This window comes from Spinacia oleracea, chromosome 6 (assembly GCF_020520425.1).
Source record: "Spinacia oleracea cultivar Varoflay chromosome 6, BTI_SOV_V1, whole genome shotgun sequence".
In the NCBI taxonomy this organism is placed as follows: Eukaryota; Viridiplantae; Streptophyta; class Magnoliopsida; order Caryophyllales; family Amaranthaceae; genus Spinacia; species Spinacia oleracea.
In genome coordinates, this window is record NC_079492.1 from 82,537,331 (window position 1) to 82,609,419 (window position 72,089).

The 72,089-nt window shown below is 38.5% G+C and overlaps 2 protein-coding genes across 3 annotated transcripts; one reads left to right on the forward strand and one right to left on the reverse strand.

Annotated features, from left to right (window-relative positions):
• The first annotated feature begins 22,224 nt into the window (after positions 1-22,224).
• Positions 22,225-29,163, forward strand: LOC110798245 (filament-like plant protein 4). The gene is made up of 6 exons (XM_022003420.2): positions 22,225-22,504; positions 24,379-24,516; positions 24,959-25,247; positions 25,367-27,785; positions 27,970-28,030; positions 28,376-29,163. Exons 2-6 carry the CDS (start codon positions 24,385-24,387, stop codon positions 28,817-28,819), a joined length of 3,345 nt encoding a protein of 1,114 aa, XP_021859112.1. The 5' UTR covers positions 22,225-22,504; positions 24,379-24,384; the 3' UTR covers positions 28,820-29,163.
• Positions 29,164-29,615: 452 nt separating this feature from the next.
• Positions 29,616-37,190, reverse strand: LOC110798246 (retinoblastoma-related protein). 2 transcript variants are annotated; one of them, XM_022003421.2, is made up of 16 exons: positions 37,001-37,189; positions 36,613-36,684; positions 36,478-36,524; positions 35,143-35,350; positions 34,837-34,903; positions 34,514-34,693; positions 34,244-34,437; positions 33,095-33,971; positions 32,017-32,173; positions 31,802-31,874; positions 31,217-31,408; positions 31,005-31,121; positions 30,763-30,907; positions 30,544-30,650; positions 30,111-30,226; positions 29,616-30,030 (listed from the first exon to the last, which is right to left on the reverse strand). In XM_022003421.2, exons 2-16 carry the CDS (start codon positions 36,643-36,645, stop codon positions 29,874-29,876), a joined length of 2,670 nt encoding a protein of 889 aa, XP_021859113.1. In that variant the 5' UTR covers positions 36,646-36,684; positions 37,001-37,189; the 3' UTR covers positions 29,616-29,873. The 2 variants fall into 2 exon arrangements, with proteins under 2 accessions (XP_021859113.1, XP_056686611.1); XM_056830633.1 differs by lacking the exon at positions 30,111-30,226 and having other exon boundaries at positions 37,001-37,190.
• Positions 37,191-72,089: the final 34,899 nt, after the last annotated feature.

Consider the following 72,089-nt stretch of genomic DNA (forward strand, 5'->3'; position numbering starts at 1 on the left):
TTTCCGATTCCGAAATTTATTTCCAATTCAAACAATATTTACGTTTCCTATAATATCTCTGATTCCAACAATATTTCTGACTCGGATAATATTTCCGTTTCCAGCAATATTTTCGATTCCGACAATATTTCTATTTTCGTTTAATATTTTCCGAAACGAACCATATTTTCGTTTTCGGCAATATCTTAGACTTCGATAATATTTATATTTCCGTCATGAACCAGATTTCCGTTTCTGGCAATATTTTCATTTCCGGCAAATATTATTTCTTTGCCTTTGGATGGTTTTAGCTCCCACTGGAACCAACATCCATCATTTCCGAATGTACATGTATAATTAGAGCATTTACTAAATAATATATTCACCTAAATACTTGATCCGTTCACGTATTATCAGTGTGACCCTACGGGTTCAGTTAAGAGTAAGATGTGGTATTAATATTATTAATTCCACTTGAACTGAAGCGACTTCTAGCTAGACATTCAGATCACTTTATCTCACTGAATAATTAACTTGTTTGATTAATATTGAACCGCATTTATTAGATTTAACATTAAATGCATTAAATGCAAACTTGGACCAAGGGCATTATTTCCTTCAACTTGTAGAGTCTCTGACGATTAGAAACAATTGTTGATTAGGAGGTAATTGGTGATGAGATAGTGGTGCTGCCTCCTTCTGTATTTTTTTAGTTTATGTTAGCTTTGTTGATTTCATGGCGATGTTTGGTAACTGGCTTTTTGCTAGCTTTTTCATTGGCTTTTGGCTTTTTAATATGGTCAAACAGCCAAAAACGTGTTTGGTAACTAGCTTGTTGGCTGGCATAATATGATTTTTGACATTTTTCACACAAGTTCCTTTGACTTTTTTTTGTGATTTATATTTAAGAAAAATCATAGTCATGTAGGATCTTATTAGATTCGTATTAATATTTTTTTTTTGATAAATATCAACTTTTCATAATATTTTTTTATCCATAATGAAATAAATTATTTTTAAAATCAAACATTAATAAACATGACTAAAAAAATTGTATCATCTAAAACTGAGGGGAGGAAATATATGAAGTATATCTTTATGATCTTGACTTCCTTTGGACAATGGGTTGAATACAAAAGCATTTTCTACAAACTATTCGCTGTTAATCTAACTTACAAAAAAAAAAGGTCAACCATTTTTGTAAAATCGTTAAAAAAAAGACTTTTCATTTATTACCAAAATTAAAAAAAAAACAAAAAATAAAAACGTAACTATAAATTCATGTTCTTGTATACTCCCTCCGTCCCTTAATACTCGCACCGTTTTGACTGGACACGCTTGCCAATGCACATCTTTGACCACGAATATATTCAACTACATATTATAAAAATTTAATTTTTTTTCAATATTATGAAAATATATATTAAGATGAAGCCAATAATATATTATATACTAACATTTGTTTTCATATATACTAGAAATAAAATAGGGTCAAAGTGAATTATGTGAATAGTGCAAAAAGTCAAAACGGTGCGAGTATTAAGGGACAGAGGGGAGTACATAAGAAAAGAAAATAAGAAAATAAGATCCGATTATAAATTGAAAATGATAGATCAAAAGGAAAAGGATAGTGATGTACGGTGTTGATGAAGGTAGAGCAGAAGATCTGACGGAGTAGGAGCCGCAAAGTTGTAAAAAGACACAATGAGCTGGAGTGACGGTGGTCCAAAGTTGTGCAAAAATTAAAATTAAAACTAAAATTAAAATGTACAATTTGGTTACAGCTCACCCCCTTCTCAATGTTGTTGCTTCAGCCACAAGCGCCTGGGATTCTTCTGCCTATTCCACAATCCACTAAGGGTTTTTTCGTCTTTACATGTCCTAAATCATTTACTTCTCCATTAGGCGTGGCCTTCCCCTTTTATTTAATGTTTTTTTAAAAATTTTATGATAACAAATTATATAATGCTTATTTATGTCGCATTGTTTTTTATTGTTATTTTATTATAATTCCCCATTGCATTTATATGAGTAATATTAGGATTTTTTGTCATTTAACATCTTAAAAAAACTAGTTTTTGTAATTTAACACCTTACTTATTTTTTTATTGTTTTTAAACACCTTAAAAAGCAAAAAAAATTAGAAATCAACACCACTTGACGATTTTTGTTAGAAAAAACATTAGTTTTTAACTATGCTAAAGTTCCCAAGGCATGATATGGTGGTAAACAACTCCTTCTACCATCAAATTATGCTTTGGGAGCTATAGCATGGTTAAAAATCAACGTTTTTTTCTTATGAAAATCGTTAAGCGGTGTTGATTTATAATTTTTTAGATTTTTAAGGTGTTTAAATATAATAAAAAATAAGTAAGGTGTTTAATTACAAAAACTAATTTTTTTTAAGGTGTTAAATGACAAAAAATCCGTAATATTATTACGGAGTAATATATTATGGAGTAATTGTGTTTGAGAAGAATTTACTTTAGCGCAACTCTAACGATAGAGCTTAATTTAGTTTGGCACATCAAATTTCTAACTACCAAGGTATTAATTGTCTGTTGGTTCAGTGGTAATTGAGTCTGAATTTGGTAGGAATGACTCGTGTTCGATCCCCCGCAACAACAATTGGGAGGGGACTGGAACCTATCCACCCAGAACTTGCCCAGGATCCGAATTAGCCCTTAAGGGTGAATCGGGTGCTAACACCAAAAAAAAAATCAAATTTCTAACTACGACTAATTTAAGCTATAAAGTTTTACATTAATTGGCTACAATACCTTGTAGCTCCCTGTAATATTTAATTTGAACAATTTATTTTTTTATCCAAAATAAATTATTCAATATCCAACAAGATTTTGAGCTAGCTGCTCAAAATAGTTACGAGATTTTGATAGATGCTTATGTCATTTATGTACCAATAGTTGATTACCTACCCACGTATTTTTTAATTTTTTTTTTGAACATGTCTTTTTTTAATCACTGGAGTTGCTCTTAACTGCTTCAGATTTTAAGGTAATTTCGGCCATGTTTCCTTGGAAAAATTCTCCTACTTTGCCCTTTTAAATTATAGGATTAGGTAGAGTGTACGGCTTTCCCTTTACCAGCTAAGTTTATGCTTTGATTACCTTATTTTCATTTGTCAACTAAGTTTATACTTTGATTACCTTATTTTCATTTATTTTAAATCTAACAAGTTCAGATAATATAAGTTTATGCTCCATAAAAAAAATTCACAAATATTAGGTGGTTTTTCTATTATTATTCTTTGCCCCATATCATGATATAGTATGATGAACAAATAAAAATCATCACCGAAGAACCTTTCAAAAGAGTGTGCAACAACCGGCTAATAAGTTCATGGATAATAACTTCTTATAAAAAAATTAGAAAAAATATGTTATGAAGCCTAGGACCGTTATATTCAGATAATATAACTTCATATAATTAATATATATGATAAAAAAAAATATGTAGTACTACCTAAAGTATAAACTTTAGGTAGTTTAATTTAGTGGCACGATTCATTTACTGTGATCTAAATATACAAATTTACCATTAAAGGGTTTAACTTAAAAAGGGTAAAACTGTAAAAGGGTTGGGAAAGAGGACACTTCATGTTTATTTAGGTTATTTATCAAACGCTCATAATCTCTATCTCAAGTACGAAGTACTTGCTATTTTTCACACTCCCGTGTCTCAAGGGTTTGCCAATAGTAGATGATGAGCTGAGAGTTCGCACATAATAAATACAATAGTGTTTTGATAGGCCTATTTACCTTACCACGGAGTAAAAGAATTTTAGCATTCTACCACAAATTTATGTACAATTGAATACTTAGCTTCTCTTAAAAGAGGAAGTATATAAATCAATTACAAAAGTGTACACATCACTTTTTTTAGATGAAAAGTATGGAGTGTGATATTTCGTTTGTTTTTTTTTTTAAAGAAAGAAAAGGTGTAATATCATATTTCTAAAATTGAACAATACCATCACACTACTTCCCGTATGGAAATAAATATACAAGCAACATATAATTGTAAAATTTGTAATTCAACGTTCACATTTGTCATTTTACAATAAGTCAATAATGAATGTCATAAATCTTGCCAGTAAAACTTGTAAATTCAACCTTTACATTTGTCATTTTACAATATGTCAAAAAGGCTTGTCTATAGGTAAATAATGAATGTAATTACCATGCAATAATTTGTTGTCTCCTTTTACGGGTCCTCTTTTTTTTTATTCTACATCATTTCAGACTTTTCACGTATTTGCGTAATGTTTTTTAAAAAATGATAAATATCGCAACATGCGACTTTTATGTCGTATCACAATTATGACATGGCATATTTATGTGTCATGATTTAAATTGGAAACTAAAATATTTAATTTATATAATGTTGTGAATAAACAGGAGAGATAAGAGATAGAATAGTGTTGTGTGTATTATTCCATATAGCACCGGGTATATATAGGATACAATAGTTAGGGTTTAGTAAAACCCTAGAATAGTCCGGAGATATTTAAGGGGTATAATGGGCATCCATATTATATTTCATAACACTCCCCTTTGGATGTCCATTGTACAAAAATAAAATTTCTCTCTTAAAATAAAAATATTTCCTAATGCGCGTACGATGCTGCCTCATTAAAAACCTTACCACTAGAAAACCCAGTGGGAAAAACCATGGTTAAGGGAAAAAGAGTGCAGCGCGCATCTGCTTCCCCTCATGATTACATAACTTGAGATCTTTGAGACGACGCAATCCAATCTGGTAAACTAATTTCTTGAAAGTAGCAGTTGGAAGCGCCTTGGTAAATAGGTCTGCCAAATTTTCACTTCAACGAATCTGTAGAACCTGTACATCACCATCCTTCTGCAGTTCGTGGGTGAAGAATAATTTTGGTAAAATGTGTTTTGTTCTATCACCTTTGATGTATCCTTCCTTGAGTTGTGCAATGCATGCTGCATTATCCTCATACATAATTGTTGGAGCTTCTTTCCCTGTGGATATGCCACTATCTTCTCGTATATGTTAAATTACAGACCTTAACCATACACATTCATGACTAGCTTCATGGATAGCTAAAATTTCTGCATGGTTAGAAGAAGTAGCTGCAATAGTTTGCTTCATGGAACGCCAAGAAATGGCAAGTACCACCGCATGTGAATACATATCCTGTTTGTGATCGAGCATTATGGGGATCAAAAAAATAACCTGCATTTGCGAAGCTAATTAAGTCCTTTTTGGTCTGGTTAGAAAAGAATAAACCCATATCTTTCGTTCCTTGGAGGTAACGAAGTACATGCTTTATCCCATTCCAATGCCTTCGAGTCGAACATTAGCTAAACCTTGCTAATAGATTTACTCTAAATGATATGTCAGGTCTCGTATGACTAGCAAGGTACATCAATGCCCTTATTGTACTTAAGTATGGTATTTCAGGACCAAGGATTTCTTCATCGTTTTCTCGAGGGCGGAATGAGTCTTTATCCACATCTAGTGATATTACAACCATTGGACTACTCAGCAGATGTGCTTGATCCAAAGAGAACTTTTTCAATACCTTTTCTGTGTATGTTGTTTGATGCACAAGGATTCCATTCTTTAGGTGCAATTTGTAGCCCTAAGCAAATTTTTGTCTTTTGAAGATCTTTCATCTCAAATTCTTTCTTCAAATATTCCACTGTGTGTCATATCTCTTCAGGAGTCCCAACAATGTTTAAATCATCAACATATACTGCAATTATTACAAATCTTGCCCCAAATCTCTTTATAAAATAAGAAAGCTTTTGTCGGACTCGCCGACTTCTGTCGGACTAGGCGGTGAAGAGTGGTGGACAGGTGGTTGTATGGCTGGGCGAGAAGTGGGAGGGATGACAAATGCATAGGGAACTTATGGAAGAACGGGAGAGGTTCTGGACTTCTGGTTTTTGGTCTGTAGAAGAAGGGCGGAGATGTACGGAGTAGTTATGGAACTAGTGTTTTTTTGCTTTCTGATGTTTAGATTTTTACTGTTCTACGCATAAACCGCCGATTGAATTGACAATTTGCTTTTGTAAATTGTCAATTCATTTGGCGGTGTTGGGTTGACTTGTTAAAAAAAAATCGATCGATATTATTTTGATGATGTGTGGACGGTAGACTAGGAAATTTAATAAAAGGGGACATATTTTGAAATTTTGATATTCCTTAGCATTATAACTGAAAATCGCTCATTATAACTTGTTCATGTGTAGGAAAAATATGGCCAACTAGTCAATTTTATGGGATGTGTATGATTTGTACGAGCAACTTTTTTTCTTTTAGGGATTTTGTACGATCATAAAAATTACCGAGAAATATAATTGGTTGATGTGTAGGACAAATAAGTAGTCATTGTAAAACTAAAAAAAAAAAAGGTTGAACTTATTTGTCATCTACATGTGGTTCCAATGGAAAACCGTCTTAGCCTTACTCTTTCCCCAATTTTCTTCACCACTATATTTCCTTTGACAAAAATGAATAGCATCGTTAATAACAAATCACATACTTTTTCGGTTCTTATTTACATAACATAATTGAGCTTTTAACACTATTCACACAAACTCATTTGACTTTCTATTGTGATTTATATATAAGAAAAAAACGTAGTCGTGTGAGATGTCATTAAATTCGTCTAAATAAATAGTCTTTAAATATCAACTTTTTATAGTTTTTTCTTATACATAATAGAATATGTTAACGTTTGAGATCATGCTTGAACAAACGTGCCTAAATAGTCGTGTCATTTAAAAATAACAGAGGAAATATGTTTCATAGAGTAGTAAATAAAATACATAAAACGTAAATGAAGATTATATACACAATTCTTCGCAATCAAAAACACTTTTATTGTAAGTTTATATCTGAGTATAACTTCAATCTTATTTTGAATAATGTCTCTTGGATTCTAGATCTTTTTCTTAAAGTGTAGAGATTCAAAATCTGGATTGTAATTAGAGCTGTCAAACGTGTCGTATTCGTGTTTGATTCCGTATCGATTTCGTGTTTTTCACACAATGACAATTCATGTAAATGGGTCGTATGCGAGACTCACAACTCTCAGCAATTTTATGTCTTGTCATTTTCAGTTATATTAAGTTACCCGAGCCTATCAACTAGGATAGGTTTTGCTATAGCCAGAGGAGTGAGGGCCCAGATTGTATATCGGCTTCCCACTAATTATTTGTAAAATGTTTGACTTTGTTAGCATTTGATTTATAATAATAATAATAATAATAATAATAATAATAATAATAATAATAATAATAATAATAATAATAATAATAATAACAATAACAATAATGGGTTTAGGGCATGGCCGACGTCCATAATCCGGCGATTACTACGGCGGTTTAAGGTCCGACGACGGTTCACGGCGGCGGTCCGGGTGTCAGGCTTCCTGTGGGTTCATTCTCAGGCTTCCTATTTGGTGCAGTTTCCGGCGGTTTTTAGGGCAGATTACAGGCATATTTCGAGGGAATTTTTCAGGCTGTGTTGGTGGTTTTCTCAGGCGGTGTTCAGGCATCTCTTCCGGCGGTTCTTGGGTCACGTTTGTTACGAAATTAGGACCGATTTTCAGGCGGCATTCTTATGCTAATTTGGGATCAGTTTCCGGCAGGTGTGTTCGATCAAGTGTGTACGATCAGTTTCAGTCAGGTTCGTCGGCAAGTTGGTTTGGTCCGACGTTAGTGGGTTTGGTGTTTCGATCAGGTTGTGTGAGTTTGTTTGTCCCGCGAATCGTGAGTTCGTTTTGGTGATTGATCAGGCTGGTTTTCTTCGGTACGGCAGTTGTGGTTTGTGATCAGGCGGGTGTGTTCGTCGGCAAGTTGGTTGTGGTTCGACGTTTTGGTTCAGTTTCAGTTCGTGATTTCGGGTTGGTGTTTCGTGAGTTCAGTTTGGTATTTCAGTTTGGTGATTCATTGTTATTGTGGGTTGTTTTGGAGCGTTGTGTGAGGTTCAGGTTGGTGTTTGGTGAGTTCAGTTTGGTGACCAGTTTGGTGTTTCAGTTTGGTGGTTTGTGGGTGTGCAAGTTCAGCTTTGGTAGTTCAGCTGTGGTGGTTCTGTTTTGGTGGTTTGTGGGTGTGCAAGTTCAACTTCGTCGGTGTTGGTGTTGGGTGTGGCCGTCAGCTTTGGTAGTTTTGGTTAGCTTGTCTCGGCAGTTGTTGTTCGGTTTTCCGGCGAGTGAACGTTGGTATTACTTTTTGGTTGTAGTACGTTGACATGGCGGCTTCCATGGAGAAGTTTCATTGCCCTTTTGTGGGTCTTAGCGGGTGCCAGGATGGTGGTGGGCGTGGCCTGGTGAGGAGTTCTCTGCTCACTCACTTGCGGGATCGTCATTGTTGCTTTGGTGTGCGGGATGTTACCCGTCATTCCCTTACTACCAATTTGCAGGTTTTTTCTACGGCTGAGGTGACCTTTCGTCGTATGGGAATTTGGCTATGTGGAGATTGTTTCAAGACTCATACTCATCGTACTAGGTGTCGACATGGCAGTGGTTCTAGTACTGTTTTTGTGGACCCTCCTGATTCTGGGGATGGTATTCTTCGTTTTATTCTCTATGGTATTCAAAAACCCCTAGCTCCTACTTCCGAGCTGCCTTCTTCTGATGCGCCTCGGGAACATCATTTTTCTTTTGATGTTGCTCTTCTAGACTCTTTGTTGTCTAAGCGGTTGCGTTCTGTGAAATCCATCCCTCCGAAATGTCGTTTGGGTTTTTCGCGAGTTCTGAAAGGGGCGCTTGATAAGGTGATTTGCAGATCAGATGACATCGCTTGTTGGGTTCAGTTGCTCGTGTTACCTCTTTGTGTCCTCACGACTTTTTCTCCGCGGAGTAATCGTGAGTGTTCATCCGGTGTTAGGCGTCGTCGTCAGGAAGAGAGTATCACCGCTGCTATTCGTTCTTGGGGTGTGCCTGGTGGTTCTGAGCAGCTTATTGAAGGAAATAATGCCCTTGGTCCAAGTATGCATTCTATGTTAAGTCTAATAAATGCGGTTCAGTATTAATTAACAAGTTAATAATTCAGTGAGATCAAGTGAGCTGAATGCCTAGCTAGAGGCCGCTTCAGTTCAAGTGGAATTAATGATATTAATCCACAGCTTACTCTTGACTGAACCCGTAGGGTCACACAAATAGTACGTAAACGGATCAAGTATTTAATGGCATTAAATACTCCATCTATGAATATTCGGAACCGACGGATCTTGGTTTCAGTGGGAGCTAAGATCGTCACAGGCAAGAAATGAATACTCCGGAAACGATGATATTGCCGGAAACGGAAATATGGATCGTATCGGAAATATGAATATTATCCAAGTCGTAGATGTTGCCGGAAACGGAAACATGGTACGTATCGGAAAATATTATTGGAAATGGAAATATTACCAGAATCGGAAATATTGCCGGAAACGGAAATATTGTCAGAATCGGAAATATTGCCGGAATCGGAAAATAATTCCGGAAACGGAAATATTAAATATTTGTTCGAAACGGAAATTAATTCCGGAATCGGAAATATTAAATATTGTTCGTATCGGAAATAGATTCCGGAAATGGAAATTTAATCGGAAGCGTATCGTACGAATTAGCATCGGACGAGGCTTGCCGGACGAAGGCCCAGCACGAAGCCGGGGCCATCGCCCAGCAAGCATGCGCGCCACAAAGCCCAGCCAAGGCAGCGGCCAGGCCTACCGCAAGGCAGGCCCAGCGCGCGCCAAGAGGCCGCGGCTGCGTGGGCCGTGCTACGCGGGCTGCTGCTCGCACGCGCATGGGCAGCCCTTGTGGCTGCCGTGTGTGTGTGAGTTTGTGCTCATGCGTGATTCCTGAATCTGCAAGAGTCAGTGTATGATTAAATGTCTATTCCTAATTGGATAAATTAATTAAATAGAATTCATATAGGATTCTAATTCCAATTAATTCGCATCCTACTAGGATTACGATTCCTTTTCCATAACTCTATAAATAAAGGCCTAGGGGTCATAATTTATACACAAGTTTCAAAGTATTCAAAAGTGAGTTTTTTGAGAGAAAATTAAAACACATCTTGCTCATAAAAGTGCCGAATTTTCTAGTACCTTAAGGGCGATTCTAGTTGGTCAATCTTAAGGCGGATCCGGACGTGCTGTGGACTATCTACGGAGGGACGACACTTGGAGTCCTAAAAGACTTGTTCTTGTTCGGTTCGGGCGCAGCTAGGGAAGGCACGCAACAAAGAGTATGCATCTAATTATGCTATATGATTATGTGTAAATAATATGTTTCCTGGGTTAATGGTTGTTTCCGCATGATCTATGTAAATGTCATATGTATCATAACCTAACAGTGGTATCACGAGCCCCTTATTATTTTCATAATCTAAATTGCATGAACATGGTTAAATATTACAAATTTGCAAGAATTAAAAGGGGTGATTAATTTTCGTAATTGTTAATTAATTGCAAATTGCGTTTATTTAATTATATGTACGCAGTTTTTCGGCAGTTTCTTCATTACTCATCCGAATTGAGTGATTTTTGTGTCAATTCCGCATGTAAAAGGCATTCTAAAATTTTGACAAAAATTAGTATTTTTCTGCCGAACCCAGAATTCTCAAATTCGAAGCCTAACTATGACTTTTCGAAGGTTTTAGTTTTTCGAATGCAAAATTTCGTAAATTTAAGATGTTAAATTAAATATTTGCGATTCCTGTTGATAAATCTTGAATTTTTGATTGACCTACTGCATATGTTTAACAAGTTTGAATGCCTAGTCTTGTTAATTATGCAATCTAATTTGTAATTATGATTAATTTGTTGAAAATTAGAATAATTTAGAATTAATTTGATTTTCATAATTAATTGTAATTTAATTAGAAACCTATGATTAAAAACCACCATAAAAATTGTAAATTTACGATAAATTTTAAATTTTTATGACCTAGACTTGAATCCATATCAATCGGAAATCAATTGGATAATAAATTTTCGATTTTTCGCCCTAAAATTATGAAATTAATAATATTTATTAATTTGTCATTAATTTTAAATATAAATTTTAAATTTTTATGCGATTCGTTCAAATAACTTGCACGCACGAAGCAATGGACGCTTCGTGTTACCCTTAAGGGGTGTTGTATAATGCGGGCATGCGACGACGAGCAAGGGAGCTCGTCGCCCGTGCGGCACGAATGCAATGAGCAAGGGCGTAGTGCACGAGCACAAGGCAGCAGCCCTGCCTTGTGTCGTGTGCCACGAGCAATGAACGAATGGGCATGGGCGAAGGGCGAGCCAAGGCAGTCGCGTGTGGGCAGCAAGCGAGCTGCGCCACAACGCGCGCTGCCTCGCACAAGTGCGCGCAGCCTCGCGCGCAGCGAGCGCAAGCTCGCGTGCCACGAGCGCTGCGCCCAGCACTGCTCGCGCGCGCAGCGCGCGATGTCGCTCGCCTAGCGAGCGATGTCGCGCACCAGCGAGCGATGGCTCGCGCCAGCGAGCGATGGCTCGCGCGCGCAGCGCGCGATGTCGCTCGCCCAGCGAGCGATGTCGCGCACCAGCGAGCGATGGCTCGCGCGCGCAGCGCGCGATGTCGCTCGCCCAGCGAGCGATGTCGCGCCCCAGCGAGCGATGGCTCGCGCGCACAGCGAGCGAGCCAGCGCGCCCAGCGAACGATATCGCGCGCGCGCACTGCGAGCGATAGCTCGCGTGCGATGGGGCGCTGTGCGGAGGCTTGCGATGAGACAGCAGCAGCTATGCGACGAGCGCATGGGCTGCGCGCACATGGCCAGCAATGGCTGTGTGCGTACGGCCCATGGGCGTGCAACGCATAGGGTGTTTGCGTTACGATTAGATCGTTTTGAATGTTTAATTTGAAAATTTCAGTTCACGTAATTTTAATTAATTTTAAAATTAATAATTTGAATTAATTTCTTGGATTTTAATTTTGAATATTATAATTATAATAAATGGAATTTATTCTAATTATTTTACTAAAATTAAAATCATGAATTAATTTAAATGCGACTGAAATTAAATTAAATTTTTGGATTCAATTATAAATTTATATGAGCTTTAAATTTTAATTAAATTTGTATGTTTCCGGTTAGACTAGAAATACAATTTTATGTTTAAAATTAGTAAAGCATATGAATTTATTGGTTTGAGTGGGAGCGCTTTTTAGTCATAAACTCTTGATTAGGTCTACAAATCCTTAAGGTTAAAACAACTCGATTAGAATTAATAAGGACTGAATAATTGGTAGATTATTGGTGCCCTTAATTAATTGCTGCAAATGTTTACGTGATGCATAATGTGTTTTACTAACCAGCTATGTGGGCCATTCATGATAATGAATGGGTGAATGGTATATATTGTATATGTACTGTTTTGCAGGTTATGAAGTGACTAGTATGGCCCAAATAGGATAGAAAATATGGTCTGCGTACCATTAATTTGAATGTAATTGGTCTAAAGTACCAAAGTTATTTTTCAATTCAAAATGGTCTGCGAACCATCAAATAGTTGTAATTAGTTATAGCTTATCCTATTTGAAGAAAATGGTGCCTCCCACGGAGATTTTCAAGACGGACTTTGAAGTCAAAGCTTCAAGATGAAGTCGGGCCATACTAGATCACAAATATCTTATGCATGTTTTAAGTTATTTATTGCTTTAAATATGTCTTAAAATGCATGAGATCAAAAGCTTGATTATGTTGCATGATTAAGGATTTTAGTTCACTTAAAATCTAACCAACATAGTAAGAGCCTTAAGTTCCAAACTTAAAAATTGAGTTAAAAGGTGCCATGCCAAAATATACACTTGCTTGGATATCCTTTACATCAATCTAGTAATAGTTTTTCGCTCAGCGAGGTGTTACTTATTGGTCCTAAAGGGGCAAGGTACACAAATAATTGTGAGTACATGTTAGTTTTGGTGAAACTCAACGATATAAGTAAGGAGTCCTTTTATGTCGTGGCAAATTCGATAGGTTTACCTAATAAGTTCTTAGACGCACCTATCAACCAAGAATAGTTTCTAGACTATTAGCAAAAGGCTTTTGCTTACCTAAGATGTTCTAGGATTAAGTCGACAAACTGTGCTTAGTTCTTCAATGATTTTAGGATCTTGGAATCATTTTATTCACACCTGCCGGAACACATAACTTGAATAAAATGCTTAATAAACATTGAATTATGCATGTATGCTAGAATTTAAGTTTATTAAGAGAAACTGTGAATGGTTATTTATTTGTTTATTCTTTTCAATTGTAGTTTTTAATATGGCAAACAACAATTCATTCAACATTCGATCAATTCTCGAAAAGGAGAAGTTGAACGGAAAAAACTTCCTTGACTGGCAAAGGAACTTGCAAATAGTTCTTATGCAGGAAGAAAAGGAGTATGTCCTAGATGAGGCGATGCCCGAAGCTCCAGGCGACGGGGTCACTCAGGCTGCCCTCAATCGTTGGATTGATGCCAACAAGGATGTGAAATGTCTAATGCTCGCCACCATGAGTGCGGATCTGCAGAAAACGTTCATCAACTCAGATGCTTTCACAATCATCAGTGAGTTGAAGAACATGTTCCAAGATCTGGCTCGAGTCGAAAGATTCGAGACTCATAGGCAAATTCTTGAGACCAAGCTTAAGAAAGGCGAGCCCGTAAGTCCACATGTTCTCAAAATGATTGGACTCATTGAGAATATGAGTCGGCTGGATCAGCAATTTTCTCAGGAAATGGCTATAGACACCATCCTCCATTCTCTTCATAGCGGGTATGATCAGTTCAAACTGAACTACAGTATGAATAGTCTGGACAAAACGCTCACTGAGCTTCACGGTATGCTGAAGACCGCTGAAAAGACGCTCAAAAGTGATAAGCAGGATGTGCTTATGGTGCGTGGGGGCAAGTTCAAGAAATCTGGAAAGAAGAGGAATGCTAAGAAAGGTGGCAACAAGGCCAGCCCAACTAAGCAAACTGGCGCCAAATCTGCAAAGAGGAAGGTCAGTCAACCCACTTCTGAATCCGAATGCTTCTACTGCAAGAAGAAGGGGCATTGGAAGAGAGATTGCTTGAAGCTAAAGGAAGATCAGAAGAACGGAACAGTCGTTCCATCTTCAGGTATTTTCGTTATAGACTGTATACTTGCTAATTCAACTTCTTGGGTATTAGATACAGGTTGTGGCTCACACTTATGTTCCAATCCACAGGGACTAAGAAGAAGTAGAAAGTTAAGCAAGGGTGAAGTCGACCTACGAGTGGGAAATGGAGCACGGATTGCTGCATTAGCCGTAGGAACTTACTATTTGTCGTTGCCCTCCGGGCTAGTTTTGGAACTGGAAGAATGTTTCCATGTTCCAAGTCTTACTAAAAACATCATTTCAGTTTCTTGCTTAGATGCTAAGGGATTTTCCTTTATAATAAAAGACAATAGTTGTTCGTTTTATTTCAAAGAGATGTTTTATGGATCTGCTAGATTAGTCAATGGACTTTATTTATTAGATCACGACAAACAAGTATATAACATAAATACCAAAAAGGCCAAAAAGGATGATTCAGATCTCACCTATCTGTGGCATTGTCGATTAGGCCATATAAACTTGAAACGCTTAGAAAGACTTCAAAGGGAAGGAATTCTAGAACCATTTGACTTAGAGGATTATGGTAAATGCGAATCATGTTTACTTGGCAAAATGACAAAGCAACCTTTCTCTAAAGTTGGAGAAAGAGCAAATGAACTATTGGGTTTAATCCATACAGATGTATGTGGACCAATGAGTACAAATGCTAGAGGTGGTTTCAGCTACTTTATCACTTTCACTGATGACTTCAGTAGGTATGGTTATGTCTACCTAATGAAGCATAAGTCTGAATCCTTTGACAAATTCAAGGAATTTCAGAGTGAAGTAGAGAATCAATTAGGCAAGAAGATTAAGGCACTGCGGTCTGATAGAGGCGGTGAATATCTGAGCTATGAATTTGATGACCATCTGAAAGAATGTGGAATTCTATCAGAATTGACTCCTCCTGGAACACCACAATGGAACGGTGTGTCAGAACGGAGGAACAGAACCTTGCTAGACATGGTCAGGTCAATGATGGGTCAGGCCGAACTTCCATTAGAATTTTGGGGACATGCACTAAATACAGCTGCACTCACTATAAATAGAGCTCCGTCTAAAGCTGTCGAAAAGACTCCATACGAATTATGGTTTGGAAAACCTCCAAATGTGTCTTTTCTTAAGATTTGGGGATGTGAAGTATACGTCAAACGATTAATTTCAGACAAACTTCATCCAAAATCTGACAAATGTATCCTTGTGGGCTATCCAAAGGAAACAAAGGGGTATTACTTCTACAATACATCTGAGAACAAAGTGTTTGTTGCTCGAGATGGTGTCTTTTTGGAGAAAGATCACATTTCCAAAATGACAAGTGGGAGAAAAGTAGACCTCGAAGAAATTCGAGTCGAACAACAAACTCTAGAGAATGCTCAAGATGACATTCAGGATGAAACTCAGAGATCTTTAGAAGAATCTGGTGAGAATCATGGTCAATCTAGAAATGTTACCCCGCGTAGATCGCAAAGATATAGATCTCAACCGGAAAGGTACTTAGGTATTTTGACGAACGAGAGCTATGACGTTCTATTACTTGAAAGTGATGAACCTGCGACTTACAAGCAAGCTATGACGAGCCCTAGCTCCAAGCAATGGCAAGAAGCCATGCAATCTGAATTAGACTCCATGTCTGAAAACCAAGTATGGGATTTGGTCGATTTGCCAGATGGCTACCAAGCCATTGGAAGCAAATGGGTTTTCAAACTGAAAAAGGACAAGGATGGGAAACTTGAAATTTTCAAAGCTAGATTGGTTGCAAAAGGTTACAGGCAAGTCCACGGTGTGGATTACGATGAAACCTTTTCACCAGTTGCAATGCTAAAGTCTATTCGAATAATGTTAGCAATCGCTGCATATTACGATTACGAAATATGGCAGATGGATGTCAAAACTGCTTTCTTAAACGGCGTTTTAACAGAAACTGTGTTTATGACACAGCCTGAAGGTTTTGAGGATCCAAAGAATGCTAAAAAGGTATGCAAGCTAAAGAAGTCAATCTACGGATTGAAGCAGGCATCCAGGAGCTGGAATATACGTTTTGATGAAGCAGTCAGTGACTTTGGTTTCATCAAGAACGCAGACGAATCTTGTGTATACAAGAAGGTCAGTGGGAGCAAAATTGCTTTCCTAGTATTATATGTCGACGACATATTGCTTATCGGAAATGACATTCCTATGTTGAACTCTGTCAAGATTTGGCTTGGGAAATGTTTTTCGATGAAGGATCTAGGAGAAGCACAGTACATATTGGGCATCAAGATTTACAGAGATAGATCTAAAAAGATGATTGGACTTAGTCAAAGCACTTATATCAATAAGGTGCTTGATAGGTTCAAGATGGCGGACTCCAAGCGAGGCTACCTACCCATGTCTCATGGAATGACTCTAAGCAAGACTCAGTGCCCAAAAACACTTGATGAGCGTAGACGAATGAATGGGATTCCATATGCATCATTGATTGGTTCAATAATGTATGCTATGATATGTACACGCCCGGATGTTGCGTACGCACTTAGTGCTACGAGCAGATACCAGTCAGACCCAGGAGAGGCGCATTGGACTGCTGCCAAAAACATTCTGAAGTACCTGAAAAGGCACAAAGATGACTTCCTGGTCTATGGTGGAGATGATGAATTAATTGTTAAAGGCTATACGGACGCAAGTTTCCAAACCGACAAAGATGATTTCAGATCACAGTCTGGGTTTGTCTTCTGCCTCAACGGAGGAGCAGTAAGCTGGAAAAGTGCTAAGCAAAGCACCATTGCGGATTCTACAACTGAAGCGGAGTACATTGCTGCACATGAAGCAGCAAAGGAAGCTATATGGCTAAGGAAGTTCATAGGAGACCTTGGTGTAGTCCCCTCCATTAAAGGACCAATAGCCCTGTATTGTGATAATAACGGAGCTATTGCACAGGCAAAAGAGCCTAGACACCACCAGAGAGTCAAGCATGTACTTCGTAGATTTCACCTTCTACGAGAGTTCGTTGAAAGAAAAGAAGTCGAGATAAGCAAAATTGGAACTGATGACAACATATCAGATCCATTAACTAAACCTCTGCCGCAAGCGAAGCACAACTCGCACACTGCAGCTATGGGAATCAAGCATATTGGAGAATGGCTTTGATGTCTCTGTTTAATGTTTTAAAGTTTTAGAGTTTAAATCTTTGTAAAACATTATTGGTTAATCATTCACAATAAATGAAAGAAATTCATTTTTCCATTTAATTTGTGGTTTATTAAATGATGAGTCCCTTCAACTTGACGATATATTCAAGATAGACTGTCAGGACCAGTCCTGTGACTAAGAAATGTCTATCAAGTGAACTTGAATGTCAAAGGTTGAAAATGGTCCCTAATCGGAGTTTTCTATAAAATTGGACGCATAGAAAACGTTAGACGATTAGAATGCAAGATGACTAGTAGTTCTGTTTCTTGAACTATGTGGACATGGCAATGTCATAATCATTTGCATAGATACTTACTTTGGGAAGACTAGTATCGGACAAGACCTATGAAACTTTACTGTAAGAGATGAAAGTCTGTCATAAGTAAATTTCATTAAATTATTAGACACTAAATCCTCAATACCTGAGTGATTTGAGATTACTTGTTTGAGAACTGGTTGCTTTGACGTTGACCAACCGTCGCACCGTAAAAGGAGGCTATAAAGGCAACGCTCAGGTAATCACCTATCAAACGAAGTCTAATCTCAAGATCGCAAGATTGGGATTGTCCTCCCATAAATCGGGATGAGATGCTTAAAAGTTGTACAAGGCCACTCGGAGAGCTAGAAACTGTGAAATGCATGGCCGTGCTCGGATGAATCATAGGCTATGATTATCTGTTTATTTGATCAGTTGAACTCTGAAACCGAGGAACACCTCTGGACATAATAAGGATGACAACTCTTACCTTATGTTCAAGAGCAAGCATCGAGCGACAAAGGAATTAGGAAATGCACACTTGTCCCTAAGGACAAGTGGGAGACTGAAGGAAATAATGCCCTTGGTCCAAGTATGCATTCTATGTTAAGTCTAATAAATGCGGTTCAGTATTAATTAACAAGTTAATAATTCAGTGAGATCAAGTGAGCTGAATGCCTAGCTAGAGGCCGCTTCAGTTCAAGTGGAATTAATGATATTAATCCACAGCTTACTCTTGACTGAACCCGTAGGGTCACACAAATAGTACGTAAACGGATCAAGTATTTAATGGCATTAAATACTCCATCTATGAATATTCGGAACCGACGGATCTTGGTTTCAGTGGGAGCTAAGATCGTCACAGGCAAGAAATGAATACTCCGGAAACGATGATATTGCCGGAAACGGAAATATGGATCGTATCGGAAATATGAATATTATCCAAGTCGTAGATGTTGCCGGAAACGGAAACATGGTACGTATCGGAAAATATTATTGGAAATGGAAATATTACCAGAATCGGAAATATTGCCGGAAACGGAAATATTGTCAGAATCGGAAATTTTGCCGGAATCGGAAAATAATTCCGGAAACGGAAATATTAAATATTTGTTCGAAACGGAAATTAATTCCGGAATCGGAAATATTAAATATTGTTCGTATCGGAAATAGATTCCGGAAATGGAAATTTAATCGGAAGCGTATCATACGAATTAGCATCGGACGAGGCTTGCCGGACGAAGGCCCAGCACGAAGCCGGGGCCATCGCCCAGCAAGCATGCGCGCCACAAAGCCCAGCCAAGGCAGCGGCCAGGCCTACCGCAAGGCAGGCCCAGCGCGCGCCAAGAGGCCGCGGCTGCGTGGGCCGTGCTACGCGGGCTGCTGCTCGCACGCGCATGGGCAGCCCTTGTGGCTGCCGTGTGTGTGTGAGTTTGTGCTCATGCGTGATTCCTGAATCTGCAAGAGTCAGTGTATGATTAAATGTCTATTCCTAATTGGATAAATTAATTAAATAGAATTCATATAGGATTCTAATTCCAATTAATTCGCATCCTACTAGGATTACGATTCCTTTTCCATAACTCTATAAATAAAGGCCTAGGGGTCATAATTTATACACAAGTTTCAAAGTATTCAAAAGTGAGTTTTTTGAGAGAAAATTAAAACACATCTTGCTCATAAAAGTGCCGAATTTTCTAGTACCTTAAGGGCGATTCTAGTTGGTCAATCTTAAGGCGGATCCGGACGTGCTGTGGACTATCTACGGAGGGACGACACTTGGAGTCCTAAAAGACTTGTTCTTGTTCGGTTCGGGCGCAGCTAGGGAAGGCACGCAACAAAGAGTATGCATCTAATTATGCTATATGATTATGTGTAAATAATATGTTTCCTGGGTTAATGGTTGTTTCCGCATGATCTATGTAAATGTCATATGTATCATAACCTAACACTTATTATGGACACATTGGCTAGCGTGTCTCCCCCTCTATTGGATGTTGACGACGACCATGATTTGGCGGAGCGTAATATTAAGCAATGCAAGAGAAAAATTTCTGACGGTCACTACACGGCTGCCGTTAGAGTTCTTTCGTCCTCAGGTCTTGCCCCTTACAATGATGCTACTCTTGCTGATTTGCAAGCAAAGCACCCTTCAGTTCCGGAACCTACCTTACCGGATATCCCAGTTGATCATCACCTTACTGCTTCCTCCGCTGTTGTGTTGGAGCATATTAGGGGCTTTCCGCGTGGTACTTCGTGCGGTAGAGATGGCTTGCATGCTCAACACCTTTTGGATTGCTTGGGTGGTGCTGCTGTAGCTGTTTCTGATGAGTTGGTGGACTCTATCACTCAGGTAGTTAATCTCTTTCTTGCTGGAAAGTGTCCTGCTGAGCTTGGTGGATATATTGCTAGTGCTCCTCTTACGCCACTTGTTAAGCCGGGTGGTGGTATTCGGCCTATTGCTGTGGGCACTATTTGGAGGCGTCTTGTTTCTAAGGTTGGGGCTGCTATGATTGGTCCGCGTTTAGGGAACTACTTTGGGGGGCTTCAGTTTGGAGTTGGGGTTCCAGCAGGTGGTGAGGCTATTCTCCATGCTGTCAATCGTTTGGTTGAGGCTCGTGGGGCCGATGTTGGCCTCTCTATGTTATTGGTGGATTTTCAGAATGCAATCAATTTGGTTGATCGTTCGTCTTTGTTGCGTGAGGTTCGGCTACATTGTCCTGCTCTTTCGCGTTGGGTTGAATTCTGCTACTCTTCTCCAGCACGGTTGTATTATGGGGAGCATACCTTGTGGTCTTGTCAAGGTGTGCAGCAAGGGGATCCTCTCGGCCCTTTGCTATTTTCTTTGGTTCTACATCCATTGGTGTGTCGAATCAGGGACTCTTTTGATCTATCTCTGCAGGCGTGGTACTTGGATGATGGCACTATCGTTGGTGACACTTTGGTGGTTGGAAAGGTCTTGGGGTTGATTTTGGAGGAGGGTCCTCATTTAGGTCTCCATGTTAATGTTGAGAAGACAGAGGTTTTCTGGCCTTCGGAGGACCCACGCAGTCGTCTAGAGGGTGTCTTTCCTACGGATATTGCTCGTCCCGCGCTTGGTGTTAAGTTGCTTGGTGGTCCAGTCAGTACGGATTCCTCTTTTTGTAAGGAGTTGGTTTCGCGACGGGTGTCGAAGACTGTTGTGTTGATGGATGCTGTAGCTAAGCTTAATGATCCCCAGTGTGAGTTGTTGCTTCTTCGTGCGTGCACTGGAGTTTCTAAACTCTACTTTGCTATGCGCACTTGTCCACCTCATCTTTTTGAAGCGGCCCAAGTATCTTTTGATGTGGCTCTTCGGGCTTCTTTAGAGCGTATCGTGACTGCTTCGGGACCTGGGTTCGGTGACTGGCAATGGCGTCTTGCTACCTTGCCTTATTCGTATGGAGGATTGGGTGTTTATTCAGCTGGTGATGTTCGGCATTATGCTTTTCTTGCATCCCGTTTGCAGTCTTCTGGTTTGCAGGATTCGCTTCTTCGGCTTTCAGGTGTTGTTGGTCCGGGGTCGGCCTTTGATGATGCTCTTGGTCTTTTCAATAGGACCGTGGAGAGCGACCTTATGAGTAGCCCTAGTGAAATCGCTGCCCCCACTCTCATGAAGAAATTGGCAGACATATATTTCACGAAGGTTACTGCTGATGCGGTATCCGCCTACTCCTTATCTTCGCGTCATGTTGCCCTTTGGAAATCCCAGCAGGGGGATCACTCCTCAGCTTGGTTGCGGGCAGTCCCCATCTCGGGTTTAGGCCAGACTATGAACGGTAAGACTTATCGTTCGGTTCTTTGCTATCGGTTGGGTATTCCGTTGTTCTCTGATTCGACGCCGTGTTCTGCTTGCTCTCGGGTTTTCGATGGGGATATTTATGGGGTTCATGCCGTGTCTTGTGCTGGGATCGTGGGTATCAAACATCGACATATTGTTGTTCGTGATACCCTTTTGGATATTTGCTATCGGTCGGGGATTTCTGCTCGTAAGGAGGTTGATGTTGGGCTGACTAGTGAGAGTGATGGAGCTCTTCGTCCTGCAGATATATTGCTTTATTCTTGGGATGGCGGTGTAGATGTGTGTGTTGACTTGACTGGGTCTTCACCTATGACGCAATCTGGGTTGTCAGACTTCGTTCCGGGTCGGGTTGTGGCGGTTGCTGCGCAGCGGAAGCAGGTTAAGTATGCGGCACGTTGTAGGGCTTTGGGTTACGGTTTCTTTCCTTTTTCCTTCTCTTCTTTTGGGGAGTTAGAGAAAGGGGCTGTTTCGTTGCTGAAGCGGGTCCAGACGTACTCCAGGGCTCAAGACATAGGGGCACGGGCAGCTGCCCACATTTTGAGCAGGATCGGGTTCGCCATAGCTAGAGGAGTGGGGGCCCAGATTGTATCTCGGCTCCCCACCAACTTCTTGTAGTTTACTTGATCTTTGTAGCTTGTTAAGCTTGTAACGTTTTGGTGGTTTCTAATAATAATAATAATAATAATAATAATAATAATAGTCTGCATCCGGCAAATTAAGTATAAAAATACCACATAAAAACTTTAAAATTAAAAAATGTACAATGAAAATTGCCAAATAGTAGGAAAATACAAAAAAAAAATGAACCTTTTAAATTTTTGATAAACAGTTTAAAAAGTTTGTACCACTACTATTTTGGAGCCATTTAAGTGACACCTTAACACAAAAACAATAACAACAAGTACTAATTTCTTAACTTTCTCTCTCCTCTTTTTTTCACTTTTTTTTTTCCCTTCTTCTCTCTCATTCCAATTTCCACCACCTCCTAAGCTGGGAAGGCTCCCCACCATCTCCCCTACTCTCTTTCCTCCACTCCATCACCACCTCCTCCCCCCTTTCCACCTTCTCTCCCACTTTCTCTGTCCTCCAAAAAATAATTCAGCTAGTTTCTCAATTTTACAGCTACTATTGTTTCTAGATCTTCTTCGTCAACTACTTTGTCTGGTAAGTTCCATTGATTTTTTGAGCTCGAAATGATTCAACATTGCTTTTCTAAATATCTGGATTTTTTAAGTTTATTTTTGGAAAATGTGGTTTAATATATTGATCAGTAACCTTCTATTTTTTAATGAATTTGGATCGCTGTTTAAAATTTTGAATTTCTTGTTTGTTGATTTCAAACTGATATTGTTGTGCTACTAAATTACTAAATGAAGTTAAAAAAAATCGATGTTATCGAGTTTTTGAATCCGGATGTGGTTTTTGGTAATTTCTTAATCCTCGAACATTGTTCAAGGTTTTAGACAAGCTTAATTAATTAAGTTTTGTTTCCGATTTTGCTTAATCAGGAATTTTACGCTAACACGAGATTTTCCACTTTAAAATTCAATTTTTTTTTTTGGGGTTAGTGGGTTTTTAATTAATAATGCAAGTATTTTTAATGGAGGAGTAGGAACTACAACTTAATTTTGATTGGATGGATTGAAAGTTTCGAGGCCAGGCTTTTGAGTCTTTTGATAGATCTTTGATAATTTGCTAGATTTTTCTTACCCAAAATGTTGTAATTTTATTTTAAAATTATTTACTGATTTAATCAAACTAGTTAATACTCGAACCATACACGTAGAGTCCAGTTGCAGGACTTGTGGTTATTGTTTTTAACACGATTAGGTAGTACTCAAGCCACACTCGTTGTTACCGATTATTATAATACGCTCCGTCTTGTTTTTCAAAAAAATGAAAGGGTTGAGAGACATAGTTTTGGTAGTTGGTACTCCTATAAGCGAGTATTACAGTGTTTGAATACATTATGAGCAGGGCTGTACTCTGTTTGGATGCTTCCGAGTTAACCGAGGAAAGGGAAAAAAAAAAAGAAAGATAAGAATAGTATCCACCCTATTATGCTTTAAATTTAATGCCTTTGAATGTTTTTGTCGTTTTTGGTCTCCGAAGTTCAAATTATTTCGGTAATTTTTTTTTTTAATTCGGTTGAACCAACTGAACCCCGTAGTAAATCAAACGAGTTTGTGATCTCGAACGAAAATAAAGATAAAAAATGGGGGGAAGAGGGGAAAATGTGGGTGACTTATAGTGCGAGTAACAGTTTTTATTTTTGTAGCTTTTAATTCCAAAGCATCCGCCTTAAATTTGGTAAATGTTTCTGTTTGCTTGTGGATGATATAAAGGAAGCATGCCTGTAGTTGTTACTTGTGGACTTGTGGTGGTTGAGTTTTCTTTTACTACTTGCTGAAATAGAATAGTTGCTAAAAATGAAAGTAAAAAATAAAATTAAAAACAGAATTGTTTTTGTTTTCTACTGTAATACTGTATGATTTTGAGATTCTCAAGTACGAGTAGTAGTGTTAAACTAGAAATCCTTCTTATTTTTTTTATTTTTAACTTTTGGGTGGGATACTCTGTTGAAATTAGTTGCTCAGTTCTTGAAAGGGTATAGATACCTTACCTTCATTCCACATTTTTGTACCTTTTTTTTATTATTATTTGTAATGATTTTGAATATTTTTTTCCCTTGCACCTTTTTATTTGCTAGTTCAATGAATTTAGGTGGATGTTTAATTGTTGATGAGTCTCATATTGCGTACCAAACAATGCCTTAGATTTGATGTTTTAATGCTACAAACACATTTTCGATGGTAAAATACCTATGATAGTGGCCTTGTTAAGGAAGGTTTGCTTTTAACTAATACTCAGAGAAGTGCAAGTTTGCTTTCGATGAAATCATATGTCAACATTGGAGTTAAAAGGGTTTTATATAGTACTGCTTATACTATAGCTGTTTGAGTAACTGGCATGCCCTTTGTGATTTCTAATACGTTGCGGTTAGCCTGTACTCACTTATCTTGTGTGGTATAATGCAGTCTAGAATGGACCGCCGGAGTTGGCCGTGGAAGAAAAAGTCATCCGAGAAGTCAGCTGCAGAGAAGGTTATTGCTACCCTAGATTCTGCAGGGTCCGTGCTAACTTCTGGTGGATCTCAGGCAGATAAAGCAGATAAGGTTGATAACTAATGCTTGAACTTTGCCTTAAAAAAAAATAAAAAAATTAATGGTTTAACTTAAAACATCCTTGTTTTGCTAAGCACTTGCTTGTTAACTTAAAATGGTACGGAGTATAAGCTTTTGACCGGAGATATTTGATTCCCAATTATTGTTCTGCTCATTTATTTTTGGGCAGAGCAGTGCCTTGTCTTTCAGGGTGCTTACTCAGTTATTTATTGTTCTGTATGAAATTTAAAAACTTATCTCAGAATCTGATATATTTGATGAATGTTTCAACTGTTGTCTCTGACAGCCTGGCAATTATAATATTTCCCTCTGTGAATTACCATCTAACAAGCACAATTTTTTTATAACTTGTAATTGTGATAAGCAGTGGATTATGAATATGATTATCTTTTTTATTTACGAATTTCGGTAATTTGCTATTTCCATAACTTAGGGACAGGAGAAACACAAGAAGTCAAATTATGTTCAAATTTCCATAGAGTCATATACTCATTTGAGTGGATTGGAAAATCAAGTTAAGGCATATGAAGAGCAAGTAAAAGCATATGAAGAGCAAGTACAAGCATATGAAGAGCAAGCACAAACATACGAAGATCAAGTTAAAACATTGGAGGAAGAAATTAATGAACTAAATGAGAATGTCTCGTCTGCTAATTCAGAGATAACTACCAAGGAAGAACTTGTCAAACAGCATGCAAAGGTGGCTGAGGAAGCAGTGTCAGGTATGAGATCTTTGTAGTTTTTTAGAAAATATTTTGATATAAAGCCCAAGGATGCAAGGAATTGCTACACATGGAAGACATTTTCCAGTCATATCTTTTCTGTCCTGGCTTTCCTGCAGGTTGGGAGAAAGCTGAAGCAGAAGCGTTGTCTTTGAAAAATCTTCTAGAGTCTGTGACTCTAGAAAAACTAACTGCAGAAGATAGGGCTGCACACTTGGATGGTGCTCTTAAAGAGTGCATGAGGCAGATAAGAAATCTGAAGGAAGAGAATGAACATAAGCTCCAAGAACTTGCATTAACAAAAAACAAGCAGTATGACAGAATGAAGCATGACCTGGAAACAAAGATTGCTAGCTTGGACCAAGAAATAATGAGGGCTGAAGCTGAGAGTGTTGCTCTTTCCAGGTCATTGCAGGAGCGTTCTAACATGCTTATCAAAGTTAGTGAAGAAAAGTCACAGGCTGAGGCAGATATTGAGCTCTTGAAAAGCAATGTTGAATCCTGTGAGAGGGAAATTAATTCCTTGAAATATGAACTCCATATTGTTTCTAAGGAACTTGAAATCCGTAATGAGGAAAGGAATATGAGCGTCAAATCAGCTGATGCAGCCAATAAGCAGCAGATGGAAAGTGTGAAGAAAATTGCCAAGCTAGAAGCAGAGTGCCAAAGATTACGTGGTCTTGTGAGGAAGAAGCTGCCTGGTCCTGCTGCTTTGGCTCAAATGAAGCTAGAAGTGGAAAGTCTAGGTAGAGATCATGGAGAAACTCGTCTGAGAAGGTCTCCTGCCAGGCCTGCTAGCCCGCAGTATTCATCAAATCCCCAAATGTCACACGTACCTGAATTTTCCCTAGATGGTTCCCAGAAATTCCAGAAGGAGAATGAGTATCTCACTGAGCGTCTTTTGGCTATGGAAGAAGAAACAAAGATGCTGAAAGAAGCATTGGCGAAACGTAACAGTGAACTGCAAACTTCTAGAAGCATTTGTGCCAAGACTGCTAGCAAACTTCAAAACTTGGAAGCACAAGTACAAATATTCAACCAACAAAAGGGTTTCACAAAAGCTGATATCCAAGCTCAAGCTGACAGGTCTTCTACCCAGCACGCAAGCAATCCTCCAAGTATGATGTCCTTCTCTGAAGATGGAAATGATGATGCAGTAAGTTGTGCTGAGTCATGGGCATCTGCATTAATATCCGAGCTATCTCATATAAAGGATAACAACAGGGACAAATCTATGAAAAGTGAAAATGGGAAACATTTGGAGCTTATGGATGACTTTGAGGAAATGGAAAAACTGGCTCGTTTATCTGATGACTCGAATGGTTCCACATCCGTTACTGACAGCCCAGCCAATAAGGTTGTAACTTCAACCAGTTCAATTCCTGATGTTAATGGGCACACTAATTCCCCATCCAAATTGCCTGGGTCAGATTCACCAGCTAATTCTTCTGCATCAGATCCAAAACTTGAAACAGAATCATTGCCATTGGTGAGCTTGCAATCAAGAATATCTAAGGTATTCGAATCTGTCTCCAATGAATCTGATGTTGTGAAAATTCTGGAGGATATTAAGCATATTATACAGGAGGTACATGATACCCTTAATCCACACTCTATTAATTGCGTCTTTGAGGAGAAACACTGCTCAGATGGTGCTGCAGATCAGCAAGCTGTACCAGGGGTTGCTGTGGCTTCTGCAGAGAAGGAAATTTGTTTGTCTGAAAATGGTAAGCCAAATGAAGTAATTGAGAAAATCAGTGAAGAATTAGCTGCTGCAATCTCTCAAATTCACAATTTTGTATTGTTCCTGGGTAAGGAATCTAGAGCAGTACATGGTCTATCTAAAGATAATGATGCACTGGGCCTTAAAGTTGAGCAGTTCTCTGCCTCCTTCAACAGGGTAATGTGCAATGAAATTAGCCTGGATGATTTTGTTTTTTCCCTTTCTGATATCATGGTCAAAGCTAGTAATTTTAACCTAAGTTTTTTGGGATACAAAGGCAACGAAACAGAAGTAAACAGTCCTGATTGTATAGACAAAGTTGCATTGCCTGAAAACAAGCCACCCCAAGGAGAGGGTTATGCTAATGGTTGTGGTCATATTTCCGATACTTCTTCAAATCCTGAGGTTCCTCAGGATGCCTATGTTATGTCAGGATTTGAGCCTGGGTCATGTAAATACTCCATAGAGGAAGTTGAACAGCTAAAAGCCGAGAAAGACAGCATGGAGAGGGAATTTTACCAATGCTCCCAAGATCTGGAGGCGGCTAAATCTGAGTTGCAGGAAATGGAGCAACAACTAGCAGAAGTCAAATCAGAGCTGGCATCTTCTCAGAACATGAACAGCTTGGCTGAAACACAGCTGAAATGCATGGCAGAGTCATACAAGATGCTTGAAAAACGAGCTGAAGAATTACAGAGTGAAGTCAATATCTTGAAGACAAAATTGGAATCTTTGGATAATGAACTTGAGGCTGAGAAAGTGAGTCATCAAGATGCTTTATTCAGATGCAGAGATCTAGAGGAACAACTACAAAGGTTAGTTATCTGCCAAAATGTGAACATTAAGAAACACTACTCATGAAAGTAGGTATCAAATTGCTACCAACTTTCCACCCTCTATAGTTCCATGTACCCTCTTTGGGGATTTTATATCTAGGTGTAAATGTAGTGCCCTTTAGATACTTTTTGTTGCTAACTTGTTCGTGTGCTGTTTCTAAAGGAACGAAGGATGCTCCGTGTGCTTGTCTTTAGCTGCTGATGCAGATGACAGAAACAAACAGGTATAAAGCTAATAGAGTTATCTATTTCCCTTATTTATTTAAATCTGATATTTGACTTGCATATATTATTAGTTAGTCTATATTTGGAACTGAGTATTTCTTTCCTTTTTCATAGGCTTATGGCATATAACTTCTTTGGGTTCCTTTCCTTTGCCTCTTTACCTATTACATCCAAGGGTTCCCCTCATAAGCCTTGTTTGCCTAAACAAAAATTATGCTCCATGAAACTAATATCAAGCCTATCCATCTGGGATGAGTCAAGCATGCACCATAGTGGTGCTGTAATTCTAATTACATGTTGTTTCAAGATGTTTAAACTGAACCGTTTGTTTCAATATTCTACAGGAGAAGGACCTGGCAGCTGCAGCAGAGAAGCTAGCAGAGTGCCAAGAAACCATATTTCTTCTTGGCAAGCAGCTGAAAACCTTGCGTCCTCAGCCAGAATTCATGGGTTCACCCGTAAGTGATAGGAGTCAAAGAGGTGAAGGCCTTGATGAAGAAGAAACAACTACAAGTGGGATGAACATGCAGGATCTGGATCACGTTGAGATGGATACTGCTACTTCCACTAATTTGCAAAGGCTAGGTTCTGGTTCGCCTTCGGATTTCTACAATGCACCATTTAGCACATCAGACACTGAGGGAAATATCCTTAAATCACCTGTTTCGATAAATGCAAAACACAGAACTACAAAGTCAGGATCCTCTACATCCTCCACTCCCACGCCGGAGAAGAACTCGCGTGGCTTTAGCAGGTTCTTTTCATCAAAGGGGAAGATTGGCTACTAACCATCGAACTTACTGGTGTAAGGATAAACAGACAGGAAAGAAACCATCATTGCCATATATATTTGGTGGTATTCGGGGTCATAAATACTCATTTTACTCATAATAGTTTCCCTAAATCATGTGTTGAAATTCGGGTTAACTGTTTGAGCCTTAAGGTCAAATTCTTACTTGTTTTCCAAATGTCAAATAGGGTTTAGAAATCATACATGTGAAGGTTGCCTTGCTGTTAGTTCTTTCGATTTAATAGGATGATATTGATGTTAAATTTTGTATGAAATATGGCTGTATATGATGTTAACAACCTTGAAAGTTTTCAGCTATGTATGCTCTCCCTCCCATCTGAAGTCTAACCTGTTGTAGTGGTTGTTGGTCAAGTTTCAAACTCTTGAAACTGTTTTAAGAGTTGTATTAATTGGACTACCGGAGGTGTTTATCGTCGTGTTTTTGTATGTTTACGTTGTACTATTACGAGTAAAATTTATGGACATGGAACTCGCTCCGTGTTTGGTTGTTTTCTCAAGAGGATAAAATTGACATTACAAGAGCCAGTATGTTGTTTAGCATGTCATTCAACAACAAAGACAAGGTACTTCATATTGTGGCTTGCAAGTAATCGTATTACTCCGTAACATTTTATGTTTGGGGCATGATGTGAAGGGAAACCGATCACAGATACAAGTTGCTTAATTCAGTAAAATTGCCTTTTTTGGTCAATGGTGTTAAGAAATTGATAGTTACAGACTTTTTCTGTTACCTTGGAAAAACTTGGGACTCACAAGTTGAAGAGATGAAGAGGTGGACAACACATAATGAATTAAGCTTCAGACAACGTAAGGCAACTAATACCGTGAAACCCTAAGCCCTAAAACCTAAAACCTAAAGCCTAAAAACATACACAACTAACACAAGCGTCTGAAAGATGGCAGCTACATTAAAAACATACTGCTCTCGCTTTCACGTCTAGCTATTTAATAAATAAATTACAGGAGAGAAAAAGGTTGGTAGACAAGTGTGAGGAACTAAGAATATACATCATTCATGTACAATCTCCGAACTAAGAATCAGGCTGTTCTGTTTTCAGGGGAACCACAGATGATGATGTTGTTGTGGTACAATTTCCATTCTGAAGGTAGAGACTGTTTGCCACAAGAGAGTCACTTACCAGACCAGCATCTGTATCAAAATTCAGTGCTCCCCTTACCTTGCGAGTACTGTGAAAGACAGAGATGCACAATTAACATCATTAACCAGAGCATAGGAGTCTTATGAAGTTAGCAAGTTAAACCTATACCTATTCAAACGGTCATTAATTGCAGTCAGATCTTTTGATGGGCTTTGAAATTCATGAGTGCTTTCCCCCACACAAGCATAGTAACTCTTTGAGCTGTTTGAAATTAGAGCATCCATCTACAGCGGAAATTGGGAAATAATGTTAGATATTAGTATAACTCAAACTATTAGGTTGTTGACGTTTGACTGCTTAGGGATGCATGTTTCAGCAAGAAGCGGCTGTATGAACCTCGCAATACAATACAGCTAAAACTGCACTAGTTTCAAATTCTAGGGTTAAAGCCCTCTCTCTGGAGGATTCTAACTATTCTATCCATGGAAAACACCTAGGGTTAAATTTCTTTTTTCGTTGTCACAGTCCTACACCTCAAAAGTACATCCAATTCAAAAGTGAAGAAAGTGTAACAGCCTTAAATGTGGGAAATTAAGAGTACCTTTGATGACCGCAATGGAGATACATACACATTCTTTGCAACTTTCTTCGGAGACATGTCAGGAAGACTTGGAAATGTAGATAGTTTTGGTGATCCAGGGCATTGACCTAATTGATCAGTTAAGTACAATGTCAAAAACTTGCTGAACTGCCAGTTTTTTTTATTCCTTCTTTTTATTTTATGCATAACCAAAAACAAAATAGTCATCAACAAGCATACCATCTTTATCATTATTACTTTCCGGAACCGAGTCTGTTTTTGCGCATGCTCCTTGAGGGTCAAGCTCCACGAGAAGAGGCTTTACTGAAGGAATAAATACCTCGTTGTAAAAAGTAATGATGTCAACATGATCCTGCCCTTGTCTCTGTTATAAAATAAGGTAAAAAGCTCAGCCCTTACCAGTGACTTCAAAATGAATTATGGCCTAACACTACTTAAAACAGATTTAGTAGATAACTTACGTTTCTCAGTGAAGATGACCAGTCAACAAATACACTGCGAAAAACTTGTGTTTTACATTGAGGTTGCTTGCGGTAGTTTAAAATTATCTCCTTGAACGTAAGTTGGTATTGAGAAATCTGAAAAGGGGCAGAGTGCATCAGCAAATTCATAAAGCATGGTGTGAAAGCCATATTTTTACGGTTCTTTTTTTCTTTTATAAGTTTTTACAAACCTTTGCAACTCCATAGAAAGCACAGAGAATTATTTGGTCGATGTGACGATTAAAAAAAAGTGATGTCCGTTGACTGAGAATTTTCTGGAAAAGGCAATACACACTCTCCCTAAACTGCTGAGTCTGTGTGGTAGATTGCTTTTCAAGCCTTTCGATCATGCCATTGATTCTGACAGCAGCCAACTTCACAATCTGACACAAGAATGCAAAAAATAAGAATGACAATTCCAACAGAGGTCCAGCTAACTAAATCAAGCAAACTATGTGGCATTCAGAGAAAGGTTAAACCAGCAAAGTAGATAAATAAGGTGGATGAGGGAGGGGTAAGTCAGGCAACAACGAGAGCAATGAGAAAGTAACTCCTTAGAGAAATTATAACAATGCATGCCTGTACCTACAAGCTCTTTATAGAGAACACCAATAACTTGTCGTGGAAAAGAACTGGTTTCCCACAGGCCACAGGACGATGTTTTTGTAGCCCCGTCCCCCAACTTTTTGGTATAAGCCCTCAAATCAGAGTTGATCAACCAAATAATAACAAACAAGAACATTTACTTTGCTGCTAAGATAACTAGATTCTCATACCTTACTGAAGAATATATTGATCCCAGTCTCTGCGCATGTTTCTCCTCCACCTCCTGGACTCAGCCTTGTTGGACTGTGATAGAACACCAGAACCCAAAGTTCAAATAAAACTTCCAACGTAGCAGAAGAAACTTTTCTCATAATAATAAATAAAATAAAAATAAATATTGAGTATGAATTTAAAGTCCTTCCAACAATTAATTAGCATATATTACCTTGCAAATGCAGACTGCAAAGCTGGAGGAGTTAACTTCTGCTTGAGGTTATTTATCAATCGATCTTTCACAGGTGATGTAAAAGAGCTGCGCTCTACGAGCACACTGCGATACTCAGTGCAAACTCTTTTCGGGGACCTGATATCTCCATTTTGCCCTACAAATGACAATATAGATGTAATGAATCGTCATGTATTTCGCTAACTACACCGTGCAATACTGCAATTACACCTGTCACAGATCTAACATGAAGAAAAATTGAACATTCAGAATTCATCTTCACCGCCAGGTGAGAGTTTGACTACCCACAGATCCCTACTGATAAAAATTCGCTCTTCCCCTTGTATACGCAGTGCAATCTGGATGGTAAAAGAGGAGACGGTCGTCGGCATTTTCTTATTTTGACACTAAAAATATTGCGGGAAGAGGATAGATTAGAATGCATAAACGTGCAAAATCCTAATGTCAAATTCCACTTGGAGGGAACCACAGTTATCTCTTTCCCTTGAACCTTCTTCTCCACATCTTTACATAGCATACCACAAACAGTGACAATCTTGCACCAAACTTATTCAGTCATGAAAATTACATTAATAACTTAGGGACAGACCCCATTGCACCGATTGAGTTTAAAATGATGGGAAATCGTTTAAGATGGTTTGGGCATGTAAGCAGAAGATCAAGTGATGCCCCGGTTAGGAGACTAGAAGGGTGGCAAAGTGATAGAATTGCAAGGGGTATGGGAAGACCTAAGAAAACTTGAAAGAAGGTGATTAAGCACGTTATGACCTTTCTTGGGATTGAGGAAAATATGGCGGTGGATAGGACAGAGTGGAGGGAGAGAATATACATTGATGACTTCATTTGACTTACACCTACAACGATTCCTGTTAGCCGACCCCAAAACATTTTGGGACTAAGGCTTTGTTGTTGTTGTTGTTGTTGTTGTTGTTGTTGTACTATGTGTTTATTCAATCACTGGCAAGTGTGAAGATCCTAGTAGACCCCTTTATTTTTTTTGGGGGGGGGGGGTGGGGGGGATGGGGGGGAGCAGAGGGGGATAAGATGGCTAGGTTACCTGTTGCAGTCTCATGTTTAATTGATGATGGAAGAGGTGGTAGGCCTCCAGAGCACATGTTAATGTGTACAGCAATTGCATCCAGGGATGGCATTGGCTCTGCCAGCAATCCGAAACGATTTATTTCAGCAGACATAGCTGGTTTCGCAATAATCAAAGAATTGTACATTGAGGAACCCTTTTCCCAAACCATGCTCTCCAAGAGTCTCTCTTCCAAAGAATTTAAATGTCTTCTAAGTTCTCTTGGAAGAGAATCCTCGTGTCTAATAAAACTTTCTATCACCTTGCTAAGATCAAAAGCTGTAATCCCAGTTTTCTCTAATACTGCAGGAAACAACATTGTCACTGTCTTATGAGTGGCCAAAACCAATTCTGCAGAACATGCAAGCATGCATCTGTGAAATCTCTCATTGGTTAGCAAAGAGGTCAAATTATTTGCATGCAACAACTGAGCCTCTGCAGAGCACATTGCCTCCAACACCCTGTAATATAGCTTCAAAGCTTCCAGCCGTCTTTGATGTGCCCATATGTTGTCTGTCAAGTTGGAATTTGGTAGGTTCCCAGCAACATTTCTCTCCCCGAGAGCACTATTAGGAAAAATGGCCTCCATAATAATATGAGCCCTATGTACAACCTCATTACTTATATTCCTATCACATGACATAAAGTACTTCTCCAGTTGTGGAGACGGCTTGGATGGAAGCGGAGAAATATAAGATCGAAGCCACTTAGCAGTTGTCATTGCAGTGCTAACTGGTGTAGACATCATTCTTACGTTGACACCACCACGAGCCCCATTTACATGTGTAGGTGATCGGCAAGGTGAGAGTGGACTTGAAATTGTTTTCGTTGGAGAGGCCATTGCCTCAAATGTTCTCTGAAATACATGAGAATAGAAAGGATTAATAGAAAGAATCAAACATCACATTAGATTGTTATTTACTTCTTTATCTTGTGAAGTGACAGGCCAATTCATGCCTTCCCGTTTCAAATGATGCTACAGCTGAAATAGTCTCAACATTTGCAAATTGCAAACGGGAGAAGGCTGGAGATTCACAAGTGCACTGGGTGATGATACACTATTGCAGAGAATTCACAAGGTTGTCGTATAGGGAAAGAAAATTGGCACAACATGGTGTAAGAGAATACCTTAGTACCACTTATGTTCACAGATCCTCCAGAAAGACTCCCTGATGCTAGTAAACTGTCATCCACATTAACAAAGACTCTTTCATCTATATCACCCTTGTTACAAATTGTAGTCTCATAATCCTTCTCTAACATGCTGATACAAGTTGGAAGTGACGAGTCTTCCAACAAATCTTCAAAGAAAGTCAAATCATCTGCATTTATCAAACTAGTGAGACAGCCCTGAAATATTGTTCAACAGTCGAATAAGAGAAAATAAATCTCATTAACCTGGGTCAATGTTCTCAAGGTTTTCAGTTTTGCATTGTGATTCTGAACATGGTTTTTTCTTCAAAATCTCTAAAATCAGTTCATTAGCTTTCTCTATCATTTTCTTCAACTCGTCTTCAGAAGTGTCATATTTCTGGCAAAGCGACGAGACCAGGTTCACACCTCGATCAGTTTTCTTTTCTGAAACAAAAGTTCAATCCTATCAATATATGTAAATGCTATTCTCAGATAATAGAGATGTCCCTCAAAGCTGAATGCAAAAGGAATGAAAGAGATAAATATAGCCGAAGACAAAAAGAAGCAACAGATTATGAGCACAGTACCGAATAATGGTGAGTCAAGAACATTGAACTTCCTCAATCGAGCAGGGATGTGAATGATCAAGATAGCCTGCATCAAAATCAATCTTTTACTATGGCAGCTGGTGGCAAAATATGATACCTACTTAACGGTTCTAGAAATTTTACAATAAATCCAGATTCTGAGAGAAATCAACACAAACTAAGAGCATTTCTACCCTGTTCAAGTCTTATGTTTCTTGCATTTGATAAGTTCTTTAGTGATGAATATAGGATTAATCAAACAATGTCAAAAGAGACGTGATAGGTCAATAACCAATCATAACTTACCAACACTGAGACTAATCCATTAGTGCAGGTTACTAGGTCCTTGAACCTGCTGAAAGCATGGACACGAAGGGCCAGAAACAGCAGCCAACCAAACTTGTAATAGTCTGAAATGGTACCAGAGGAAGAGCTTGAAGAAGAGCTTGCATCAACAAGATCCTTATCAGCTTCACTTGACTTGAAAAATTCTTGGTATGCTCGCTTGTAGTACCTTAACTCATGATACAACAATAAGTTTAAATGAATATCTTACAAAAAAGCAACTCAAGTAGGTACCTCCAAACAAGGTAAGAATATCCTAACACAACTAATAAGGTAAACTTATCATTGCAAAGTGCAAACCATAGATATTTAACGGTTCTTTGCAAAAACATGCCCCACAGAAAATTCAAAACTGGAATTTTGTATCGCAATGACAGGTAATAAATTCACAAAGCCCTTTCACAATGAGAAAAGACATAGATTCAAAACGTATGATCTACTATGCCAATCATATATTTTACAAAAGTTTACCAAAGCATGTCCTCGACTCCTCGTAGAGTTTTTTTTCTCCCTTCCTAGTTCCTTCAGTTGCATTTCGCCGTCATTATTCAGTACCAGTAAACAAAAACAGGCCAACAGGGCTATTATCAACTTGTCCAGTCCGTCCTAAATTCCAGTTAGGACCTATCTTCTTTGTTTTCCCCTACTACAGGTTACAGTTACATTTTATAGATGCTCACTTTAGTACGTCTATTAACAGGAAGATGGGCTACGAATTGACACTGCAATTCAGGCAGATTGTATCTCCAGCACAATAGAAAGACACTGAACACAACAAGTAAGCATGTTTTGTATGCCAACATCTTCATCCAATAAAATCAAAAAAGCAAGTTGTCGTCTACTACTATAGACCTTATAGGGGAAGCAACAACATAATTTAGTGATGCGGTCTTCAGATTTTCATCTAAAAATGAGATAATTAACAGGAAGATTACCCAAAAAAGACAATCTTATCTTATTATATTTAAACTGTTTCAAATAAAGTTATTCGATAACTAGCAACAACGCTGCATCTAAACTTACCACGTCTACCATGTTTGATTTAAGGGCAACGCTACAAAGTTTACATTACAGGCAGACATGAACGCCACAAAAAAGAGACTCGGAACAAATATGCATCAGAAAATGTAATGATTAAAACTGTCATAATACACCCATCAGCACAAAGCTGGGACTTCAATATTTACGGCAGCCAAACTACTATATTAGCAAAGAATGTGTTCTGGTGAATATTAATTCATAAAACATAAGACCACAAATTCAGAAAGAAAATCTGTAAAGATAGAAAAGACATACTTGCTTAGAAGGCTCAAATGCACAAAATTGGCCTGTAATTCCTTCGCCTGAATAAGCATAACTTTTCAGTAAACTAAACAAGTGGAGTGACTGTAAATTAAAGAGAAAGCAATTGAAGTCAGATGCTACACCTACCTCCATTCTCTTCTCCGAATCTGCACCATACATGTTGCCAGGCCCGACCCTGAGGCAGGAGGGGCACCCGCCCTGGGCCGAAGGAGAGATGAACGGTGATTGTCAGTAAAAATCGAATCAAATTATAAAAGATTATACGATTTCAAGTAGAATTTCTCATGAAAAACACCAAAACAAACCCAAAACAACATATTTAACAATTTGAAACCCATCATATCAGAAAAATTGAATCATTTAAATAAGTATAATACGAATTTCACAACACCCAAAAAAGCTCACAAAAAACCCAGAGAATATATTGGACAATTTAGAAAAATTACATCTTTGAATCAGTAAAATTACTAATAAAATCAACAGAAAAATCGATACAAAATATGTAGATAATTACTGAGAATAGCAGCAGAGACGGGGAGGTGGTTGGCACAGGCGCCTCCGACTAGAGATACGACTACAACTCCAACTCCCAAGATGCTGCTTTTCTTCGAGGGTTTTGAGAAGGAAGGAGATGCAGAGCACAGATTTGGAGTTTTAGGAGAGAGAAAATTAATAAATCCACACTTATTTACCCTCCTTTTTTTATCTTAAAAAAACAACTTGTATTCCTTCTTTATTATTTCTAGGAGTTCCGGGTTGAGCGGCATCATTAATTAACGAAATTTATTTTCGAATTTGATATACTCCCTCCGTTATTGTTTACTACTCTTATATGCACGCCATAGTGCGAATATAAGAAACATATACGTTAGATAGAGCCGAACGCATATAAACAGATTGATTAAAATGGTAACAATTTATTTAAGGGGTTAAATTGATTAAAATGTTTCTTTAGGCTTTTCTTATTGGGTAGGTTATCATTATGTTCTCTATTTATAAGTGTGGAGGGTATTTTAGTAATTCAAGGGTGACACCAAAAATGGATTTACTAAAATAACATCACCTCTTCACTTATATAATAGAGATTTTACCCGGTTTAGTTCACCTTATTTCAGACTATATTTTAGCCCGTATTTTATTGTTAAGTTAAAATAAAACTCCTATATATATCAACTGCTCTATTTTATATATTAGATTAGATTAGTTTTTATTTATTTTAGCCCTCTATTAAATTGTTAAGTTAAAATAAAACTTCTATATATATACCAACTGCTATATTTTATATATTATGTAGTAGATTAGATTAGTTTTTGATTTTGAATTGAATTTTATTTTATATATATTTTTTAATTATTAGACTGTTTGATTTTAGATGAAATTGAATATGCGTAATATTAATAATTAATTAATAAAAATATCTACGTGGCACCAAATTATTTATCTACGTGCAACTCGACTTTTTTTAATTCAAAAATAATTTGGAAATCTTATTTTTCATTGGCCGAAACCATTAGATTTCCTACATGGCGCTCTAATATTGGATTAGTGTTTGATTTTTGATTGAATTTGATTTTAGATTAGTGTTTGATTTTGGATGATTTTTATTTTAGATGTATTTTTTAATTATTAGAGTGTTTGATTTTGGATGGAGTTGTATATATTAGTAATTAATTAATTAAAATATCTACGTGGCACTCGATTTTTTTAATTCAAAAATATATTAGAAATCTTATTTTTCATTGGCCTAAACCATTAGTAATCCTAGTTGGCGCTATAATATTTCAGCAAATATGCCTCCTTTATATATATATAATATATTAGATTTAATTAGATCAGATCAGATCAGAAAAAATAAGTTCGGATCAGAAAAATAAGTTCAGATCGGATTATTATTATTATTATTATTATTATTATTATTATTATTATTATTATTATTATTATTATTATTATTATTATTATTATTATAAGAAAACACCAAAACGTTACATGCTTAACAAGCTACAAAGATCAAGTGGACTACAAGAAGTTGGAGGGGAGCCGAGATACAATCTGGGCCCCCACTCCTCTAATACTATTATTATTATTATTATTATTATTATTATTATTATTATTATTATTATTATTATTATTATTATTATTAGTATTATTATTATTATTATTATTATTATTAATACTATTACTATTACTACTACTACTACTATTATTATTATTATTATTATTATTATTATTATTATTGATATATATTTATATCGTTGTTATTATTACTATTATTTTATTACTGTTATTGCTTTAATAAAAAAGAATGTTATTGTTAGTGCAATTAAAATCAATTATTTAAGGCATAAAAAAACATTAACAAAACATTCAAAATCATCATGTCCAAATTAAAACCATTAAATCCAGATCATAAACGATATGATCAGATCATGTCCATATCAGAACTGATATTTACAGATCAGAACCATTATATATCCAGACCAGAACCGGCATGATAAGATAATATCTAGACATGTCCAAATCATGTTCAGATCTGCAAAGATCTTGTCTAGATTATAACCGATCCTTACAAATAATGTTTGATCCTTACGGAACCAATATGTTCAGATCCGAACCGATTTGTACAGATCATGTCCAGATCAGAATCGATATGTCCAGATTAGAACTGGTCTAGATATCAACTTTGTATAGATTATGCATGTTCTGGTCAAAATTGATTTGCAGAGATCATGTCCATATCAGAATTGATTTGTACAGATTATGCCCAGATTAGAATTGGTTTGTAAAGATCATGATCAGATCAGAACTGATATGTACATATCATGTCTAGATCAGAACCGATCTATCCAGATCAGAATTCATACGTGTAGATCAGAACCCATATATTCGGATCGATCTATCTAGATCATGTCTAAATCTGTACTGATTTGTCAAGATCATGTCCATATAAAAACCCATACGTTCAGATCATGTCCCGTGTGTCCAGATCATATCCAAATTTAAATCGATCTATTTCGATCAAAACCGATTTGTCCAGATCATGTCCAAATCAGAACTTGTCTATACAGATCATGTCCAGATCAAAACTGCTAAATATAGATCATGGCCAAACCTGTACTGACCATGTCCATATTAGAACCGATCTATCCAGATCATAACCAAATTTGTACATATCATCCCCAAATCAGAACCGATCTGTACAGATCATATCCAGATCAGAACTGATATGTCCCGATCATAACCGATCTATCTAAATCATGTCCAAGTCTATTTAATACAAGGTATAGTTAAATCATGAGCAAAGTCAAATGAATAATAACAATATTATAAGTATGCATGTGTGACATTTATATTACACGTAAGTCGTTTAATATTAATAAATGTAGTTTTTTGTTTAAACTTTATTCTAAAAATCAGATCAGATTAGATCAGATCAGATTGGAAAGAAATGTTCAGATCAGATCAGACCAGAAAAAATAAGTTCAGCTCAGATCATATCAGGTCATACCACATCAGATCATATCAAGTGAAATAAGGTATAATAAATGTTAGGTTATGATTCATATGACAAAACATAAATCATGCGGAAAAACCATAAAGCCAGGAAAGCATATTATTTACACATAATCATTTAGCATAGTTTAGATGCATACACTTTGTTGCGTGCCCTCCCTAGCAGCGCCCGAACCGAACAAGAACAAGTCATTAGGACTCCAAGTGTCGTCCCTCCGTAGATAGTCCACAGCACGTCCAGATCCGCCTTAAGCTTGACCAACTAGGATCGCCCTTAAGGTACTTAGAATTTTCGGCTATTGTAGGCAATTATATGACTGAATTTTTGCTCTCAAAAATCACTTTTGAATACTTGAATACTCGATATAAATTATGAGCCCTTAACTCATATTTATAGACCATGGAATAAGTAATCGAATCCTACTAGGATACGAATTAATTAAATTAGAATCCTAGTAGAATTCTTATTTAATTAATTTATCTTTTAGGATTAGGAATTTTAATCATTAAACAAATCCTATACTCTTTAGGTTTCGTATGTGAACACAAACTCTACACGAGCATGACGCGCAAGCGTGTAGGCCATGCCCGCGCACAGCCCACACGGCCGCTCGGCCCACGCGAGCTACAAGCCCACGCGAGCTGCAGCAATGCTCGCAGCCCATTGCTGCGCGCGCTGCCATGGCCTGCTGGGCCTGGCCTTGCGCTGGGCCTGGCGTGGCCTTGGCTGTTCGTGTGGCGCGCTTGGCTTGCTGGGCGATGGCCTGGCTTCGTGCTGGGCCCTCGTCCGGCAAGCCTCGTCCGATGCTTATTCGTACGATACGCTTCCGATTAAATTCCCGGTTCCGGAATTCATTTCCGATACGAACAATATTTAATATTTCCGATTCCGGAATTAATTTCCGTTTCGAACAAATATTTAATATTTCCGTTTCCGGAATTATTTTCCGATTCCGATAATATTTCCGATTCTGACAATATTTCCGTTTCCGGCAATATTTCCGATTCCGGCAATATTTCCATTTCCGATAATATTTTCCGATACGTACCATGTTTCCGTTTCCGGCAACATCTACGACTTGGATAATATTTATATTTCCGATACGATCCATATTTCCGTTTCCGGCAATATCATCGTTTCCGGAGTATTCATTTCTTGCTTGTGACGATCTCAGCTCCCACTGAAACCAAGATCCGTCGATTCCGAATATCCATAGATGGAGTATTTAATGCCATTAAATACTTGATCCGTTTACGTACTATTTGTGTGACCCTACGGGTTCAGTCAAGAGTAAGCTGTGGATTAATATCATTAATTCCACTTGAACTGAAGCGGCCTCTAGCTAGGCATTCAGGTCACCTGATCTCACTGAATTATTAACTTGTTAATTAATAGGATTTTTTGGTATTTACTACCTTAAAAATACACCACTTTTGTATTTACTACCTTATGAAATTTTTATTATAAATTACTACCTTAAAGTATGATTTTTTTTGCAATCACTACCACTTTACGATTTTCTCATTTTAAAATTTAGATATCTCATTCGTTTCTTAATCATTTTAAGTGATTCAAAGCCCATTCTTCTCGTTTATGTGTAACGATTCCATAGGGATCTTGCTTTTAACATTTTGTAAAAGGTTAAACATATTAAATATTATCTTTAAAACTCTAAAATATTTATGAATCACCAAACGAATTATTTTGAAATGTCGTTCTCAATTAAATCCTTATAGAAAAAGGAAAATAATGAACTTTGAATCACTTTAAACGGTTAAGAAACGAAAGAAATATCCCAGTTTTAAAATGAAAAAACTGTAAAGTGGTAGTAAATGAAAAAAAATTGGAACTTTAAGGTAGTAATTTAAAATAAAAATTTCATAAGGTAGTAAATACAAAAGTGGTGTATTTTTAAGGTAGTAAATACCAAATTAACATAGAATGCATACTTGGACCAAGGGCATTATTTCCTTCAGTCTCCCACTTGTCCTTAGGGACAAGTGTGCATTTCCTAATTCCTTTGTCGCTCGATGCTTGCTCTTGAACATAAGGTAAGAGTTGTTATCCTTATTATGTCCAGAGGTGTTCCTCGGTTTCAGAGTTCAACTGATCAAATAAACAGATAATCATAGCCTATGATTCATCCGAGCACGACCATGCATTTCACAGTTTCTAGCTCTCCGAGTGGCCTTGTACAACTTTTAAGCATCTCATCCCGATTTATGGGAGGACAATCCCAATCTTGCGATCTTGAGATTAGACTTCGTTTGATAGGTGATTACCTGAGCGTTGCCTTTATAGCCTCCTTTTACGGTGCGACGGTTGGTCAACGTCAAAGCAACCAGTTCTCAAAACAAGTAATCTCAAATCATTCAGGTATTGAGGATTTAGTGTATAATAATTTTAATGAAATTTACTTATGACAGATTTTCATCTCTTACAGTAAAGTTTCATAGGTCTTGTCCGATACTAGTCTTCCCAAAGTAAGTATCTATGCAAATGATTATGACATTGCCATGTCCACATAGTTCAAGAAACAAAACTACTAGTCATCTTGCATTCTAATCGTCTAACATTTTCTATGCGTTCAATTTTATAGAAAACTCCGACTAGGGACCATTTTCAACCTTTGACATTCAAGTTCACTTGATAGACATTTCTTAGTCACAGGACTGGTCCTGACAGTCTATCTTGAATATATCGTCAAATTGAAGGGACTCATCATTTAATAAACCCACAAATTAAATGGAAAAATGAATTCTCTTCATTTATTGTGAATGATTAACCAATAATGTTTTACAAAGATTTAAACTCTAAAACTTTAAAACATTAAACAAGGATATCAAAGCCATTCTCCAATATGCTTGATTCCCATAGCTGCAGTGTGCGAGTTGTGCATCGCCTGCGGCAGAGGTTTAGTCAATGGATCTGATATGTTGTCATCAATTCCAATTTTGTTTATCTCGACTTCTTTTCTTTCAACGAACTCTCGTAGAAGGTGAAATCTACGAAGTACATGCTTGACTCTCTGGTGGTGTCTAGGCTCCTTTGCCTGTGCAATAGCTCCGTTATTATCACAATACAGGGCTATTGGTCCTTTAATGGAGGGGACTACACCAAGTTCACCTATGAACTTCCTTAGCCATATAGCTTCCTTTGCTGCTTCATGTGCAGCAATGTACTCCGCTTCAGTTGTAGAATCCGCAATGGTGCTTTGCTTAGCACTTTTCCAGCTTACTGCACCTCCGTTGAGGCAAAAGACAAACCCAGACTGTGATCTGAAATCATCTTTGTCGGTTTGGAAACTTGCGTCCGTATAGCCTTTAACAATTAATTCATCATCTCCACCATAGACCAGGAAGTCATCTTTGTGCTTTTTCAGGTACTTCAGAATATTCTTGGCAGCAGTCCAATGCGCCTCTCCTGGGTCTGACTGGTATCTGCTCGTAGCACTGAGTGCGTACGCAACATCCGGGCGTGTACATATCATAGCATACATTATTGAACCAATCAATGATGCATATGGAATCCCATTCATTCGTCTACGCTCATCAAGTGTTTTTGGGCACTGAGTCTTGCTTAGAGTTATTCCATGAGACATGGGTAGGTAGCCTCGCTTGGAGTCTGCCATCTTGAACCTATCAAGCACCTTATTGATATAAGTGCTTTGACTAAGTCCAATCATCCTTTTAGATCTATCTCTGTAAATCTTGATGCCCAATATGTACTGTGCTTCTCCTAGATCTTTCATCGAAAAACATTTCCCAAGCCAAATCTTGACAGAGTTCAACATAGGAATGTCATTTCCGATAAGTAATATGTCGTCGACATATAATACTAGGAAAGCAATTCTGCTCCCACTGACCTTCTTGTATACACAAGATTCTTCTGCGTTCTTGATGAAACCAAAGTCACTGACTGCTTCATCAAAACGTATATTCCAGCTCCTGGATGCCTGCTTCAATCCGTAGATTGACTTCTTTAGCTTGCATACCTTTTTAGCATTCTTTGGATCCTCAAAACCTTCAGGCTGTGTCATAAACACAGTTTCTGTTAAAACGCCGTTTAAGAAAGCAGTTTTGACATCCATCTGCCATATTTCGTAATCGTAATATGCAGCGATTGCTAACATTATCCGAATAGACTTTAGCATTGCAACTGGTGAAAAGGTTTCATCGTAATCCACACCATGGACTTGCCTGTAACCTTTTGCAACCAATCTAGCTTTGAAAACTTCAAGTTTCCCATCCTTGTCCTTTTTCCGTTTGAAAACCCATTTGCTTCCAATGGCTTGGTAGCCATCTGGCAAATCGACCAAATCCCATACTTGGTTTTCAGACATGGAGTCTAATTCAGATTGCATGGCTTCTTGCCATTGCTTGGAGCTAGGGCTCATCATAGCTTGTTTGTAAGTCGCAGGTTCATCACTTTCAAGTAATAGAACGTCATAGCTCTCGTTCGTCAAAATACCTAAGTACCTTTCCGGTTGAGATCTATATCTTTGCGATCTACGCGGGGTAACATTTCTAGATTGACCATGATTCTCACCAGATTCTTCTAAAGATCTCTGAGTTTCATCCTGAATGTCATCTTGAGCATTCTCTAGAGTTTGTTGTTCGACTCGAATTTCTTCGAGGTCTACTTTTCTCCCACTTGTCATTTTGGAAATGTGATCTTTTTCCAAAAAGACACCATCTCGAGCAACAAACACCTTGTTCTCAGATGTATTGTAGAAGTAATACCCCTTTGTTTCCTTTGGATAGCCCACAAGGATACATTTGTCAGATTTTGGATGAAGTTTGTCTGAAATTAATCGTTTGACGTATACTTCACATCCCCAAATCTTAAGAAAAGACACATTTGGAGGCTTTCCAAACCATAACTCATATGGAGTCTTTTCGACAGCTTTAGACGGAGCTCTATTTATAGTGAGTGCAGCTGTATTTAGTGCATGTCCCCAAAATTCTAATGGAAGTTTGGCCTGACCCATCATTGACCTGACCATGTCTAGCAAGGTTCTGTTCCTCCGTTCCGACACACCATTCCATTGTGGTGTTCCAGGAGGAGTCAATTCTGATAGAATTCCACATTCTTTCAGATGGTCATCAAATTCATAGCTCAGATATTCACCGCCTCTATCAGACCGCAGTGCCTTGATCTTCTTGCCTAATTGATTCTCTACTTCACTCTGAAATTCCTTGAATTTGTTAAAGGATTCAGACTTATGCTTCATTAGGTAGACATAACCATATCTACTGAAGTCATCAGTGAAAGTGATAAAGTAGCTGAAACCACCTCTAGCATTTGTACTCATTGGTCCACATACATCTGTATGGATTAAACCCAATAGTTCATTTTCTCTTTCTCCAACTTTAGAGAAAGGTTGCTTTGTCATTTTGCCAAGTAAACATGATTCGCATTTACCATAATCCTCTAAGTCAAATGGTTCTAGAATTCCTTCCTTTTGAAGTCTTTCTAAGCGTTTCAAGTTTATATGGCCTAATCGACAATGCCACAGATAGGTGAGATCTGAATCATCCTTTTTGGCCTTTTTGGTATTTATGTTATATTCTTGTTTGTCGTGATCTAATAAATAAAGTCCATTGACTAATCTAGCAGATCCATAAAACATCTCTTTAAAATAAAACGAACAACTATTGTCTTTTATTAAAAAGGAAAATCCCTTAGCATCTAAGCAAGAAACTGAAATGATGTTTTTAGTAAGACTTGGAACATGGAAACATTCTTCCAGTTCCAAAAGTAGCCCGGAGGGCAACGACAAATAATAAGTTCCTATAGCTAATGCAGCAATCCGTGCTCCATTTCCCACTCGTAGGTCGACTTCTCCCTTGCTTAACTTTCTACTTCTTCTTAGTCCCTGTGGATTGGAACATAAGTATGAGCCACAACCTGTATCTAATACCCAAGAAGTTGAATTAGCAAGTATACAGTCTATAACGAAAATACCTGAAGATGGAACGACTGTTCCGTTCTTCTGATCTTCCTTTAGCTTTGGACATTCTCTTTTGTAATGGCCTATTCCATCACAATAAAGACAGCTTGATGTGGACTTGTCCTGCTTTGATTTAGCATTTCCCTTGGACTTTCCACTTTTCTTGAACGGTCTCCTTCTAGCCTTGAGTAAATCTTTGGCTTCACAGTCCAGTATTATCTCAGCCTTTCTGACAAGGTGAACAAATTCTGCAACTGTTTCTTCTCTTGGTTCACTTAGGTATAGTTGCTTGAAGCGACCAAACCCACTGTGTAGTGAATTGAGCAAGATAGAGACTGCCATCCTTTCGCTTATTGGTGTTCCTAGTAGACTTAGGCGATCAAAGTATGAACGCATAAGATCCACATGGAACCTCAGTGGGACGCCTACCCTCTGTTTAGTGCGAAGGAGCTGAACATGTGTTTCTTGGACTTCCATCCTATAACACCTGTTGGGAGAACTAACCTTTAGACCAGACATTGATTCAATCAACTCATGGACGTTCAGGCCCCTGTCCTCCGTGCTTCCACGACAGATATCCCTCAGATTCTTGATGAGCGTAAAAGGTTCATAGGCTACAAACCTTCTAGCCCAATCATCAGGGATATTGTTCAGCATGAGACTCATAACCTTTTTGAGATCCGCATCCCAGGCGAAAAATCTCTCAGGGGTCATGTCTCTGGCATAGTAGCTTGGCATGGGATGTGATAGTACATACTCAAGTCCATTGAGTCTGACTATTTCAACTAGCTTAGCTTCCCATTCAAGAAAATTTGCCAGGTTCAGCTTGACCATAAGCTCAGAACCCATGATGATGTTTTGATTGTTGTTTGCCATAGTTAAAACTACAATTGAAAAGAATAAACAAATAAATAACCATTCACAGTTTCTCTTAATAAACTTAAATTCTAGCATACATGCATAATTCAATGTTCATTAAGCATTCTATTCAAGTTATGTGTTCCGGCAGGTGTGAATAAAATGATTCCAAGATCCTAAAATCATTGAAGAACTAAGCACAGTTTGTCGACTCAATTCTAAAACATCTTAGGTAAGCAAAAGCCTTTTGCTAATAGTCTAGAAACTATTCTTGGTTGATAGGTACGTCTAAGAACTTATTAGGTAAACCTATCGATTTTGCCACGACATAAAAGGACTCCTTACTTATATCGTTGAGTTTCACCAAAACTAACATGTACTCACAATTATTTGTGTACCTTGCCCCTTTAGGACCAATAAGTAACACCTCGCTGAGCGAAAACTATTACTAGATTGATGTAAAGGATATCCAAGCAAGTGTATATTTTGGCATGGCACCTTTTAACTCAATTTTTAAGTTTGGAACTTAAGGCTCTTACTATGTTGGTTAGATTTTAAGTGAACTAAAATCCTTAATCATGCAACATAATCAAGCTTTGATCTCATGCATTTTAAGACATATTTAAAAGCAATAAATAACTTAAAACATGCATAAGATAAATGTGATCTAGTATGGCCCGACTTCATCTTGAAGCTTTAACTTCAAAGTCTGTCTTGAAAATCTCCGTGGGAGGCACCATTTTCTTCAAATTGGATAAGCTATAATTAAAACTAATTACAACTATTTGATGGTACGCAGACCATATTTGAATTGAAAAACAACTTTGGTACTTTAGACCAATTACATTCAAATTAATGGTACGCAGACCATATTTTCTATCCTATTTGGGCCATACTAGTCACTTCATAACCTGCAAAACAGTACATATACAATATATACCATTCACCCATTCATTATCATGAATGGCCCACATAGCTGGTTAGTAAAACACATTATGCATCACATAAACATTTGCAGCAATTAATCAAGGGCACCAATAATCTACAAATTATTCAGTCCTTATTAATTCTAATCAAGTTGTTTTAACCTTAAGGATTTGTAGACCTAATCAAGAGTTTATGACTAAAAAAGGGCTCCCACTTAAACCAATAAATTCATATGCTTTACTAATTTTAAACATAAAAATGTATTTCTAGTCTAACCGGAAACATACAAATTTAATTAAAATTTAAAGCTCATATAAATTTATAATTGAATCCAAAAAGTTTAATTTAATTTCAGTCGTATTTAAATTAATTCATGATTTTAATTTTAGTAAAATAATTAGAATAAATAAAATTTATTATAATTACAATATTCAAAATTAAAATCCAAGAAAATAATTTAAATTATTAATTTTAAAATTAATTAAAATTACGTAAACTAAAAATTTCAAATTAAAATTTCAAAACGATCCAATCGCAACGCAACAATCCCACGCAACGCACGCCCATGGGCCACACGCACACAACCATCGTTGGCCATGTGCGCGCAGCCCATGCGCTGCGTCGCATCGCTGCTGCTCACCATCGCAAGGCATCAATCGAACACGCGAGCTGGTGCTCGCTGCGCGCGCCAGCGCTCGATGCACGCGAGCCATCGCTCGTTGCGCTCGCTTGCCAGCGCTCGATCCATGCGAGCCATCGCTCGCTGCGCGCCTGCCTTTCCCGCACGCGAGCTTGCGCTCATCGCACGAGGCAGCAGTATGCGAGCTGGCGCTCGCTGCGCGCGAGCCATCGACGCTGTGCGTAGCGCTCGTGGCACGCGAGCTTGCGCTCCCTGCGCGCGAGGCTCCGCATGCTTGCGCGAGGCAGTGCGCGCTGTGGCGCAACACGCTTGCTGCCCACACGCGACTGCTCGTGCCTTGCTCTCGCCCCTGCCCACACGCCCATTGCTCACAGCCCACGACACAAGGCAGGGCTACTGCCTTGTGCTCGTGCACCATGCCCTTGCTCGCTGCATTCGTACCGCATGGGCGACGAGCTCCCTTGCTCGTCGTCGCATGCCCGCACTATACAACACCCCTTAAGGGTTACACGTAGCGTCCATTGCTTTGTGCGTTCAAGTTATATGAGCGAGTCGCATAAAAATTAAAAATTTATATTCAAAATTAATGACAAATTAATAAATAATAATAATTTCATAATTTTAGGGCGAAAAATCGAAAATTTATTATTTAATTGATTTTCGATTAACATGGATTCAAGTCTAGTTCATAAAAATTTAAAATTTAACATAAATTTACAATTTTGATGGTGGTTTTTAATCATAGGTTTCTAATTAAATTATAACTAATTATGAAATTCAAATTAATTCTAAATTATTTCAATTTTCAACAAATTAATCATAATTACAAATTAGATTGCATAATTAACAAGGCTAGGCATTCAAACTTGTTAAACATATACAATAGGTCAATAAAAAATTCAAGATTTATCAACAAGAATCGCAAATATTTAATTTAACATCTTAAATTTACGAAATTTTGCATTCGAAAAACTAAAACCTCCGAAAAGTCATAGTTAGGCTTCGAATTTGAGAATTCTGGGTTCGGCCGAAAAAAATTCTTTTTGTCAATATTTTAGAATGCCTTTTACATGCGGAATTGACACAAAAATCACTCGATTTGGATGAGTAACGAAGAAACTGCCGAAAAACTGCGTACGTATAATTAAATAAACGCAATTTGCAATTAATTAACAATTATGAAGATTAAATTAGAATCCTGCAAGAATTTTACTAGAATTAACAATTAATTCTTGCAAATTTGTAATATTTAACCATGTTCATGCAATTTAGATTATGAAAATAATAAGAGGCTCGTGATACCACTGTTAGGTTATGATTCATATGACAAAACATAAATCATGCGGAAAAACCATAAAGCCAGGAAAGCATATTATTTACACATAATCATTTAGCATAGTTTAGATGCATACACTTTGTTGCGTGCCCTCCCTAGCTGCGCCCGAACCGAACAAGAACAAGTCTTTAGGACTCCAAGTGTCTTCCCTCCGTAGATAGTCCACAGCACGTCCGGATCCGCCTTAAGCTTGACCAACTAGGATCGCCCTTAAGGTACTTAGAATTTTCGGCTATTGTAGGCAATTATATGACTGAATTTTTGCTCTCAAAAATCACTTTTGAATACTTGAATACTCGATATAAATTATGAGCCCTTAACTCATATTTATAGACCATGGAATAAGTAATCGAATCCTACTAGGATACGAATTAATTAAATTAGAATCCTAGTAGAATTCTTATTTAATTAATTTATCTTTTAGGATTAGGAATTTTAATCATTAAACAAATCCTATACTCTTTAGGTTTCGTATGTGAACACAAACTCTACACGAGCATGACCCGCAAGCGTGTAGGCCATGCCCGCGCACAGCCCACACGGCCGCTCGGCCCACGCGAGCTACAAGCCCACGCGAGCTGCAGCAATGCTCGCAGCCCATTGCTGCGCGCGCTGCCATGACCTGCTGGGCCTGGCCTTGCGCTGGGCCTGGCGTGGCCTTGGCTGTTCGTGTGGCGCGCTTGGCTTGCTGGGCGATGGCCTGGCTTCGTGCTGGGCCCTCGTCCGGCAGGCCTCGTCCGATGCTTATTCGTACGATACGCTTCCGATTAAATTCCCGGTTCCGGAATTCATTTCTGATACGAACAATATTTAATATTTCCGATTCCGGAATTAATTTCCGTTTTGAACAAATATTTAATATTTCCGTTTCCGGAATTATTTTCCGATTCCGATAATATTTCCGATTCTGACAATATTTCCGTTTCCGGCAATATTTCCGATTCCGGCAATATTTCCATTTCCGATAATATTTTCCGATACGTACCATGTTTCCGTTTCCGGCAACATCTACGACTTGGATAATATTTATATTTCCGATACGATCCATATTTCCGTTTTCGGCAATATCATCGTTTCCGGAGTATTCATTTCTTGCCTGTGACGATCTCAGCTCCCACTAAAACCAAGATCCGTCGATTCCGAATATCCATAGATGGAGTATTTAATGCCATTAAATACTTGATCCGTTTACGTACTATTTGTGTGACCCTACGGGTTCAGTCAAGAGTAAGCTGTGGATTAATATCATTAATTCCACTTGAACTGAAGCGACCTCTAGCTAGGCATTCAGCTCACTTGATCTCTCTGAATTATTAACTTGTTAATTAATACTGAACCGCACTTATTAGACTTAACATAGAATGCATATTTGGACCAAGGGCATTATTTCCTTCAATATACGGGGCCTTAGTCTCTTATTATTGAACAATTTACTAAAAGGACACTTTGCATGTGAATCTCTAAATAATCTCACCCATGTGAGTAAGAGAGATAAAAAATTAAGAAAATATAGGTAGGCGGAGTGTTTAGTGTTCTTAAATTAGAAAATAAAGGGACCACTTACATATTTAATTGGGATGAAAATGAAATTACAATTGTAATACAAGAGTAAAATGTAATTGTTGGACAAATAAGGAAAGATTCTAAAAGGGACTAATAAAAAAAAAATCTCAATACGGAAAGGGGACTAATAAACAAGAACGGAAGGAGTAATAAAATTTAAGAAATTTGTTAATTATTATTTAGGTTTTAAGAGAGTTTGGCTGTGTTTGGTAACAAGCGGATACACCAGAGTTTAGTGGATTGATGGCAAATTTAGAGGTTTGACCGGTCAATCCACTAATTGGGGTGTTTGGTAAACAGAGATTTGTATGAACGGATTTTGCCTAAACCTCCATTTTAGAATACGCTCCAAATACCAACGTTTTGAGAAGGAGGATTTGGTATTATTGCTGAATTACCATTCATGCCCATAATTTTGAAAGGGGAGTACTATACGCAGCCTGATTTTACTTGGCGCAACCCTTTTTACTTTCATTTTTTTCAGTCTAAAAAAAACTCTACCCTCACTTTTATTATTTTCTCTCAACCTTTTTGATATTATTTTAGTTCAAATAAATTTGATTTTTTTAGTTTCATGTATATCTAATCAAACTAGAATAAATATTTAGATTGCAATGGACGATATTTTTGACTTGGAATTGAAGTAATTTTTGTTTTTTTTTGTTTTTTTGAGTCTTTTCATACAACTTGTATGAAATTAAAACTTCTATTTTGTATAAATTGAACAAAATATAGTTAACAATTTCGTAGAGATTGAACAAAATATAATTGATAATTTCGTACAGATTGAACATAATAGAACTAAGTATTTTGTATAAATGGAACAAAATATAATTCCATTTAAAATTGAACATAATAGAAATAAGTTCTATTATCATTACTAATGTATAACAAACAAACACTACATGACCAGTCGACAACTCTTTCATTATAGACAATAGAAAGAACTAGTATCATCATGTTGTTCAATTTGTACGGAACACTTAGTTCTGTTATGTTAAATCTGTATGAAATAGTTAATTATATTTTGTTTAATCTGTAAGAAATAGTTAATTATATTCTGTTCAATCTGTACAAAATAGACGTATTTATTTCATACCAATTGCATGAAATGCTAAAAAAACAGGAAAAAAACAAAAAATTACCTCAACTCCAAGGTCTTCCAAGTCAAAAACATCGTCCATTGCAATCAAAATATGTATTCTAATTTGATTAGATACACGTGACACTTATAAAAAAAATTAAATGTATTTGAACCAAAATAATATCAAAAAAAGGTTGAGAGAGAATAGTAAAAGTGAGGGTTATGATTTTTTTAGAAAAAAAAAAAACGAAAGTAAAAAGTGTTGCGTCAAGTAAAACCAGGCTGCGTTTAGCAACCGTGTTTTGAAAGGCCATTGAAGTTTGTTACTCATCTTAGAAAATATATGGAAATGAGAAATTCACAAATTCCAGAAACATAATTGGAGCATATAATTGACGATAACCTAAATTAATATAATACATATGAATAAAAATTGAGGGAAATTTGCTTTTATTTCAATGGATGTAATTCTTTTTATGAACCAAAAAAAATGAGGAAAAACAAATATCTGTAGACGAAAAATTCGTTTACTGATTGCCAAAAAATCCCAATAAAAAACAATTACAAGTGAAATACATGAAAATATTATTATTTTAGAAATAACATGAAGGTCACAGACTAGTGAATTGCTTCTCCTACCTCCATTTTCTGCTGCATATTGAGTTCCATTGTAATTACCATGAAAAATGCTTGGAATGAAATCTGATTTATAATCATTAATATTTTTGGAAATAAAATATTGGAGAATTTCAAGAGGAGATCGGGAGATGAAGATGATCAAGAGTAAGTATTAATGGAAATTTGAGGAGGTCAAAAGTTAGGAATTTTGATGGTGGGTTTTTGAACAAATTGAGCAAAAATGGAAGAGGGTGGGTTTTTCTTTTGGGCGATGGAAATAAGGGTGGGAGAAGGTGGGTTCTGATTTTTTTTTTCTTTCTCTTTTGTGATTTTTTTGCCTTTTTAGGTATATGGGTTATCTTTATTTTGGAAATTATTCTCAGAGAAGGTGGAAAAAGGTGATTATATACTTCTTTATTTTGTGATTAATAAATGTGTAATTTATAGCAACTCACAACTCTTTACATTTTAAGCAAAAATAAAAAAAAAATGTTACAAAAACCAATGTCTATAATTGTCATTTTGCACAATAAAATGGTAAAAAATCTTTAAGAAACCTCTAATTGTTACCAAACACATTTATATAATCAGCTAGTCAAATCCGCAGTCAAATCTGCTAAACGAAAAGGTAATCAGCTAACTGCTAATGTGAACAGTAAACAGCTAAACGCTAACCTCTAGTTACCAAACAGGGCCAAAGTCAATTAATGTCTAGTTTGTTAAATTTTTTCAATTGCTATTATTTCTCTAATACTTGACGTTAATTGTTACTTTAGACCAATTAGTCCACTAATGAAATTATAAATATAGTTTCATCATTTTAATTAATTAATAAAAATTAAAATAAAAAAAAATCTCAAAATTAAATCCTAAAACCTACCCGAAAAAAAAATGTACAAAAAATCTAAAATTCGAGATTGATCATTTTGGATATTTGATTTTTTTTAAAAAAAATTGGGTAATTTCGGAAAAAAATCCAAAATGATAAATCCCGAAATTTTTTTACCGAAAATAAATCCCAAATATTTTGGTAACTTCGAGTAACTTTTACAATTTAATTTTGGTTTTTTTTTTGGTATTCTAACTTTAAATTAATTAAAATGTGTAAATTATAATTAAGGGTTAATTATGATGTGGTTAGTGGACTAATTGGTTGAAATATGGACTAAGGTAGCAATTGACATCAATCAATTGTTAGAACAAAATAACTTGCATGGACCAGGTTTACACTAAAATTAGTGTGGACCAGGTAAACTATAGCTAACTACCTGTTAAATCACGTGATTAAAAAAACAAGAAGCCCATTTCTCTTACCGGTCACGCTCACACATTTTCACATAGTCATTCTTTATATAATATAGTAACATTATAAGGATATAGTAACCTTATTTATTCGCATCTTATGTTCAGTTTAATTAGAATAACTATAACAAAATGAGTAACTATAACAATAAAAAAAGGAAGTAATCATAACCATAAAAGATTAATATCAATTAAAAACAGTAATTATAACGAGAAAAACTAAATATAATAACGAAAGAAGAACCCAAACTATAATAAAAAAATACGAATTACGTACTACAATAATAAAAGAGTAATATTTCTTATTTTTCTAGTTTCCAACTTCAATACATACATTTTGCTGGCCCTTGAGTCATAATGCTAATATATTCATAAAAGCTATTGAATCGTTCATCAACTTAGGTTCTAAATATTATATTCATCAACATAAGAAAACATACAAAACATATCTACAACAATAATACTGTAGACACCTACTTTTGTCCCCATTCCCGAAAGGGAAGGTTCGATGATGAAAACGTAAATCTCCACTTGACAACGCATCTCCTATAAAATAACGAATCTCAATTCCCCTTTTCATTTCACCCGAAACCTGCTATTTATAGAAACCTGCTATTTATGGAAACCTGCTAAAAATAGTAACTGCCGTAATCGGTAATTGTTAAAAGTGGCAAGTCATAAAAGATAGAAACCTGTCAGAATTAGGTGTTGCACTCCAACATAAATCCTAAATGAGATAGAAATTGCGAGAGAATCCTATTCCTAATATGATTCGAAAATAGGAGTCACGTATTAATTAAAATCCTAACGAGCCTAGAGTTCGTAACGGGCCCAGACGCATCCCGTCACAAGGTTAATACGCACTAAAAGACTCAATTAAATCTCAAATACTCCGGAATCTAGGAATCCGAATCTGACTAAGAAAAACGGCCCAGATCCTATTTTCAACGCCTGGCTCTGGGCGCCGAAATCTTCGGCGCCCAGGCCTGGGCGCTGAAAATACCTGGTACGTGTTTTTTCCTAATTCCTCGTGGATTAGAGTTCTGCAATTCTATCTTTCCACGAACTCTTTTCTATAAATAGGGCCTTAAGTTCGGCGTGAAAAGGACACAACACACAATTATATTCTGAGTATTGACTCCAACCCCTAGCCTAAGCCTCACGCTGCAAAATTGTTCACGCGTTCTGTCGCAATCGATCCATAAATCGAACAGAACGTATCCTGTCCCATAATTTGAGATTCGATAAATAAAAAGGAGAAATAGCAAAGTCAAAGTGGTTAGTTTTCTGAGAACCGTGACGCACCTCTCAAGGGTGCGTCGTAATGTGTCCCTTTTCTATGATTTAATTGCTTTCCTCGCCCTTTTTATGAACTGTTAAACTAACTAAATCTGATTGTTCTACCACGCCTAACAAATATAATATTTTTGGGAAATTGGATTATCATGCCAGGTCCCTTAATGCTATTTAAATCAGATAATCGCGATCGATCTAGTATTATATGTTGCATATTGCTAAAATCAACGCAGATTAGTTTAATAGTTAACGCATGTCCCTTCAATTATTTATGCTGAGCTAGTAAGGATATCCTGCCTCTGGAGTTATCGACGAGCGAGTACTCCTCTCGGTAGTTACAGTCCCCCGAACCCTCAATCTCTACCTTGCGGGTGTATGTTGAGAGATCCCCACACCAGGGATCATAAGGGAACCTACGGCCGTCGTGGTCAAACATAATTGCACTCCCTTTATGTCACGATAACCGGGTTTTGTCAGTTTTTCTCATTGTTGTTAAAAACTGAATGGCGACTCCTATATTACTAGTCAATTGGGTGTAAACTCACAGGAAATCCAATTACACTTGATTGAACAAAAAAGAATCGTCACACCCACGAGGGACGAGGTCACGCATTAGCCTCGTGCTTTTTCGACCCCCTCACAGTGGCGACTCCACTGGGGATAGTGAAGGAAATACTCGTGCTTGTAGGTAATCAAAATAGCCGAAGGGTGAAACGATCCTACCCCGCGTTTATTTCCCAATCAAGTTGGGACGACCTGAAAATCAGCATATTAATGTGAACGGGCAGAACCGCATAACGAATCTCGGCTCCCTCGGGAGTTGGGACTAAGGATACCTTTTTTCGCCAATAGGGGGGTGCATACGCCGCACATGTTGCCCACTCGGTACTTGTGCAGGTAGTACACCTATCCCGAACCCAATCGCTCGCTCATTAGGTCTCTCTCGCCTGCATGCCCCCTTGGCTTGCACTTGCGGGTTGGCCTCTTGAGCGAAATTCGTATGTTGAAGACACTACCTCGACCGGGGCATGTGTTGGATCTACGATAGAAGCGATACCAAGCCAGGCGCAAATAACTACCCATAGAAGCCTATCATAAACTACGTGACATGTTATTATTGCCTCATGATGGAATGTTAGTTATGTGTAGCGAAATATGTGATTGTGTGTGACAAACTATCCTAGAAAACCAACGACCTTAAAAATTGCCCAAACATTCATAGACTAATTTGCCAAAGAGTTATACCGAAATACGTGTTCCGCAAACCCGAATGATCGCCACAAAAATAAGCGACGCTCGGGATGGCCTGTAACGAATCCCACAAACGCTGCACAACGCGTAAAGGACGTTATTAGGCAAGCACGCAAATCGAAGTCGCATAAACAAAAGTAGACGCAAACAGAAAACGAGAATCAGCCAGGGACGCATTTTCAACGCCCCTGGCTGGGCGCCAGAATTTCTCACGCCCGACGCTGGGCGCTGAAGTTGCTGCTTGGCCATCTGGTCAGGCGCAGCAGCCTCGGTGCCCGCGCCAAAGGAAAATACGTAGCACAAAAAATGTTCGTAAAAAGAATTGCTACGAGGGCGTAAGAAAAGCACTCGATTTCAAAAGCGACTCGTGAAAAAATTAATAACTCTTTGCGTCGTTGTTAGGCCTCTTACGACGACAATGCTCGACACTAAAAATCGAACATGCAAATAATTATGAATGTCACACGGGCAAAGATTTTCGAAAATATAAAAAGTTCAAAGTGCACACATAGCAGTCCAAATATACTAGTCCGACTTAAGGGTAGTCATAGAATGTCTAAAAAAACCGACTCACGAAACAAACTAATGTGTCTCCTACTCCACAACAATAATGCAGGGCCCCTGAATACCTGCCCGTGATAGCCATCAAGGAGCGCGATGGAAGAAGCATATCCCGAACATCTATACCTAGAGGTCGCACAAACCCAAGAGATGCATGCTCTGGGACACGACCCTTTACGTTCTCAAAGGCCACTCGCCCCAAAGAATCGTGCTATGCCAAAAACGCTCCCCAACTCACATGCTTTCGGGCTATTGTTTGGGTTAGAAAAGAAAAGAGCGAAGAATGAAACAGAAATTATGGAATTAGCTCTTCAAGATGAAGTGTTCGATCCTACTAAATTGATCGCTCCATCGCCCTCAAAAGATGACCAAATCCAACGAGGGTGGCGCAAGACTTTCAAATGGACTAATGCTCGTGGGATGAAGTTCAAGATATCTGCGGGAGAGGGTCCGATGTACGAAGAATTAGAGTCTGAATCCGAGTCTGACTCCGAGTCCGAACCTAGCAAAATTGTAACCCCTCCCAAAAATAGTTTAGACCCGGAAATCTCTACTCCGGGAGATCTTTTTGATGTAATGCTTCATGACTTTAATAAGATAAACAAAACTTTTGAGTATATGCCTCTTAAAAATCCGAGTAATAATGCAGAATGTCTCGCCACTGATGAGCACGAAAAAGAGCCAGAAGAGGAATATACCAAACTAATAAAAGCTGTAAGTGAACAAGAACTCAAAACTCCTATAATTGAGGACACAGAATCGGTAAATATTGGAACAGAAGAAAATCCTAAAATCATTAAAATTGGCCTCACCTTAACTCCCACTGAAAAGGCCGATCTAATCTCCACTTTGCGGGAATTCGAGGGTGTCTTTGCTTGGTCCTACAAAGACATGCCAGGAATAGATCGAGAAATCGCTGAGCATAAAATTCCGCTAGATCCCAAAATGACGCCAGTAAAACAAAAGCTACGGCGGCTCAAACCAGATATAGCCTTGAAAATAAAAGAAGAAGTCACTAAACAATTAGACGCCGGCTTTATAAAAGTCTCCAACTACCCAGAATGGGTGGCCAATATTGTCCCCATAGCTAAAAAAGATGGACGAGTGCGAATGTGCGTAGACTTTCGAGACCTCAACAAAGCCAGTCCCAAAGATGACTTCCCTCTACCTCATATTGACATACTAGTAGAAAACACCGTAGAGCACGCGCTCCTCTCCTTTATGGACGGGTACGCCGGATATAACCAAATACTCATGGCAGAAGAAGACATGGAAAAAACAACTTTCATTACCCCTTGGGGTACATATTGTTACACTGTAATGCCTTTCGGTTTGAAAAACGCGGGGGCCACCTATCAAAGAACAGCCACCACGTTACTCCATGACATGATACATAAAGAAATCGAGGTCTATGTGGACGACATGATCGTCAAATCTAAAGACCGGCACGGTCACCTCCCGGCACTTAAAAAGTTCTTCACCCGAATCTTGAAATATAACATGAGACTAAATCCACAAAAATGTGTGTTCGGGGTAACCTCTGGAAAATTGCTAGGATGTGTTGTTAGTACGCGAGGAATCGAGATTGACCCATCCAAGATCAAAGCCATTACCGAAATGCCCCCACCAAAAACTGAAAAACAGATAAGGGGCTTCCTAGGAAAGCTGCAATACATTAGTAGGTTCATTTCCAAGCTTACTATGACTTGTGAGCCAATATTCAAAAAATTAAGAAAAGAAGAAAAAGTCGAATGGGATGAACAATGCCAAACTGCCTTCGATAAAATCAAAGAATACCTAAGCAAACCACCTGTCCTCTCCCCGCCTTTGCTGGGAATCCCTTTACGCCTATACCTAACCGTCACGGATACTGCAGCGGGAGCTATGCTCTCACAGTGTGTACATGGATCCGAGCGAGCCATTTACTACTTGAGCAAGAAGTTCATATAGTACGAGACGAGATACACAGAACTTGAGAAAACCTGCCTCGCCCTCGTCTGGGCATCCAAAAAACTCAGACATTACCTATTGGCCCACACTGTTCATATAGTGTCACAACTAGACCCCTTAAAATACATGTTCGAAAAGCCCGCCCTAAATGGTCGCCTGTCCAGGTGGCTAGTCATGCTCTCAGAATTTGACCTAAAATTCATGCCAGAAAAAACAATCAAAGGAAGAGCGGTAGCCGAATTCCTGGCCGAGCATGCCACGAATGAGGAAACCACAGAAGCTTACCTCCTCCCTGAAGAGGAACTTCTGATGATACGAGACGACTATTGGACACTATACTTCGATGGCGCGTCCAACCAGAAAGGATGCGGCGTCGGAGTTCTCCTAGTCAGTCCCGAAGGGGCCCATATACCAATTTCCGTCAAACTTGACTTCGAGGCCACAAACAACGCCGCCAAATACGAGGCCTGCATAGTTGGGCTAGAGGCCGCAGTTAGCCTCGGAGTAAAACATCTACAAGTCTTCGGGGATTCTTCCCTAATAATAAACCATATATCCAAAAGATGGAAGGTCCGAAGCACTAGTCTCTCAAAATATCAAGCTCACTTAGACCAAATAGTCGAGCAATTTGAAAAAATCGAGTATACGTACTTACCAAGAGACGACAACCAATTCGAGGATGCACTAGCGAAGCTAGCTTCAATGCTCAACATCCCGAATGAATGGGACGGGATGACCCTTCGGGTCGAGCGAAGGAAAGAGCCGGCTTATTGCTGTGCCATAGACTTCGAACCTGAAAACACCGAAGAAGAACCATGGTATACGGACATCCTTCGTTACAAAACAAGTGGGGAATTCCCCCCAAACACCTCCCCGCGAGCACAAAAGGCCCTACGCCTCCTCGCTTCACAATATAGCATAATTCTGGGAGAACTGTACAAGTACACGCCGAATAAAATCAAGTTACTTTGTGTCCACCAAAACCAAGCCCAAAGACTAATGGAAGAATACCATAACGGCGTGTGCGGACCCCATATGAACGGAAAAATGCTTTCCCGAAAAATATCCCGCTCAGGGTACTATTGGACCACTATGGAAACCGATTGCCATCACTTTGTAAAAACTTGCCCAAAATGCCAAATCTTCAGTAACCTTAACCATTTGCCTCCCTTTGAACTATACACCTTCACTTCTCCATGGCCCTTTTCCACCTGGGGTATAGATATAATCGGCAAGGTAACACCAACAGGCGTAGGGTGACACGAGTACGTTTTAGTCGCAATTGATTACTTCACTAAATGGGTAGAGGCAGTCTCCTATGCAAAATTAACGGCCAAACATGTCGCTCGATTCCTAGAAAAGAACATATTCTGTCGATACGGGGTTCCACATGAAATCATAAGTGACCAAGGTTCCCACTTTAGGGCCGAAGTCCAAGACCTGCTCGAAAAATATCATGTCAAACACCATAAATCCTCTCCCTACGGGCCGCAAATTAACGGCGCGGTAGAGGCGGCCAACAAAAATATTAAAGTCATAATCGAAAAAATGGCCGAAAATTATAAGGATTGGCCCAACAAATTACACTTCGCATTATGGGGCTATCGAACCTCAATCCGCACCTCCATTGGAGTAACAGCCTACTCCTTGGTATACGGAATGGAAGCAGTTCAACCGATCGAGTTGGAAATTCCCTCCCTCCGGATCGTCCTAGAAAGCAAGCTACCCGAGGCTGATTGGGTTCAAGCTAGGTACGACGAGCTCGTCCTTTTAGACGAACGGAGGTTGAGAGCTTTACATCACGTGCAAGTGTATCAAAAGCGCATCGCAAGGCAATTCAACAAAAGAGTCAAACCTCGAAATATCAAAGAAGGCGATTTTGTATTAAAAGAAGTCCGCGCACCTACTACGGACCCTCGAGGAAAATTCCGGCCTAACTGGACAGGACCATACTTTGTGAAGACCATCCTACCTGGCGGAGTAGTCCAACTAGCTGACATAGATGGAGCGGAATTAGCTAACCTCACGAACTTAGACCAATTGAAAAAGTACTATATTTAATAAAATTCAGTCCGGAGTTAAGGCATCTAATAAAACACGTTAAGACTCATAAGCAAGCATTCTGCACATTACTCTAAGCAAACGACATAAAACTTGATAAAGTAGAAAAAGGCGAAGGACCATGTTTTAACATCCAGGACTGGGCGCTGTTATTTTTCACGCCCAGGCCTGGGCGCCGATATTTCCTACGCCTGTGTATGGGCGTCATTCTCTCTTGCCACCTATCCTCCCGCTTCTGCAAGTGTTCGTACTCCTTTTTCGAACCATCAAAAGAACCACGAACACTTGGGGGGGGGGGGGGGGGAAGCAGACGTGTAATGAACACCCTTTCAAAAAAAATTCAAAAAGCTAGAACTACGCGCGACCTGATTCTGACAAGATACGTAGGCAATCCTTATCAAGGATTCGGTCCAATAAAAATTAAAAAATAATAAAGTCATGCAACGCATCAAGAAGAAAGGATATTGCAAAGGGCACTATACCCTAACCCATGCACGGGCAAGATCAAATAGAATGAAAAACAAAGCCACAAGAATCTTTAGGAACAAGCCCAACAAAGGAGTATGGCACGAGTCGGCAAAAAAAAAAAAAAAAACGAAAAATAGTGAACATGCATATGTAATACCCCAAGTAGTCGGTTAGTCTAAAAATATGTGTGCACTCTTGTATGAACTCATTATTTTTACGGAATTCTTTCTTTTTCAAAATTCGTCGTTGGTTTAGAAAGCTAATATTACTATAATATGTTAAAGCAAAGCCGACGGAAGGCTCAAAAAATTCTTGCACCAAAAAAATCGCAAAAAATATATATACATACGGAATACAAGAATGAATATATACAAAACAGGAGGTAAGCCTAAGACTCGTCATCGGCTCCATGTCTCCAAGCCTCGCCGGTCCATCCACTCCACTCCCCGTGGTATGAGGGCCCCCAGCCAGAATCACCCCAAAAATGAGGCTGTGACTGCAACTCGGGGCTAGGCTCTCGGGCCACCGACACGGAACGTCGCCTACGCTCCGGCTCGGACCTCTCCCCGGAAGAACTCACCCCCGCATCGGAACGGCGATGCCGTAGGGGCGAGTGTCGTGCCCTCTCTCTCTCACGACCGTGTCCCCCGCCCGAGGGACCCGCGTCGTCGGCCCCGGCTCGTCCAGCACCCGTCTACAAGAAAAGACGAAAAGAGGGTGAGTAACAGAAAGCCAAACAAAAGGTACAGATCAAAAGAAAAAAGAGGGCACATTACCCGAGTAGAGTGGGGGCTCCTGCAAGAAAGTGCAGATCGGGCCCAAACCAACGCGGACTTCAACCGGTTGATCACCCCCACCATCGCGTTGGCCGTACGGGCCGGAACCTGAAACAGGAAAGTTAGTAACAAAAGAAAAAAGAAAGATATAAGAAGGGTGCACAAATAAAAGGTGCATACCGCCTGTACTCCCTCAGGGAGCGGAGCATGGAAAACCCGGTCTTCCGGGAAAGTCTCCACAATCTCGGATCCACTCTCTCCGGTATACGAGATCCGAGCATCGGGAAGCACCCATTCCCCCAACGAAGGGTCAGGACACTCCTGCACAAAACACAGTAGACATAAACACATGGGCACGAGTATGAAAACACTAAAATCAATATGAAAAGAGAGGGCAACTTACAGCGCCAGGCTCCGGGAGACGAAGAGAATCCTGGATAAATTGATAATAGCTAGCTCCCTCTATCACCATCTCCGTCGCCGGCACGCCAGTCCTCGAGTGGACCCTCCACGACTCGCCTATCGAACGATTATACAGCATGGTCGCAGGCGGAGGCCTAGGCACCGAAAAAGCCCCGGCCGTCTGCATACGTACCCGCTCTCCCAGGTACCAGACAGGGTCCCGGCGGCCGACGAACAAGACCCGCATCTGGCTCAGGGCATGACTATCCCTGATCGAAGCATAAGTACCCCTAAAAGAGAGCCATGGGGTCCAAACCACCTGTTTTGTACAAACACGGTCAGATCTCGCACATAGAAAATAAAAAGAATGACGAAATACGAGATAGAGGATAAGATTCTGCACATGCTCAGGGTTCCCGTCCCGAATGAGATCCCACACGGTATCGGGCGGTGGACGCACTGTCAGCTTCTTCTTCCAACCCCAACGACGACCGGCGGGGTACTCCAAAGGCCTTTGCCCCTTTTGGGGAGCCAGCCAAGGTAAGTGCTCAAAGGCCCACAACTACAAAAGGATAAGACAATAAAACATCAAAAAAAAGAGGCCCGGTAAAAACGAGAAAACAAAAGAAAGTCTAGGCACATACCTCGATCAAACGCGGCACTCCCGCTAGTGTAATGACAAAGTGACGTCTACTCGGGTCCGAGTCGCGCACCGCCAAACTCATCTGGCCGACGAGCGTCGCATAGCCCAAATCGCCCCAGCAATAGTCACCCAGTGTAGACACGTCCTCCACCATGCCTATCCACCTCGGGTCAAAGGTGTCAGTCGGACCCGATAGAAAAGTGGAAGTAATAAAATGGAGGTAGAACAGCCGAGCCTGTCTCGAAGGCGACTCCTCTACCCCATGCTCCAAGGCCCACATCAGGTCAGCGAAAGGTATCCCACGGGGCTGGTACGAAGGCAATCTCCTGCCCATCCACGAGCCCAGGAGCCTGGTACCCTCAGCAACAGTCGGCGGTGGGCCATCGGACCTCAGACGAACGGGGTTCCCTGTAAAGGTCAAGCCCGTCAAAGCCGTGTAGTCCTTGGGAGTGATCGTCATCTCGCCCCAAGGAAAATGGAAGGTGTTGGTGGTATCCCACCACCACCTCATGAACGACCGCAGAAAGGACAGGGAGATGTGAAGCCGCAGTATCTCCCAGAAGGTCTCGACCACCGGAAACAGTGAGCTCGCCCTCACCAAAGCCTGGGCGTCCGAGCTCGGGAAACTAAAAACGGTCTCACTCGTCGCTGCGCCGTAGCTGCGAACCGTAGTCTCTCTCCTCGCGTGAAGGCGGGAAGTCACGTGGTGCTCTAGGTCGTAGTGCAGATCACGACCGTCGTAGAGCTCAGGACCCACCCATAGGGGACCCGCGCCAGTAGACTGACGCGTCATGCCACGCTCCTCGTGGCCACCAGAAGGAGGTAACGACTCGTCAGGCATGCTGATCAATAATACAATAGGGCATTATACCTTTAACAAAACTGGCACTCACACCAATCATTAAAGGAGTGCATTCTCATAAAATGGAGTCATACAATTTTTTGTTCCCTAAGACATGATACTAAGTTCATATCGAGCAAAAAATTCCCTAAGTGAAATTTTTTTAATTAACTCCAACCAAATGAAAATTCTTCCATAATTTGTCATTCATGAATTATGAGGAGCGCAAGCAATATACCAAAAACACCTACATTGTAAGAAAACACTAGAGTCGTAGGTATACTTGGGGGCTAGCATGAAAATGCCCAAATTCAACAAGAATCAACATACTTGCGAAAATTAACATGCACAAACTAATTAACATGTTATGAGGAACATTTCCAACTATCTAATTGAAGGAAAGGGGCACAAAATCAAAAACCCCCAAATCAATATCATGCATAAAAATACTTGACAAAAATACTGAAATTAACAAAAAAGCTCAAAATTACTGAAAATTACTTACATTGGGAAGATTAGGAAGTGATTTGGAGTAGAATTCGTAAAGAAAAGTGAAGAAACGCGCAAGAAATCAGTTGAAAGAGGTGAAGAGCTTGAGCGAAAATGGTGGAAATGGGAAAAGAAGGAGACGGTCCGCGAATTTAAAGACCCGTCTCCCCTTCGCATTTTCAACGCCCAGCTCTGGGCGTAAGAAATTCTCGCGCCCAGAGCTGGGCGCTGAAAATGCTTCCCAGACAGCGAATATTCGCTGTCGGCCACGCGCAATCCCCTATTTTGTGTAAAATATCTGTTATCTTGATATTTCTTTCCCAAGAACGGTATTTTGCAATATCGTTAAAAATATACACAGTGTGGACCCACTTATAGGACACACCTGATCAGGAAATATTGCGACCCACCAACAGGTTGTAATCACAAAAGCCCTTCTACATAAGCAAAATAAGAAATTCAAAATGGGCCCGCCATCTTTAGCTGGCGGGGTCTGCGTCACTAGCCGCGCAGGTCCTCAGTTTTCCAAAAATGAAATTTTCAAAATTCAAAATGAAACAGGCTCGCCATCTTCAGCCGGCGGGGTCTACGGCGCAAACCACGTAGGTCCTTATTTTCAAAAAATAAACAAAACAAATTTCAAAATAGATTCGTCCACTTCTATCGCACGGGGTGTCCAACCTTAGCGGACAGGTTCGCCATCTTTAGCCGGCGGGGTCTACGTCACAAGCCGCGTAGGTCCTTATTTTCAAATATTCAAAAACAAGATTCGTCCACTTTTTCGGACGGGGCGTCCACCCTTAGCGTACAGGCTCGCCATCTTTAGCCGGCGGGGTCTACGTTACAAGTCGCGTAGGTCCTTAGTCGCTGCAGCGATAACTTTTTCTGGTTTTCCCTTTTCCAAAAATTAAAAGGATTGGTTTTCCGTTTTTTTCGAAAAAAGAGCGATGTGCTGGATTTTCCTTCGTTTTACGTCCCATAAAAACAAGGGGGTTTTCTCGTTTAACTAGCCCTGAAAATGAGAATCTTTAAAAACATTTTTACCTCGTGGTTGGGCTTGGCCAGGCCCAATTACACTTTATAGCTTTGATTTCGAAAACATCTGTAGCTACTCCCAATGACAAGGTGAGGGAGTTTCTACACTTCTTTAGATCCTTCCAATGACAAAGTGAGGAAGTTTCTATACTATCCGTTGATAAATCCCAATGACACGTGAGGGATATGTCGACACTTCAAGTGATGACCCTTAAGTCAAATGTTATCACTCGGGGGCTCGTGAGACCCTCGCCTAAACAGGTCACCATGGCTTGTGCGACGCACTCCGTCTAATACTTTGACCATCGTCTTACTCCAAGACTCAGTCAAAGTGGGGGCTAACTGTAGACACCTACTTTTGTCCCCATTCCCGAAAGGGAAGGTTCGATGATGAAAACGTAAATCTCCACTTGACAACGCATCTCCTATAAAATAACGAATCTCAATTCCCCTTTTCATTTCACCCGAAACCTGCTATTTATAGAAACCTGCTATTTATGGAAACCTGCTAAAAATAGTAACTGCCGTAATGGGTAATTGTTAAAAGTGGCAAGTCATAAAAGATAGAAACCTGTCAGAATTAGGTGTTGCACTCCAACATAAATCCTAAATGAGATAGAAATTGCGAGAGAATCCTATTCCTAATATGATTCGAAAATAGGAGTCACGTATTAATTAAAATCCTAACGAGCCTAGAGTTCGTAACGGGCCCAGACGCATCCCGTCACAAGGTTAATACGCACTAAAAGACTCAATTAAATCTCAAATACTTCGGATTCTAGGAATCCGAATCTGACTAAGAAAAACGGCCCAGATCCTATTTTCAACGCCTGGCTCTAGGCACCGAAATCTTCGGCGCCCAGGCCTGGGCGCTGAAAATACCTGGTACGTGTTTTTTCCTAATTCCCCGTGGATTAGAGTTCTGCAATTCTATCTTTCCACGAACTCTTTTCTATAAATAGGGCCTTAAGTTCGACGTGAAAAGGACACAACACACAATTATATTCTGAGTATTGACTCCAACCCCTAGCCTAAGCCTCACGCTGCGAAATTGTTCACGCGTTCTGTCGCAATCGATCCATAAATCGAACAGAACGTATCCTGTCCCATAATTTGAGATTCGTTAAATAAAAAGGAGAAATAGCAAAGTCAAAGTGGTTAGTTTTCTGAGAACCGTGACGCACCTCTCAAGGGTGCATCGTAATGTCTCCCTTTTCTATGATTTAATTGCTTTCCTCGCCCTTTTTATGAACTGTTAAACTAACTAAATCTGATTGTTCTACCACGCCTAACAAATATAATATTTTTGGGAAATTGGATTATCATGCCAGGTCCCTTAATGCTATTTAAATCAGATAATCGCGATCGATCTAGTATTATATGTTGCATATTGCTAAAATCAACGCAGATTAGTTTAATAGTTAACGCATGTCCCTTCAATTATTTATGCTGAGCTAGTAAGGATATCCTGCCTCTGGAGTTATCGACGAGCGAGTACTCCTCTCGGTAGTTACAGTCCCCCGAACCCTCAATCTCTACCTTGCAGGTGTATGTTGAGAGATCCCCACATCAGGGATCACAAGGGAACCTACGGCCGTCGTGGTCAAACATAATTGCACTCCCTTTATGTCACGATAACCGGGTTTCGTCAGTTTTTCTAATTGTTGTTAAAAACTGAATGGCGACTGCTATATTACTAGTCAATTGGGTGTAAACTCACAGGAAATCCAATTACACTTGATTGAATAAAAAAGAATCGTCACACCCACGAGGGACGAGGTCACGCATTAGCCTCGTGCTTTTTCGACCCCCTCACAAATACATACAAATATTTATTTTGACTTTGATTGTCTTATTTCTCACGCCCTAGTCCTCGTTCCTTTCCTCATTATATTCATTTCCCAATTCTTCTTTTTTAATTCTTCGCTTCTTGATTATGTTTACCATATAACAACTGCAACGATAAAATAGTAACTGTTAAAATTATATAGTCATCCTAAAAATCATATAAGCATTGCTTAATGATGATATAATCCCTAATAAAATGATATAGTAGATGTGTGAAACATATAATTACTGTTAAAAATAATAAAATTAACATAAACGGAAAACTAATTTATTCTCAATAATTCTAATAAAATTATTTCATATAGTGATCACATAAGTAATATAAAGTTTATATATATACTCTATTCGTAAACTATATATAGTCACTAATATAAATACATAGGAAAATAATAAATCATATACTTCCTCCATCCCTTAATACTCGCATCGCTTTCATTTTTGGCCGTCCCTTAAAACTTGCACCGCTTCTATAAATGGATTTTTTTTACCAATATTATATTATTTCTCACACTTACCTACTAACCCACTTACACCCCTACTCCCTACAAAAAATCATTTAGAAATTCACATCCCCACTCCCCACCCCTTACACATTTCCCACTAACTATATTAAAAAAAATACCCCACTATCAACTAACACTCATTAAATTAATAAGTCAATTAAAGTGTCATAAACTCTGCAAGTAGTCATTATTTGAATCATATAGTTACTGAAAAATTTGTATAATAATTAAACCATAAAACACTCTTCCATCTCCATCTTTACGGATTCTACAAATTTAGTTCATAACTTACAACAAAGAGGTCAATCAGATGTTACTCAGGCTTGGACGCTCTCCAACATCCTTCGCTAGGGGAAATCAATTCAGAAATGCATCATTTACAAAGTGGAGAGGTCTCAAGTTCACCAAGCTCATTTGCGCACTAAGTCCGACTAGATTTCTTAATTTTTTTTATAGTTTTATGTCTTTCTTTGTATACGTTTTCTCTTTGTAAAAAACAAAATCATTTTCAATTAGAAAAAAAAACACTACTATAATGAAATAGTAACTACATTTTTTTAATGGGGAAATAGTAACTACATAAATTATATAGTCATTTAACAAATCATGTACCAAGATTTTAATTATAGTCATTATCAATATCATAAAGTACCTGCTTAAATCATATAATCAATATTTGAATTATTGTAGAAGCCTACATTTGACCCCTGGCAATAAAAGGTAATTTCAATGATGAAACCGGAAACCACTTGTCCGACGCTCTCCTGATTAAGCAACGAGCATCCTACGACTGACTGAAATGACTACTATTTATAATAAATTCCACTCCAAGTAGCTACTAAATATAGTAACCGAGTAAGATAGATACTTCCTCCGTTCCGGAAATATCGCACCATGGTTGACTTTTACTCATTTAACCATTACTTTGACTCTTAATATATCAAATTGTATGCAAGTAAAAGTTATAAAAATATAATATTTAGAAAATATATATCGATATGAATCTAACAAAATCCCACAAGACTAAAATTTCCTTACGCACAAATCACAAAAAATGATCAAAGTCGTAGTGTGAATAGTGTAAAAAACAAATGGTGCGATATTTCCGGAACGGAGGAAGTATATAAGAGATTGAATTTCACTTAAATTGATCTTTTAGAAAATATAAGAGTTGCACTGCAACTAATCTTGTAAAAGAGACAAAATTCGGAATAAGCCGGAAAGATCTAGAACGCGCGTGGAAAGAATTTACCAACGCTAGAATTTTCTAGCGCGTGTAAGGTACGTGCCACTATTTTCTAGCGCTGCACTCCAATGCCACTCTTTTCTGGTACTACTGTTTAGGGAAGGCACGCACCAGTAATTGTATACTCAATTATGCTAATTGATTATGTGAATTTACTTGGATTCTGACAATTATGGTTTTTTCGTATGCCAATTAAATTGTTCATAACCTAACAGTGATATCACGAGCCTCTTGTATAATTGCATAATCAATTAAAACATGGATTAAACTTTATAATTTTGCAAGAAATTAAAGGAGTGAATTGATTTCGTGGTAATTAATTGCAAATTCTAATCGATTATTTAATTATATGCTGGCAGGCTAAAGTCGTATCACCCAATCACAGATATACCTAATTCCACTAGCCAGGCATTAAGAGAAGTCAGGATCTGTATCCACAGCGAAATAACGTTCTTTCTACTATTAAAACAAGGTCTAGACTCGGGAAACAAGAAATTGGTTTGGTTTGAGTAATTAAACTACAACAATAATTAAATAGGGATAAATCAAATAATAAAAGGCCTAGGAACAATAATCCGGGAACGCTCTTTCTACTAATAAAAGGTTCACCAATGAACAATAATCCGGGATGACAAACAATCACTAACAGTCAATAAAGCAGTTAATCAGACTAGCATGCTCTCTGGAATCGATACTAATCATAGACTTGGGATTAACAGGCTCTCGCAATTTATTAAACCCAATTCTACCTGTTGAATCAAGCCTAAACATCAAATTGCATCTCTCAAATCTTAACTTAATATTGCTAGACTAATACAATTAAACCTGCGCAAATCTTATCGCATAGTACATGAAATCAATCAATAGGAAATAAACCAACAATTCCAACAATCAAAATAATCAACCATCCCTTCATATTAGTTCATGGAATCCCAAAACCCTAGAATGAGACTACTCATGCATAATTGAAGTAAACATAACAAATATGATTATAGAAAACATGAATGAAATTGAATAATAAAACAATAAACAAATTGATATTGAATAATAAAGTAGGAATGACGTAAAAGTGTTTGGATCAGAATAAGTTTGAGAGAATAAAACTAGGTGCAAAATAAACTAAGTGCTGAAAATTAGATTGTTTACAATTAACTAAGGGCATAGTATTGATAGTCTTGCCCAAAGAAAGAAATTAAAAACGGAAATCAATAAGCAAAAAGTGCGTCCGGTTGTCGCCGCCCGATCGGGCAAAGGGCTCGCCCGATTGGGCGATTGGCTCGTCAAACTGCACGATCCCCTATCTTCAAAACGTCATATCTCCTTCGTATGAGTCAGAATTAGGTGAGTGACCACTCGTTGGAAATCTCTTTAAGTCTAGAATCCAATTCAATTAGAATCACTTCATTTGGATTTGTATAACTTAACTTATGATTAAAATGGTGGACTACATTCATTTTTCTACTTCTTTCGTTATTCTCTTTGCTTCAAAACTCTTCCAACTCAATGTCCATGCTCTCAAAAGTACATCACCTCTTACAATGGTTCAAATGAGTAGGAAACACATTCAAATATGTCAATTCCTACAATGAGAGACCTAAAACTACAAACACACTATAAGGAACACATTATACTAAAAATGGCTCCGAAGAGCACAATTAAGACCAATAATCCACGAGGGACGGGGGTGAAAACTCTATATAAAATAGGCACATCAAACTCCCCCAAGATAAACCTTTGGTTGTCCCTAAGAAAAGAGCATCAATGAGAAATATACAAGTAACTCACCCTAAGTTCAATAGAAAAGATAAACGATGGATCAAAGTTCAAATTAAGGTAAGGAAACATCATGATCGAATGATCTAATCTTTACGGTCGCACATCAACCTGTACAAAGTTCATACAAAGCTCACAAGGAATACACATACAATCAAGATTGGGTCTCACCAAGTGAATCACTCCTCTCGTTATGTGGCAGGATAAGCGAACCAAATGTGCCCCGTTCACTCACCTTCCCATTATGAACATACATACTATCAAATGAGTAGTAGCCCCTCCCAACTCACTACACTCGTGTGTTTGAAGGTTCTCTTAAACACTCAACCTATGCCGAGTCGACTCAAAATTTACATATAATATTTGATCCTTTATAAACAACTAATTTCAACCTATTGTTGTACACACATTGCACGATGATCAAAAAGGACTTTTATTCAGCTTTTAATGTTGGCTGGGTGTAAACAAGGGGTAAGGAGAAATTTGGACATGTGAGGGTAAAGTCTAACTTAGGGAGCAAAATATAAACAATGAGAGCAATGCCAATCATCCCGATAAAACTACGTACTCAACAATTTCCAACTTTCAACCATAAGGGGAGAAGTACCAAAAAATATGAAATAATAATCCACTTCTACCCTTTCCTTGCTTTTTTAACTACGGAAATA

Bases quoted from the DNA above. Each gene is read 5' to 3' on its own strand.
- LOC110798245 (XM_022003420.2), top strand. From the start codon at position 24,385: ATGGACCGCCGGAGTTGGCCGTGGAAGAAAAAGTCATCCGAGAAGTCA. The intron at 27,786-27,969 runs GTTAGTTATCTG...CTGTTTCTAAAG, and splicing joins CTAGAGGAACAACTACAAAG to GAACGAAGGATGCTCCGTGT. The intron at 28,031-28,375 runs GTATAAAGCTAA...AATATTCTACAG, and splicing joins CAGATGACAGAAACAAACAG to GAGAAGGACCTGGCAGCTGC.
- LOC110798246 (XM_022003421.2), bottom strand. From the start codon at position 36,645: ATGTATGGTGCAGATTCGGAGAAGAGAATGGAG. The intron at 34,904-35,142 runs GTAAGTTATGAT...ATTTTGATGCAG, and splicing joins ATGGATTAGTCTCAGTGTTG to GCTATCTTGATCATTCACAT. The intron at 30,651-30,762 runs GTATGCTTGTTG...CTGATCAATTAG, and splicing joins AAGTAATAATGATAAAGATG to GTCAATGCCCTGGATCACCA.